At 41.5% G+C, this 72,089-nt stretch overlaps 1 long non-coding RNA gene across 1 annotated transcript; it reads right to left on the bottom strand.

The window, feature by feature from the left end:
* Positions 1 to 11,849: 11,849 nt before the first annotated feature.
* On the bottom strand, positions 11,850 to 62,377 carry LOC136786662 (uncharacterized). The gene is made up of 4 exons (XR_010825935.1): positions 60,230 to 62,377; positions 58,626 to 58,699; positions 13,589 to 13,718; positions 11,850 to 13,047 (listed from the first exon to the last, which is right to left on the bottom strand). It is a non-coding gene; the product is annotated as an uncharacterized lncRNA (long non-coding RNA).
* Between the last annotated feature and the right edge of the window lie 9,712 nt (positions 62,378 to 72,089).

The raw sequence follows: 72,089 nt of genomic DNA, 5'->3' as shown, positions 1-72,089 counted from the left end.
GATGGCAAGTGAGCCACCTTGGCTTGGATTTAGCTGACGGAGCAGGTCTGGGAGAGCGAGGAGGGGAACCTGGCAAGCCCGGCCCTGGGCCTGCTGCGCCGAGGGTCACCACGCATTGTGCACACCGAGTCCTCGTGCAGCGAGACATGAAAAGCCCATGCTGGCACGACTTCTTATTAAGCTTGCTCAGTGACACAGAAACGCTTTTCTCTTAAACTCGCTGAAAAGCTGCGGTGAATTTAGCTGAAAGTGCAAATTACTCTTGTAACAATGAGGGATGTTCTTATTTTTCCCTGCTTAGATTTTCCTCCCATCTCTTTCCTCCTGACTCCTCTCTGCTTCCATCGTGAGGTTTTTTCATAATAAAGCCAACCTTAGAGAGGGAAATAGAGAGTCCCTGGATGTCTATAATGTACAAGCTCTCAATCCTGCTGCCCACAAGTTTGCAAAGTAGCAGAAAATCAGTCAGTTTGGGGGTACAGCAGGAACCGAAGCTCCCAAAATAAAGCTGCAGAAGGATAAGCTTGCTACCCTGTTGGATGAAATCACAAAGACAGCAAAAGAACTGGGGACGTGTAAATTGTGAAAACACATTAGTCCTACACCTTCCACCTCAATTTTCTGCCTTTTTCTTGTTAAAGTAATTTAAAGTCCATGTGGTTGTATAACTGTGTTCTTAAAAAAAGTGATGAATGACGGTGTTTGAAGAAGCTGTTGGCTGTTTCGCCCACATGCCACTGTTGGAAGCAAGAAAATATTAGCACAAAGCGAAAACGCAATGGGCTGTACAAAGTGCAGAGGAGTACCAGGCTTTTACCTGGCAAAACCTTGCAAAAACTCTCCTGCCCATAAATATTGGTTTCAGCTCACTGTACAGACTTGCTCCATGCTCATGAAGACAAAACCTCCAGTGAAGCTAGCTGACCAACACTGAAATCGGTTGCATTGAGCCTGAATAAGGACGATTAACATGTAACTGAGGCCTTCGCTGAAAGAAATTATAGGACATAGCTACACAAGAATAAGGACCCTATTAATGTCAATGGCTTTTAAATTTTGCTGTCCTTAGTGAATAAACCCAACCCTCTGCCAAAAAGCGTCCTAGTCAGCACCAGTTGAGTTTTTTATAGGGGATATTTCCTAGGAATGGAAAAGCAACCCTTATATCATGCAACTATGAGGAATAATTGAGCAAGAGCTCTTTCCCCTGAAGCTGAGGAGCCGTGCTGGAGGGATTGCTGCTTGGGACTCTCTTTTGCATCTCATTCCCCACCAGACTGCAGCGCTCCGAGCAGGACAGCGCTAGTATAGGGCTAACACACAGCTCCTTGTTCCTGACATATAGGAAAAAGAAACACAGTGAGTAATCATCAGATAGAGAAGATAAAGTGTTATTTTCTAAACCAGAAATAGGCATTCAGCACTGAATGGAGGCATGATCCATTCTGTTGTTTCTTTTGGAAATGGACCCTTGTAATAAAGTGAATGTGTCCCTTCTTGCTGTCAGGGGCTCCCAGCAGACAGGTTGTAATAAAATATAAAATTGAGTTTTTACCCCATAAGTACAATTATTTGTCTCCCCCTGCTGCTTTCCCAGCTCACTGGTGATATTATTTAAGATCACTTTTGAGATCTTCCTGCTGTTTGGCTGGATTAAGTCAAGAAATGTTCTTTAGAGGAGCAAAGCAGAAATCAGGGAGCGTTTCTAACTGTGGAAGACCCTGAAAGACTTGCTGCCTACGTCCCACTTGCAGGCACCAAGACCACACTGGATGAACCCCTGCACAGTTTACTCACCGGGTGTGAGAGAAGGAATTTTTTGACCTAATAGTTTATTAGGAACTTTCCTCAGAATGTTCCTCAATTTCCACTACACTTCTCTGGGAAGTGTTCCTTAGGTCCAGGGTGGTATTTCTGCTTGAGATGTGCCTAAGAGCGCCCAGGTCATCCCACAGCAGCCCAGTAAGGAAGGGATCTTCAGATGGGGGACGTGATGGGATACCTGGCTTGAACCAGGGAGCTGAGTCTGACGTATCCCAATGAATGCTCTTTCCTCCTACTGTCTGTGCAGGCAGGCCTGGAGGCAGGGAAGGGAGGAAAGAAACAGGCATTTGAATTTTTCTGGGGTGTCTCACAGAATGGCAGAAGATGCTAAACATTGTGCAAAAATTATAAGCAAGGGAAAGTACTGGCCATCCAACTTAACCCCAGACCTATATAGTTTGGTTTGAAAGTTGCCTGAAGTATCCCAAAGCCATCTGCAGTAAAGAAATCCCTTGAGCTGATACAAAAAGAAGGGGTATCCCCGTGTCTTTTCAGTGATGCCTGCTTTGAAATAGTGATAAGTCACCCATGTACTACAGCATTTTTCCAGGAAAACTGCAAAGGTTGTGATTACAAAGTCTTCATAGACTTGGAAATGGTTTAAGGGTTTAATGGTGTAAGGTCTGGTCATTTCTGGCCACATACGACAGAAAGCAGGAAAAGAAAAAAATGACTTTTTTACATATAATGCTTTGGAAAGTAGTAGTGGACGATATGTAGGTGAAAACTGAATTAAAAGCCTCAGTCCTGAATCCCTTAGCCTTTTGAGGTTTAGCATGAGATTACCATCATTGCTTTAATGAATATTTTTCCTTTTTTTTTTTTTTTTTTTTCCTAAAGAAGAGGGGACAACTGGGGAGGGAGATGGGGGGTTGGAGGTTGGAGTACTGCAGAAAATGGGTGGCAACTAGAAGACAAGAGTAGGCAGCATGGATTGCGTCTCGTTGCTGCTCATTTCGGAGGTGCCAAAGCTACATGGGACGTTGTCATTATTATGGCTTAAAGTTGGCTAAGGTCACCCCGGTTCATCTGTTTTATACATTGGTAGCCTTCTACTTATTACTTGCCAAACAAACCTTTTTATTTTTGCACACGTTTATGTTGATTTTGTGGTTTCTGAAATTGGATTCTGGCTCCTACAGGCCTGTGTTTCCACGGCAACTACGGACCTTATCTGCTGCTGCTGTTTGGCAGACAGACAACAAGGCCTTTCAGTTTACTTCTCAATTTTATTTTTTTTTATATTATTTTCTTTAAAAACCTTTTTCTTCTTCATAATTTTCTCTTTTTTCCTCCTTTTTATTATTTTTACTTTTCCCAACCCCTGTCATTTAAAAATCACATAATTAATTGAGCACATCCTGTGCCACACGGGGCTGCCACGACTTTGAAGTCCCAATAGATCATTTTATAGAGCCATGGGTACCATTTTTTCCAGCACAGCACCAGGCGCCAGTGCGAGGGCTTGTGGAATTTAGCATATCCTACTCCAGGTATGATAAAGAAACCTTGGCACCTTCTGTTTGTTTTTACTAATTTCCTTTCCAAACTGCCTTTTCAATACAGAGGAAAGACCTCAGGACTTAAAGTTTGTTATTTTCTCTCCAAAGTTAGTCCCTGTTCCCCCTGCCTCCCTCCCTCCCCTTCCTTTAAACCAGACTGAACTGCTTCTTCGCTTGGTGGTAAGTTTTCTTTTTTTCTTTTCTTTTCTTCAGGAAAGTGTGGTCTGATTTAGCATCGTGTAGCTCGGAGCTGTTACTGATCCTGTAGCAGCAGCGAAACCAGCTGAGGGGAAAAGACCCTGACAGGCTCTATTAACCCTTAAAAACAATAAATGATCTCATCACCTTCTCAAATACAGAAGAAGAAGTAATAATGCAATAATTTACTTCAGTGAAGGAACAAGTCTTTTGGGGATTGATACTGAAATCTATCCCAAAAGACACCGTTGCTGGCACTAATGAAGAAGGGCTGCTTTTCCACTAAGCTGAAAATAAACTGCAACGTCCCTCAGCATTGCAGGAGAACATGCGTATATAGGCATGGATAGACATGTACATATGTGAAGAATAGAGAGAGGAAGCCAGAAGATGAGTGAAAACCTGCTAAATCAAATGACTACACAGGTGAAAAATAGCTGAGTTTCCTAACAGGAGGAAGCTTTGCAGTGGCACCATTGTGCAGCCTGCATTTGAAACAAAGAGCTGTAAAATCCCAGAAAAAAGTTTTTAAAAGAGAGTCAGGAACTTCTGGGGATGGGTTTAAAACTGCTCGTTGTCATGTATTTTTCCACGCTTTGAAAAGGCAAACTTGATCACGTAGGGTAGTTTTGTAGTGAGAAGCTAATTCAGGATTAATCCCTGCAGAATTACTGTCTTCTGTTTAGAAAGACGGACATTCTGTCTCACAAAGAATAATAGCAAATGAGATCCTATATACAGACATATTAAGCCAGCTTCTGACATCTAATGGGAAATTACATTTCTGTCACTGAGATCCAGAAAAGAGTGTAAAAATCCTGTAGAAAAGATCTTATTCTCCCTGAAAGTCTGAACAGATTTAAAATGATTTCTGGGCGTATTTATGTTTAATTTTTATAGAGCTACATTTATTTCATCGCTACTTATTCAAAATCCCATGTTGTAAATGAAAAGATTTCCACTGATTCCAATGAGCTTTGGATTAAAGAGTTAAGAAATTTCGGTGAGGCTAAAAATAGGAAATAATTCATTACAAAATCCCAGAGGTTCGTTTTTAAAACCTATATATTTTCCTCTGGTAGTCTGTGGGACAAAACCATGTATATTAGTTATCTTGTGTCTGTGGATTCCTACATAAATCTATTTTGATCTAGATAAAAAAGCAGGCAAAAGCTGATTACTGTCTCTGTCTATATTCAAATGCTTCTCAAAATCAATTAATATCAGATATCTCCAGCTATTCAGAGTCCTTTTAAAGACAACTGTATTTACAATGAATGTTTTACAATGCCACTGAATTATTTGTATTGATTACTGGGTCATACTGTGTGTTTTAGAAGTATTTTTGCTGTTGCTTGTACCAGTTTTCCTCTCTCTTTTCTCTCTTTTATTTGTTCTGCCTTTCTTGAAACCTCACACATTCACTGTAACTGAAGAATATCGTGAGCTTTATAATCCCCCAAATCGAAATCCTATCTCACTTTTTATACACCTGAACTTATTTCCCTAATTCTCTGCACCACCGGTACTTTTCTAACTAACAAAGCCTTCGTGGTTACAGGAATTGAAGCTTTTTTTCACTCAACAGTGGGACACTGAGGTGCCACCACTGCTGGGGCAGAGGCAGCAGACAAATAATGTTCTTTATGCTGCTCAGGAGCCAGGTTCAGCAAGTATCTGAGGGATGCGGATGGCCAATATATTCACCTTAAAGAGACCAGAGAAACTGCTTTTAAGCTGTTTTCTGTGTGTGTGCATGTTTCAGGTGCTAGAGCAGAACAAACTAAAACTCAGCACAGAGCAAACCAATGCTCAGTATTAGAGGTTTCCTCCAAAGAAGCCACATAAGGTGTTGTGTGAAGCTGGCATTGCAGCCCATGCTTCTGGGACACGTCTTTCAGGAAGAGCAGGGGTTGACCCCAGATCAGGGTCAGCATTCCCACCTCCCTGCACCTGACAGCTGACGCGCAGAATCTGAGCTCCTGACCTGGCCACGAAACAGCTCTATTCCACTAGATATTATAGATGTAAAAAAACTTTGAAAAGCTTTCCTTTGGGACTGAAGACACAATGCAATTTTAAAACAGTAATATCATTGTTATTCAGTTATCCAAAAGCTGCTGCTGCACACAGCCTGTGTAAGAAGTAGCATGCCTGAATGAATGCCTTCAAGCTATTGCAAGGTTGATTCTTCCCTAAACTCTTCACTTTTAGTTGCTCTTGTCTTAAAGCTGCTCAGATTTTGTTTAAAATTTCTGCTTGGAGCTGTTTTCATAGTTTCTGAGTTATTAAAGTGGTATTTTTATGTACATTAATGAAAGCAGGCAAAAAAAATTATTGAACTGTGCAAGCAGCAGGCTTTCTAGTTGGCTGGCTGACCCGAGGAACACATTGAGCAAAAGGTTTCCTTCCAGTTAACTTTAAAAAGACAAAAAGTCTTCCAATTTCATTTTGAAAATGTAATTAAATCTTTTTTTGCAATCAAATAAAGGACTATTCGGAAAGAAAGAATCATGGATATCAAAGCATTTCTGTGTCAGAAACATTGCAGTGACCCGCATTGTTAGTGTTGAATTTTTTTTCTCATTTGTGTAGGTCAGAACTACAGTGGAAAGCATGATTTGTAAACAGCTCACATTAACTGGAAACTACAACAGCTGGCAAATAAAGCATGCAAGAAATTTCATCTTTCTTTTCTGCACAAGACTCTGCAGGCCAAATCCTAAACTCTTGGGGGTCTCTAAAAGTTTTGCCACTTAATTAGCAAACGCTGCTCCAAGAATTAGCATACTGAAGGAGGGTTCAGACTTGAAGGGCAACTGTATTCAACTTATACATTTATAGACACTAGACTGGTTGGTCAGTCAATTATTCTCTGGAATTTTGTGGACTCCAGGCATGTCAGCTCAAGATATACGAACCTATCAATTTCAGTAATAAAACTCCATAAATCTGTCCTAGATTTGGACTTGCAACAAAACCTGAAAGTTGGCAAATTTCAAATCGTTTTGGGGTGATATTACAAACAATTACCCACCAACTACCTAACATGGTCTTAACAAGATAGAATATGAAAATTAAACCTATATATGTATGCGTAAGTAGTGAGCTAGTTAAAATAGCCATTGGGTTTTTATGATAATTTCTCCAACTTTAGGACTTGTACAGTGCAAACCTGCACATTTTCCCCTGTAAGACAGAAAGTAGACAATGAAGTTGCAGAAAATGTATGAGACTGGTTTTGTTTAACTTTGGTCTTCTCAATTTACTCCCACTGCCATTGCCCTCTGGATATTTTTATGGAAGTAAAAGAAAATGCTTCTTTTATATGTTAGAGTTATGTATGTGGGTGACTCATTTGGCAATATTAATAAGAAGTGGACTCAGTTTTCTTTTGAAATCTCCTAAAAAAATTATGTAAGTGAAAGACAGAAAATAGTCAAATTGCAGAAAGAGCTCCTTTACTACATTGGGAGGGTTTTACCTTTCATATGGTGTTCCTAATTTTGCAGAATAGCAAGTTCAAAACAAAACAAAACAAAAAAGAAAAAAAAATAAACGGTATGAGTTGCAAATAGAATTTGTCCAAAGGAAAGCCAGGCTGGGGATATTTTTGTTGCAGAGTTGTAGGTACAGCTCATGCCTGGGAAGGACTATGAACTTTTCAGTCTAAGACATGGTTTGTTTCAGGGTGACAATAGCACAGAATGCTGTAAAGCATGACTCTTCCTCTTTAGCTGTCCAGCTCTGTTCCCCATTGACTGTAGATGGATCTTGCAGATATGGAGGAGTAGCCTAGCTTTTACAGGGCAAAAATGAACTCAGAAGAAGCCCATTTCTCATGTGTTTCTGCTTTTGGTCTTTGTCAGCGTTGTGGTACACGTGATAGTTCCATCTTGAACAGCTAAATAGCAGGGATTCTGTCTTGCTATGGGATTTTTTCAGAGCTTTTACACTATAAGGTCTTTCACCTTTTGGAGCCAGGTTAGCTTTCTTCCATGTAAAAACACTATTCTAAAACATAATACTAAAAAGAATGGTAACAGAGGGAAGGGAAAAAGGACACCTATAACATTCACAAATGTAAGCAATGTAAAATCAGTTTCTAGAAAAATACCCTTCCAAATTCTATCAGTGTGGCCCCCCACTTTTTCAGTTCATCCTTGAATTAAATAATCCATAATTGAATTACAAAATCCACTGGGCCTATCAGGTACTTTTGACAGGCACGTGAAAATAAAGGACACTGTGCCGATGAAAGCTATATGCAAGATAGCCCCGAAGCAAAATGTGCCCTGGTCTGAATGACAGCACATAGTCTGAATGGTGTCCGTTGGGTTGGAGCTCTATTGGACCTTTTGCTAACATCGCCTATGTACAGCAACACAGCACATCAGTTTACTCCAACGTAGCATTTTTCAAGGGTGGAAGCATCCACCTTTAATTTTCCCCATTGTCTGTGGCTGCATTAAACACAACCATCAGTTAGGGCCAATAATGATTGCTATTGAATCACTATGCATATATGCACAAATAAGTCCCTAATAATTAAATTCTTAGGGTTTTGATCTTCCTCACAGGAGCAGAGTAATTTTCATTTCCTTATGGATTAGATTATCCTGAAAGGTTATGATTCAAGCCTTCCCCTTTTCTCCGATATGATTCTTCCAGACCTAGGGACTGATAGGGCCCTGCACAGCACCAGGTCTATGTTTTCTCTGTAAATACAGCCTACAAAATTTCAACAAGTCAGCTCTTGTGTGCCACACCGAGAGATTGATGACAAACCACATTATTTTTCCCCTCCATATAACTGCCCACAATTACAACGGTACTCTCTCAAAACACTGGTTTGTTTTTGTCCAAGGAGGAAAGAGCGCAAGCACGGTCTGATATCTCAGTGTAGAGCTGGCAGCAACACTGAGCAGCATTATTTGTGGAAAATGCCCTTTTTTCCTCTCTTTTTTTTTTTTCCGATCCGTGATAAAATACTGGATCTGATTCTGCCACATGCATTTACGCAGAGCCACTAACTCATCAGCACAGGGGGTCTCCATACCAAGCAAAGGAAAAGAAGGGATCATGGCTTTGCAAGGCTTGCTCAGAGCTCTGGCCTGCTCCTGTGATACCGAGGTTGCACCCAGAGCAAGGCAGCTGGTGAAATTCGGACTCTCAGTGTTTCCTGTAGATTAGGTTTGCAACATGATTTTGATTTTTAACCAAGGATCCATATTTTCTGCTTCTTTTTGTTTGGAAGACAAGTGACCTGACATGATAATCCAATTCTGATCACTCGTAGAATGGTTCTGATGTCCAAACACAGTAAGGTGTAAATGGGCAGGACCAAACAAATTACAAAAACAAATTAAGAAAATAAGTAAAAGACCCTGTTTCCAGAAAGAAAGACATTTTCCTGGAGAAGTGGGACCATACCAGTGTCACCCTTCATCCCTTCTGAACTTACCATCCAAATCCCTTATCTTTGTATTGACATTCCTCCTACATTTTGACTGTATCGCTTTAGACAAAGTAAGGCAGTAGTTCTGGGAGCACACTGATAGTTGGGTGCTCTGATGATATTTCCAGAAATGCTGCTGTCCTCCAGATAACTGAATTCCCAGGCTCAATTGCAAGCTTATGAGCAAAAGCAGCACCTGAAAAGCAAGTCTTCTTACTTTCAAGTGAAAAATGCTTAGAGCATCAAACATATGTCAAAATCACTAATTTGTCATGAAGCCGCTACAGGCTTATATCATCAATCATCTTGACACACTGTACTTGAAACAGTGCTGAAAAGATACAAGTCATTTACTCAAAAATGTTTTCTTTATCTGTGTGCGCCCTTAAAAACTTCCATAATAGCACTGAAATCTTTGCATTCACTATTCATTGTTTACAGTATGGGTTTAACTTTTGTAGTTTGTATATGAAACTAGAATGACTGAGTCTTCATTCGGTAGCACTTTTATTCAAAACATGGACGTGCAGCACATTTACAAGTGATAAAAGACCTACTTGTATTAACTTTACCCCTTTAAACTTTGAAACTTTTCTGCTAATTCCAGTGCTTTGTTTTGGTTTTAAGATTTCCAGCTGAATTGTGGTATTCTGAGAGTCACAGATCATTCAGAGCGCTTTGGATGCAAAATAAATGACTGAATTCCTCAACTATGGCACATATATTACCAATATTTAGACACCTCTGGAAAAAATGGAATTTTCAATGAGACAAATTTAATCAATCCAATTTTTAGGGGCCACATATACAATTTCTAAAGTTTCTAGTCGCTATCAAAAATCTTTGTGTGTGTTAATCTCAGGCATACTGTACCCCAAAGTCTCTCAATATCATCTGTGAGACTATTGTGGCTTCTAAAGCTTTACGTAGCTCTAGCAAAGATATACAAGTTCCTAAAAGAACAGTCTAAAATTCCTCTGAAATTATAAACTGTAGCTACATTGGTTGTTTGAAGCAAAAAAGTTCTGAAATCTTAATCCTTCCTAGAAAACTCAGGCCCAAAATAACAAAAATATGGAAAATGAAATAATGTCTCGAGATCTCAGTCACAGATGAACCAGAACTAAAATACCGACTTCCAAATTTTGTGAATCACAAACCAAATTAGGGAGTAAGATCTTTGAACTGAAATGTTAATGTTCATTCCCCAAATAAAATAAAATAAAATAAAATAATTCTAATGAAATACTGGAAATCCAACCTTTGGTTCCAGAAGCACAATGAGTGTTGTCAGCAAATTAAGTTTCACACAGTTTCTTGTGTGGGGGAATGGGAAGCATTTTAAAGAAGTTTTGGCACCAAAGCGGGATAAAGAGAATTGGGCCAATGCCTCAAGGAGCTCTGAAAATCCCACCAGTTTTCCATGCAATTTCTGACACCTCTCTGGAAAGTCTGCGCAGCTTAATCCTGGGAGCTGCAGCCCTGCTCTTGAGCTGTGTTTGGAATGACTTGAGAACGAAGTTAACAGGAGTGGGAACTGTCTGCAGTGAACTTTAGAAATCCTTTTGCATTTGTAGCAAATTCATATACATTTTTTTTTTTTTTCCTTCCCAGTTTGTTTCAACAAGTAGTGGGTTCAGAATGTCGTGATCTGTAAGGCCATCTGTAGACACTTTGGGAGTTTTTTTTGTAAAGATGACAAGTCTCAAGAAGTGGCTTTGCAGGAGCACTGAGTTGGGATACTGAGGTGAAAATGAGGGGAAGAGCCTACAGTGTATTTCTTTTCCTTAAAAAAAAAAAAAAATGAAAAAAGAAAAAAGCAGAAAGAGAGCAATAAAGCAAAAGGCATTTCCTAAAGGTAGCCATTAAATCATTCAACACACTGGCCCCCTGAGAGCACAGAGATTCCTCTTTCCTTTCCAGAATGGGTTTTTACTAACCATTTCTCATCTAATGCTCAGTGTCTTCACCTGGCTCTCTCTGGGCATTTCCCCAGACTTCATGCAGCAGGACAGCACCGCAGCTCTCTCGGAGATGGGCCTTGGCCCATATATCACTTTCAAAGAATTTTTCAATGGGTCCCCAGTGATGTCAACCAAGGGCTCTGTTTTGCTCGTGATAATGTGCTAATGCTCCAAGACTTGGCATAAATTTTCTCTGCGCATCATCATTTGTCAAAGTCACAACATGGGGCTGGAAACTGAAAAAAAACAAAAACAAAAACAAACAAAAAAAAACCAACACACACACAACCCCAGACCAAAAAAACAACAACAAAAAACAGTAGGAAGAGATAGAAAATGTGGCTTTTTTTTTTTTCTTTTGTCCCACATGATTTTCCTCTGCTCCTTTCCCCCCTTCTCCTTTTCTCTTAATCTGTAAAACATCTGATTGTAGAGAAACAGTAAACAAAGGCTTTAGTTTCTCCCTCCTATGTATGCACTTGTGTGTGTGTGTGTGTGCACGTGCGTGCTGGACATTTTTATAAATGGAAAATCAGAATTCATTAAGGGAGCCTTTACCACCTTTGGTTAGGAAAATGCTTTGGGAGAGTTGGTCAACTGGCGTTCGCTCCCAGTTAAGTCATCATTTGGGCTGATAAAATTAGATGGAAAAACATGATCATATTGAAAGGGCCTAATGGCTGATGGGATTTGCTTTTAATCATCTCTGAGGGAACAATCCCACAGACCACATCAAAATGTTCTCTAGAGCTTGCTTAAAGGGAAAATAAAAGAAGTCGAGACAGAAAAAATCAAACATTTCAACCTTTTATTTCTGTTTCTTTTCTGCTTTTTTTTTCTTTTTCTTTTTTTTTTTCCCCACTATCTCTTTGCCTAGCTATCATCTTAGTCAGCTGCTGATAAAACAATTCAACTTGAAGCACATGATGAAAACAGACTGACTTGGATGTGTAGCTGACATTTGTGCTCCAAAATGCTGAGACAGAAAAAACGCACGCTCCTAACACCACGGCAGTGCCTGTGTAGCAGCGTGCTCGAGGTCCAGAAGGGGAGCTGTGACAGCATTTGGGTTCTCTTCCCTCCCTCGTGTTTCTCTCTTAGTAGTTCAAAAAGGTAATAGGTACATTGGTAAAAAGCAAGAAACTAAGGTCGCTTCTCCAGCAGCATTTGAAGTCAATCTAATCTACCAGGAAAAAACCACACCTCTGGACCATACATTTTATTTGCTATCAACACATCCAGGCCTTAGCTAGAATCAGATGAAAGTTGTTATAAATGAAGGGAAAACATACGTAAATTTACGGGCTTAAAGCAGCGGAGTTTCACCAGGGATGCTCAGTGTCCTGCCGCTACTTCTAGCTCGGTTATTGTTAAATACATTGACAGAAAATGACAACCCCGGCTTCCAAGCTCTTCTCACCGGTGTATTCACTGAGCAGCATTCACCTGCAGTAGCCATCCCACTGAAGTCTATGCGAGCAGTGGTGCAAAGGTGAGATTAGTACCGTAATCCCCGAGACAGATTTTATGCAAGTTTGGGTGGCAGAATCCAGTGTGCAATATTTTGCAGAATAAGACCTTCGCTGTATTCAAGGTAATTTTATTTAAACCACTAACAGGTAGGCTTTGCACTATCTGTTAGCCGCTGCTGGCTTCCCAGAACCAGCAAGAGAGCCTGGAAACTCTAACGGGATTAAAGTTCGCAGCCATTAAGCCTCTCCTTTGTTGCATTCTGTCATTTGATATATAGCTGTTTTGCCCTTAAATATTATATTAAACGCTGCTCAGTCTCTGTGCATTGAAGTGGCACCGTTCCTGCTTCCAGCTCTCGAGCAGGCACCGAGGCTTTATCATCGGTGTCCTCTTACAGGCAGTATCTTAAATCACGGCATGAAATCGAGCCCTTCACTGTGCTTGCTGTCTGTGCGTGAGCCACATCAGCGGCTGGCAGCGCTCCCGAGCCCTGGCATCCTTCCTCAGCAGCCTCGAGTCCAATTAGGCTTCACCTCAGGTAACTCTTCAAAAGAAAACTCTAATAATCATAATGTGATGGGCGACATGTCAGGAAAAAGAAAATAACAGCCTGAAATCCGGTATTAACCTGCAATGGAAAACAAGCCATGGGGTATTTCCATGAGAAATCTTGGAAGCCGTACAATGGGTGGGAGGGAAGGCACGGGGGAGAGGGGGAGCGCACGCTGGGACGGGTGTGAAAGGGAAAGGGCCTTCGCCAAGGTCTGCTCCTAACCCAGAGCTTGTGGACCCGGTCTCGGGTTTCATACCTCTGCTGACAATTCGCTACACTTGCTATCAGGGAGATTAGAAGGGAAATGTTTACGGAGGGCTTTCTCTGAAGAGGAGAAGGAGCTACGTGACGCTGTAATAACTATTTTTCTTTCCCTTTTAGTTTTGAGTACAGCTTCCCCCTGTCACTGGGCCTGCTCCTGCCACGCTTTCAGGGTTCTCCATACCCCGTTATACCCCAGGAATCGGATTTGGGACTTGTGGAGCAAGCTGAGGCTCAGCTCCGGCATTGCTGTGTGGGTACCGCTGCTCTCTTTGCAGAAAGGATCCAAAGAGAGAGGGAAAACGGAGCGAGATGCAAACAGAGAGGGGGACGGCTGTGACACCCCATCCTTCACCTGCATGGGATCCCTGCCAGCTCTGCAAGCACTGGGCTGGTGCCAGCTATCTCGTCCCATCCCCGTCCTCCGGCATCCTCCAGCAGCGTCTGTCCGGAGCCACGCGGCTGTCCTGGGTGGGACCCATCCCCTGGGAAAGCCAGTGGAAACCGGAGTTAGTCCTCGTCTGTTTAACTAGCTCTTCATTAGGTATGCTTTCTATAAACACAGATTAAAAGAAAACAAACAACAAAAAATAAAGATACTGGAATTACTCCGAGGAAACTGTATCTTTGTGGGCCAAATTAAACTTCACATAATAGCTCTTCTTTATATGAGAAGAGAATGTCTTCAGTTATATCAAGGCATGTAATTACACACTTATGCAGTAAATTAAATCCTTTTTTTTTTTTTTTTTTAGCACAAATCAGGTTGAATATCAATTACGGCTTCCAAAAACATATGTAGTTAAAAAAAATCCACTTCATATATATTTAACTTTTCAAGATAATTTTATTAATATGTCCAGCGATTATAATTTGATGTACAAATTGCTTGGCATAGAGTTTTTGATGTAGTGCAAAACCAGCAGTTTAAAAGTATTGAAGAATGCCAAACTCCAGGGAGAACTGCACTAAGCAAACCTATCTGTGCAAAGAAAACTCTGTATTTTCAAAGATTGTTATCAAATGGATGCTGACTAATGGCTTGTTTAGCCAAGAACAATATGTTTGCTTCTTACAGGGTTCCTTATTTTACTGTGTATGTTTGGCCTCCCTGTGTCATTTCCGTCACGAATTCATCACAGAGAGGCAGCAATACAGTGTTTGATATAGCGATGCCTCTAGTTTCCACAAGCTGAAAGCACAGACAAATTGTTCAAAAATACTGAGCAAAATTTTCAGACTGGAGCTGGAAGGGAAAAATGAAGTCTATTTATTTGGTTTAGCCAGTTCTGTTTAACTGGGAAAATACTGCAAACTGAAAAACTGTGTTGAAAATATCATGATTCTCAAAAATAATCCTGGCAATTATAGAAAAGTCACTAAAATATTGCTTTTTAAGTATGGATACGTATTCCTGAATACACATTATGAATAAAACGTTTTTTCAGACAATATTTACTGATGGTTTCTAATGTTTCAAATCAGACTTTCACTGTACATATTTTTCATTACAGCATTCAATCCAGCATGTAAGCATATATTTCATCATAGTTCTGTAGCTATGGACCCTAACTGATTATTTGCTTAAAGTTAAGCATGAGCTTAAGTACTCGGCTGCGTTGGCGCTTAAATGGACATTCCCACCAGTATAATATTCCTAACCCCTCCTGTGATTACCGTATTCCCCATAACGGGAACCCCAATATTACTAAGGACTTGGCCAGTCTTGTCCAATATCAACAGAATGGGAGGTGCCATTTCATTAATTTCCCCTGACTAGGGACAAAAATAACTTCATATATTTCTTGGTTTTGTGTTTCAACCTCCAGGAGAACAATTTTCTTAAAAAGTAAAAAAATTGGTTATATTATACCCTAGTTGGTTACATTAGACTGTAATTTCACAAGGCATCAGTGATTCCAGAGACTGATTTTTGACAAGAAAAAAAATGACCACACATTTGCTAACATCAATAGTCACCTTTCCTCATGCATAAAGCATATGAACACATTTTTGGCTGTCAGTATTTGAACAACAGAAAATGGGAAGGAAGAAGTATAGACATGTTTTAACTTTCTGACAAACTGTTTTGATGAACGGGGATCCCCGCACTGGCTAAAGAGTGAGGACAGAAAAATGGGTCCCTGTGGTGCAGGGCAAGATCTCCTCTAATAACAGAATGAGTGAGCAAATCAGGGGAACCACAACTTTCCTACTGTGTGAGAGACCACAAATAATGGAAGATAAACAGATACGAGAAGGAGCAATTCATTTTCCATGCCCATTAAGTTTTCCAGGTAGAAATGGGTGTCAATGTATTTATGATTTGGTCTCTTACGTCTCTTCAGGTCTTCCTTAAAGCAGACTGAAGATGGATTTGGGGTTTTGCTCCATTTTGTAGCATATTCAGCCTGTGTTTGATAACGGGCTAAAACGAACTCTTGTAAATCTTTCTGCAGCTATGTAAAGCAGGACTCCATTACGAATCTGCAGCTACCCAAATGGTTAAAATCCTGGTATAATAAAGGCCATGTGCACAACTTCTGAAACTACTGCAACAAACGGCTTTCCTTTTTTATGTGTATGTTATCACTGTGATTGTTTTTATACTGCACTGTCAGTAATAACACAATATTTGAAACCGGGATTAATACTTTTGCAGCCACTAAACACCTGAAAGCCCTCTTCTCCTCCCTTTATTGGCACGCTTCATTTTTGTGAGGGTATTGCACAAAATAAGGGAGTGCAGGGAGTTGCTATGTCATGAAAGGCCAGGTGCCCATCTGTTTCAAAATAACTCTTATAGCTATAGTTAAGCTTTAAATGCTTTAAGATCGCGGGGTGTCAAATATAAGGAAATGCATTATTCAGTGTGACAACATTAGAGCAACTGCACTGACAGGGCACTAACACGGCCCTCCTGGACAACCCGCACAGCTCCTGCAGGGAGGGTTCCTCCTCCGCTGTCCAACCCAGGGATGATGCCCACAGGAACACGAATGTCTCCATAACGAGGCTTTTTGTAGGTATACACACTCTGTGCTCTCTGCCCCAAATCTGCTGTGATGGCAAAGCAGCTGGGCACAAAAGGTGAGCTGACTGTTGGGTCTAGAGAGGAGCCAGGAGTAAGCAGAGGGAGAGGAGCAAAATTAATTAGCTTTTCTTATGGGTCCTCTGGCAGGGTTGAACACTGCGTGGGTTCACCTTTTTTCTTTGCATTGTCTAACCCTGTGATGCCCCTGTGGTATGTGGGCGAAGGGTAGGAGACAAATGAAATATAGCTTATGTGTGACTGCGCTGTAAGGGTTTTGGCTTATCCTGAGGGATGTGTCCCCAGTCTGTCCCTGTCTGGTCAAAGCCCACCGAAACTCTTTGCTGAATGCAAAATCCCATCCAAAAACTGCATTATATTTAGGCTCCAGTGTGGCTTCAGGTCTCCATTTGAAGGACAGCATAGACAATGCCCTGTGTGCCTTTTCCATGGTGTATATATATAAAAATATATATGTATATATATATTTTAAAAAGGAAGCCTGTGGCAGGGGAAAGAATTAAAAACAGGTCTCTCAAATCCCAAGTTAACCTTAACCACTGGATTATTTTTTCTCTCTTGTGTGAATACTGCCTATGCATACTGTATACAAATATGAAAGAGATTTACTGGAGAAATAACCTGAGGCACAATAATACGTGTGTGCATGTGTGTACATATATATAAATATATATATTCTCAATATCAGCCTGAGAAAGCATTGCCTCATAAAAAGTCTCAGAACAGCCAGTAAATTCTGGGCCAGATTTCAACTCATGTTCCTGAGATAAGGACCAGAGGGAGGACGAAGAAAAAGACAGCAGCAATCCTTTTATCCTCCTGGCCACATATGGTAGGTCTATTTCTTTCAGCAGATGTGAATAAAAATAGATATATTTACAATTGCAGTTGGATACAGAGTTGAGCATAAGCGAACACAGAGCAGCCGTTTTCATCAATGCTAATACCATAATAGTCTGGATTATGCAGTGCGCTGTTGCTATAATAACATTCGTTTGCTGTCAGCGCTCCTGTGTAAAAACAAATTAGCTGGATGATTAATGAATATCAAAAACAGCATGTGGATTCTCCTCTGTGATGCTTCAGCCCAGTGTGAAATCTGCTGCCGCAGAGCTGTCTCTGCTGTTTGCATTGCAGAGTGTCTCCTCGGCAGATGTGGGCATCACTGAGGAAGGTGGTTTCTAACCACAGTGTCCTTTCAGCCTTTTTTTTTTAATAAACAATATATCAGAGAAATCACCGAGAGTCCAGAAATAGGTGTTGAGGTGAGAAATATCTCCCTTAAATGTAGTCTGACCTCTACCAGATCCGCATCCCTGAGGACAGCTTTATGGAGAGGGGCCCTACGGCAAACCTCCCAACAAGCAGCCAGGCAAGCGCTTGAATTACGAGAGCTGCTGATAAGCACTGAGGATCACCACGGTACTTTCAAGCGTGTAGTAACACTTTATGTCCTGGGTGGACCTCGGGTGGGGGAGCAAGGGGGGTAATTTGGGTTCACTGCAAACGAAACAATTTAAAATAGCAGGAATGGTTTGGGTATGCCTATGGCACCACAGGTATGATGACACCTAACCTCGTGCTGACCCGATCTGGCACTTCCCCAGGTGAAAAGCAGTGTTATGCAGCAATAGTTGCCTGGGTGGCAAAACCTGCTCCGATAAGGACACAGCACCATGGTGATAAAGCTGCATTTCATCTGGGCCCAGAGCTGGCGCAGACACCAGCAGACATTGTAATTCTTGTAGGACCTAGTCAATCAACACTTCCGCAGTAAAGAAGGGTAAAACATCTGGTGTACTGTCGTGCCGGTGCTATTTCCAGTGATTTAGTGTGTGCAGAATGATTTAATAAAATAAAAGATTACAATTAGTAATTGAATTTATGGATGCATGCAGTGGTTGGAGAGATTAATTCAAGTTATTCCAAATGTATAATGCAGTTTCATAATAAATCCTTAGCATTACATCTTACGAAATAACCAGCTGTGCAATACACTAGATATAAGCAGCGACAACATTTGGGTTCTTCTAAGAGGCTCAGCTTGACAGTTATGCTATCTCCTGTGTATATGTGTTTATACAACTCTCAGAGCCCTGTTCTGTGTTTCACCGTATCTCCGCTGCGATTTATTAATGCAGAGACACTTCAGTTCAAGATGTTGACTGAAGTGCTCAGTGATTCAAGGAGACTCTGATACCTTGAGCTGCACAAATGAGGATTTGTGTCCTTTGTCTTAGTGACAGTAGTTCTGGAGCTCATGGGGTAATAGAGATATTGATGGTAAGATTCAGCTGTGACATCTGGCAAGTACACACATGCACAGACTGATGTGTACTTTCCTTGTTAGTGAAATACTCCGAAAAAGCCCACAGTCAAGGAGCAGCCACAGAAAGCAGGCATCTGCTCCTTTGACAATCCCCTCCTCCCACCTTGATTGTATTTTCTTTTTTAAACTTCTACCTTTTTTACAGCTTCCTAGATCACATACCTGAACGGAATCAGAGCGAAATTTGACCACAGAGAACTGGCATCTGTCATCAAAATATACCTCCAGAGACCGCCTGTTTGTTTTTCTTGCTGTACACATGTGCGCTGCAGCATTGTGGGTATTTTTAACCTTTTTTACTGTGAAATACCCATCTCTTGCAGGGGTGTTTTAGATGATACTGTATAGGATTTCCATGAAGAATAGATTATTTATTTATTTATTTTCACCCTAATTACTCAAGATTTTAAATGTCCAAGGGTTCTTGAAGGAGGAGGCCCTGCTGTGCCTTGGCACCCTACAGAGCGCAGGCTGAGCACCCCACACCTGATCGAGCTTTGCAGGCGGTGCTGCATCTCCCCAGCTTCCTTGCACGCCAGTGAGTTCCTCTGGGAAGCTCGGACAGGACCTGGGAGGTTCAGAAAGCTCCTTGGTGGCCTGTTGGGATTGAACTGGGATGTTTCTATCCTGGTCAAACCCTCTTTTCTGACATGCGCAGGGACTGGGAGAAATATTTTACAGGCTGCTCTGAAATACCCAAAGAACTGCTCCCCATCTCCATAAGTCAGCCTGAAAAGTCAAGCAAGAAGATAGAGCTTCTTTGGGGAGCTCATGGCAAAGAAAAAACTGCATGTCATGTAACTAAAGCTGCAGCAGCCCTGGATGAGTTAGGAATAACAGGGAAAAGTGCAACCTGTTTGCCTGCGATCTGCGGCACCGAGCGTGCTCCTCGCTAAGGGACGCCAGGCAGAGGTGCTTGAGGTTTTTAGCATTTATGGGGTTAATTGTGTTTTTTGTATTATATACACACACACATGCGCGTCAAGTAGTTATATAATATAAAAAGGCTCTTTTCTCATATCCCCACAGCGTGCAATAGGACTCCACATATAGCACACCAAAAAAATAAAAAAATAAAAAAGTCCCAACACTGCCAAAATCTACATTTTCATTTGGCAAACTAGTTAAATCTATTCATAATCTGGTGCCTGAATCAGGTTTCAGACCAGACTAGACTGCCTTGGCTCCTGGTTTTTGTTGCTCGACCTGTCTCTGACTGAATTTAGCTATGATGTTACATCTTTAGCTGTAGAAAATTTCTAATAATGGTAGCCTGTTTTATTTTGCCACTGGAGGGTACAAGTTCCAGCATTTCCGTACTGAGGTCCAATTGGAGCCAGTTTCGGACTTTTTTTTGGACAGAAACCTTCCTTGTTGCTTTTCACTGTTTTCTTTTTGCCTTTTTTTTTTTTTTTAATAATGTTCACTCAGAGCTTTCAGAAAGCAGAATAAAAACACAGCAAATCCACAGTGAAATGTGCGGTGTCGAAAACCCACGTTAGAACCAGTCACCTGCCTGGCTCGGAGGGAGCTCCCCTCGTTCCTCCCCTGCAGCCCCAGCGGCTGAGAAGGAGGAGGAGGAGGAGGAGGAGGAGAAGGAGGAGGAGGAGGAGGATGAAGACGCAGTTTGTGGCCAGCCGCTTGGGGCTCGTCTCCCACTCAGGAAGCCGTAGCACACGATTTAGATGGCGTGGAAACAAACACTAATTGGACCTGGATTAATCACTGCCGCCAGGCACAGGCAATAAGGCCAGCATTAATAACAGCATGCTGCGAAGCCAAAAGGAGATACACGATCAGTGGTGAGAAAGAAATGCAAAATTGCAGCCCCTGTTCCCTGTTCTTATCAACGCCGATCAACCCAGCTCCACTGAAGCCATGAGGCTGCTGTTATATATCCCTCAGGATCTCAGCTGACTTGTGCTGTACTGTACCCGAAATAACTCTTCATCCAGGAGGTGCTTTTTTTGTGTGGGCAGCAGAAACCTTTGGTGGCATGTCGGTGTTTCAGAGATGTCTCTCATTGGGATTTTTCACTGACTTTCCCTGAACCAATCCGGGTCAGATTTTCTGTGAGACCCGCTGTTTGCTGGAACGGGAAATTTTTATAGTTTTATATAATGCTAATAGGCCACCAGAAATTTGGCTATAGTAATGATCCTACACAGAGAATTAAAGAACGTGGACAAGATTCTTGTTTTAGGCACATAGATATCATCCAGAGTGATTTCATGGGCTTTGCTAAATCAGTCAGAGATCTCTTTTTGGGATAGGCAATCCACACGATCCTCAGCAGGACTAGAAGGGAGTAAAATCTCCGGATTTCTTTGGAAACCAAAATTTGCTTAATTTTCGTTTAAGCATTCTAAGGATAAGCGAGGCAAAGAGAGGGATTTGGAAACACCTGGGCCCCTTTAGCTGTAGGACAATGTGATGAGGTCAAAGCAGATATTGCTTTGTTTTTAAGCCTTTGCTTTGAATTAAGAGGTAGTGACTATAAGGAGCTGAGTGCAATCTGAGTACAAAGGAGGTTTCTTCTCTGGGTTTTCTGTCAATAATCAGAAGGAAGACTTATTCCTCTACCACACACTTAAACATAAATACGCCTTAGAGAATTGACAGCAACATGGGACACTGATGCTTGACAGGAGCATTATGTGATTCAAGTGTGTTTATGTGATTAGTTTACGGAAGAGGTTTAAAGTTAGCAAGCAAAAAGCCTGAACCCTTCTGGGGAAAAGCGATGGCCATGGTCCCAGGGATGCAGAGAAGGGGCAGAGAACAAACAATGCCACAAACACAAATGCTCAGACAGACAAACAGGTGAAAGGCATGGAGAGAGGGAATCCTCCTGAGCAGCAGCACGAGGGGTGGGAGCAGGGCCACGTCTCTGCCAGGACACATCTTCTCCCCCTCCTGGGATGCAGGACCACGCAGGGGCTCCTCGGTGGGGGGCTTGGAGGACGGTCCCACGTGGAAGCTCGCGGCAGCCCGCAGAGCCCGTCTGCTCTCAGGCTGTTGCCACAACGCGATGCTGATGAAGGGGACAAGGAGGGTACGCAGTCCAAGGCTCGTCTGGACTATTTAGAGCAAATGTAATCTAACTAGGGAGCCAGGAGGCTGGGCTGAGCTGGGGATGCTCCCCTTTGCCAAGTTTGGGTGGGTTTGTGTTAAATTGGATGTCTGAACGTTTTTTTTTCTGCCCAACCCTCATCATTACATGCTTGCATAGAAAATTAAGTTACCACACCTTTAATGAACTTAATTTCCTAATTCTGACAGAGCTCCCATTGCCAGTGATTCACTCCCTACATTTTTACACACATCTGTGTAAGCTTGTGCTTTTTTTTTTTTTTCTTTTGCCAGACAGATCTCTGTGGCCGAACACTGTGCTTATTCTTTTATTTTCTATTTAGCTAGTCAAAACACAGTATGTAATAAATTATAATCAAAATTATCTTAGAGAAGGGGTTCTTCCAAAGTCACCAGTTTGTGGGGACCACAGTAAAAGTGAAACATTTGCTCTCTCATCCCTTCTGCCTCTTCAGTCTTCATCTGCTTGACTCGTCGCAGACTTCACCAGAAAGGTGCCATCAAACAGGCAAACACGTCGCAGAGCATCGCTCCTTGGACACCAGAGGGAAAGCAGCATCCTGAAGTGCTGCAATGCCCAAACTGCAATGCAGCTCTTCCATGGAAGTCACTGGGAGCCGAGTCCTTCATGGTTTGATATTGATAAATTCAACAGTGCTCTAGGGAAACTTTTCAGATATTAAGAAAGTTATTCTTAAAAAAAAAAAAAGTATATTTTATTTAATTCAGAGTTTTTTCAGTATTTAAACTTTTCTCAAAAGACTAATTCTGCTATAAAGCATTGCTGAGAAGGTATATTAAATGATCGGCTCTCCTAAATTCTGTAAACTCAGTGACTTCATAGTGTCCTCATAACTGTAAAGCCTTACCAGGAGGTAATTGAAGGTGTCTTCTAATCAGAGTGTTTAAACAGTACCATGCTAACAGAGGCAGAAATGGCTGCCAGATTCTGATGGGCTCAGAGGCTATACATGCTCCATCTCCACGTGGGGAAAGCTTTAAAACCTTGTAATCTTATTGTACAATGCTAGACATATCTTTCAGATATGAATAGATTCTGAAAGACACACCGCTATCAGTTTTATAAAATACTGAGTTTAAGAAAGCATGCATAAGGTTAATACCTTTATTAATCCCTGGTGCCTACATGCTATTGTTGGGAAAAGCATTTATTAAGGCAATTACAAATTTGTCCCTTTTATCCCGTTCCAAAGTACTTTTCTTTACCTTGTGCACAGTGTGAGGGTATCGATAGTTTCTACTCTAAACAGCTTGCTGACTGTTGGCGGTGTTTTCCCTGCCTTCAAACAGCAGTTGTTTCCCCTCACCTATGGGAGCAATCCCAGGAGCCTGAAGCCCTTGGAAGTTGGAGGCCTATTTCCAAACACATTCTTTTTTGCTGCTGACACTTTTCGCCAGCTACAGACTTGTAGAAGCGATTACTGAAAATCAGCCCAGACTGCCTAAAACAATTCTCCCAATATTGTATTGAAACAATTATTTTCAGAGATTTAAGCCATTATTTATTCCCCAAATAAAAACCCTTCTCATTCCCGTGTATTCTGTCTGAGTGCAGCACAACAGAGTGTGGGCTGTGATGGTCCTTGCCGGCACCAGCCAGCATTTACATCTGTGTCTGGCACCACTTGAAACCAAGTTAGCTTATAAACAACCCGATATGATCGGTGAACATATGAATGATGGATCATGGACCATTTTTGTTCCTCCTTGAGAACCTGTGAATGCCCAAGGAAGGCTCCCTCCGAGATTTTTGTAGCTGGTTATTTGCTTTCCTTGGACTGCGTACTCATGGTAGAAGTGATGCTGGATGTCTTTCCTATGTTGATGATGCAGGCTTATTTCTTAAGTAAACTAAGCGTAATTTATAACTCTTGCCTTGCCATCTCACTGTCCTGTCATGAAAAAAGCAGCGATTTGTAAGACAGCTCTGTGCGCTTATACTGAAACCAACACTAGACTATCTTCACTATTACTTATAAATTCAGTACAGAGAAAATCAACTAGAGAAATTTACTTTATTTCCACCAGTATGGGACTACCTGAATACCTTATGGAGGATTTAGTAGAATGACCAGAAAGTTTTTAATATTAAAGTAAAATAAATAATTCATTATCGCTTGTGGTTTATTTTTTGTTTGTCACTGTGGGATTCATGAGAACTTACTCTCTCAAAGTCTTCAGGAGACTACCTTCGTCAGGGCTGAGAAATGAGTTGGAAGATGCACTTCCAGAGGAGGATTTTGGCTGTAGGAAAATGTTGTGGTTTTTTTTTTTTTTTTTTTTTTTTTTTTCCCCAAGAGAAACGATGGATTTGTCTAGTTAGGTATGGAACAAAGTTATTATACACAGGGTTTTTAAAAAAAAAAAAACTACCAAGAAAAAACTATTTTCAATTTTCTAGTATAAATCCAGATTTCTTTCATTCGAATATATCCATCAAATATTTAAATTTTTAATCAAAGATAGGAGCCCTATCCGGCTGGAGTCAAAGGATAGAGACTGATAGAGAATTCCAGATGATAATGTATCGCATCCCAAGCTCAGATAGTTGGGTTCAATTCCTATCTGAAGATGCCCAGGCTTTCTCCAATAACTGTACATAAAGCCTAGATGCTATAAGTAAAATATATCTGAATATTTAATACCAGCTCTATCAAGGCAACATTGAAGATGAAAAAAATAATGAAAGTGTTAATCTGTCTTAAATTAAAAATTAGTTTTATTGCTCTTTATCTTATTTGTCTGCACCACACTCACACTGTTCTGATCTCAGGCATTGGGATTGATCACAGGCACAGGGAAGATCAATGTTCCCCATTCCCCCTCAGTGCATAATTTGGCTCCTTGTTTTGTTGTATTTTTGTCCCTCTGAAGCACTGGAGATGGTAGAATCAGAAGCAATTGCATGTGACATAAACTTGTACAAAGTTCCTTAGTGCTCCTGGGGACTGCTATCACCATCCCAGTGAACCATTATTCATTATTATACATAAAGCAGTATTTGCTTGTCGGCATAGAGATTATCCATGATAAAACTCCAGCTTGTTCTTCCACCCACACACCAAGCAGAAAAGCATATAATGCAACTGTTGGAAGAGAGAGATAGATGACACGTTACTCGTCCTGATGCACTTAGAATCCAAAAAAAAAAAAGTTCCCAACAGGCAAGTACAATAAACTAAAAGCAGGAAGGGAAAAGAACAAAGGCGATGAGTGACAAGATTATACTCTTGTTTCTGCCAACTACAGATGTAACAGATTGCCCTGGACAGTTTGAGAAAAAATGGTTCACTTAGAATAGAACCAATAAATCTGCAACTTTCCCTGCAAGATAAGTGTTAGTCAGGAGAATCACACCTGCTTACCCTAGCACTGAATCCTCCTGAAAATTTGGGGTAATTCATCAAAATTAAACTTCAGCCTTTCTGGGGGGTCTTTCACAGGGCAATTTAAAAGGTTCCAATTGCCCTGGAAAATTTCAAACAGAACATGTGAGTGGTTTTATGTTTTGTCCATATGAAAAGTTTTCTTCCACTGTTTTTTTTTTTTTTTTTTTCATAGCCAATCTGCACATTGGAACAAGGAGGACTTGTCATCCACGACATTAAAAAATAAGATGGGTCCAAACCAAAACCACACGCCCCCAAAGTTGGTCTGACAATCCGAATCTTGTGGCTCAGATCATATCTACTTGAAAAGCCTCTTAAAACTGTTTGACCCAGCACAGCATCTGCCAGATGTCTGGGGAAGACTGAAACCATCAGCCAAATCTGGTAGCTCGATTTCCTTGTACATCACCACAGCTAAGAAGCAAACAAGGATACTAGAGAAATTCTGCCAGAAATCCCTGTACCAAGGAAACCTCTTGGATGATGTTTGATGAAAATACACTGCATTTAAATGCAAATTCAGTCGTTGCTTACTTTAGATCCAGCTTGACTTTAAATGAGTAAGGTAGACTACTACAAGCATGAAGAGGCATTCCTAGTCTTTCTCATTTCCATCCTCCACCATGTGCAGATTAAGCCAAATTAAAGAGCAACATTTGCTTCCAAATCTTTAGAAAATGTTGGAGCCAAAGGTTTTTCAAATGTATAAATCCCAAGGCAACAAACGTCACAAAGTTGCTTACACTGGACCGCAAGTGAAAGGGAATTATTTTTATTTATTTAATCTACTAAATAACTGAAAAAGAGAGAAAAAAAATCAACAAAACCCTCTTTCTGCACATTCGGTTAGGCAGTGTTCATCCATCCATCAAGAGCCCATGATATTTGGTGAGCAGTACTTGTTTAGAGAGCCTGAAGAATGATACCAGCAGTGAAAATTAACAGTTTCTGTTTATCCACAATTTAGGTATCATGAGAGCAGTTTCAGCACATGACTTTCATGGCAAGGAACACAGCAGTGACACAAAGAAGCCAGTCTCTGTAGGATAAGATAACAACCCTTGGATTTTATGGCTTAAATGCTGGGCCTCTACCATGGGCACCTAGGGCACACGTGGAGACTGGGAAGAGAGCATGGGCTGAAGAAATGTCAGTCTTGTGCAGACTGTTGGGAACACAAATTTGAAAACCTGATTTTGCTGTTGTTGGCAGGTGCCAACAATTCCGACCCAGCAGCAAGGTTTTGCAGTGACTTGATTAGCATTGGCCATTGCACAGAGGAGAGAGCAGCAAACACGAATGAGCTGATCAGCAGGAGAAGGAGCAGCATCGTCTCTGAGATGGCAACACAGAAGTTAAGCAGTGATTCTGTATGACAGAAACTTCATTTATGAAATGAAGTAGACACTTGGAGACTGCTTACTGTCTCAGCTCCCACTCCTCAGTTCTTCAAACCAGCAGGCATGAGCCTGCACAGGACGAAATTGCAGCAAGGTGAGCACCCAGATTTCCCAAAGCTCATCCCATCTGAGCTGGGATACTGAGCCCCAGCTCCAGTAAAGCTCCCACAGTCCCATTCCCAGTCCTGAACAGTTTCCAGTTTTCAGAATTGTTCATTTAAGTTTGACTCAAAACTTATGCTCAGATTCAAGTCATTTATGATTCAGTGAAATTTTTTGTTGATTCCTAATTCAGTGCTTTTCTGCTATCACGTTTTAAGTATAAGGGTATTCTGTATTCCTTCTTGAACTGCAAACATGAGATAGGTAGGAAAAACTAAATTAAAATCAGACCTAAACCCTAATCCTACCAACGAACTAGGTAGTATTGACTTGATAATATAATGTTATGGTAACTTTTGATGTTTTATTATAAAGTTTTATAAACATCATGCTTCTTACTGCAAGTTCACGCATGTGAAAAAGCTGCTACACAAGGGGCAAATCACAGGTGATTTTTAAAATGCCATATTTTGGGACACTTTGGGTAACCATCGATGGTTTCTAAAGAGAGACCAACAATGCTCCTTGAAGCATCTTAAAACACCAGCCACTGTAGGGATTTATACTGATTGTCTGTCTTTCAACTACATCTAGGGCAGTAAACAGTTATTTTTTTGCTTGTTTTGTTTTGTGTGTTGTTTGTTTTTTTAATAGGTGCTTTAAGGATTGTGGTATGTGGTTGTTTCTGGACTGGATATTTCCTTGAATCTTACATGACTAACTGTAGATTATGTGACCATTTCCAACTGCAAGGGTCTACAGGCTTTCTGACTCAGCTAATCTCTGATCTAATGTACCTAGATTCCTAAACACCAGAGGATACTTCTAATTCTTTAAACATACAGAACCTTCTATGTGAAATATAAGGTATATATTCCCTCTCCCAAAATGTTCTTCAGGAGAGTGTAGATGCATGCACGCTAATCATAATAATCCATATTCACATCCATTTGGACAAGGGAGTAGAATATATACGCCCACGTGGTATTTTAGTTGAAAACAATCCCATAGATTGGGAAGCAAAAAGGAAGGTGGGCGACTTGGTTGGACTTTTAAATATTTTTTTATATTAAGTGAATTTAGCTGAGCACACATTTTGAAGGGCTGTTCTGAAGCTGATGCTAATGGCTTTGCCAAACCCCCAAAATAACTTACAAACGTAATGGTCTGAGGGATGGTTGAGCAGCATTTGCTGAATGCTAAATTCAGTTCATTGGAAAGAGGTATTTTGGCCTTATGAAAACAACCCATTTAATATGGACACATGAGTAGAACAGAATAGTCTAAAAAACATGAAGATTATTTCAATAGCAGCTGGGCTGATATTTATAGAAACACAGTGATGTGCACAAAACAATGAGGACATTCTTGTGGCTGTGATGCCTTCAGTTTTTGTTGTTCGTACTTGTTCTGGGTAAAAAGAGGTAGGAATAACAGGATTGATTTTTTTTTATTATTATTATTTTTTAGGAACAGATGTTTGTTAGAAAAAACATCTTTTTCTTCCAACCATATGTAAAGCTGGTTGGTGAATGGGTAGTTCCTGAGAGTAGCCATGCAGATGTACGGGCTGTTTTCCATCTTGTCTTATCAGTTAAAAGAGAAAAGTACATGATTGTATCTGCTATCCTGCTCTCAAGGTATTTGGAACAGCTCTTTTTTGATCTTTCCCTTTAAACACGCTATGTAACTGTGTTAAGATACCTCTAAGCCTTATTCAGCAGGAAGTGGAGTTCTTTCATACAGCACTGCAGCACATTAATCTAGGAGTCTATGACAACATATACTCATACAAGTCATACGGGCAGGCTTGACACGGAGTGAGCACAGAGCACGGTTACCCTGCGTGGACTTGTCTTGGCTCTCATGATCAAAGCAATCACCCAAGCCCAAGCAGCCGCCCAAGCTGGGAGATGCCGTACTGTACCCAGAGTGGCCTAATGGAGTCATGTCTTTAAACCAGCAACAACCTGGCAAATGAAGAAACAAAATGTGCTTGTATATTACACGGAGCCGAGGGGAGCCTCTGCCCGCCGAATGGAGGTGAGGTTAGATGGAGAGCGAGGTCATTGCCAGGTTTTCTTTGAGCACCACAATGTCGAGGCGACTCAACGCACCAGTGCCAGCGTTTGTATTTTTTGAAGAAAAAAGCACAGTACTGCTGTTGCGGAGATTATTGGGACATTGGTGAGTATCCATGGGAGAGGAAACAGAAACTGGAAATGGAAACTCCTACCACGAAGGGTACAAGGTTCAGATCTAGGTGATAACACTTAGGCAGCGTCTGTTTCCAAAGGAAGACTTTGATTGTCTTGAACCACAGCTTCGTTATTCATCCTAAAAAACTGTGGAACAAGAGTCACCAAACTTCTGGCGACTCCCCCATGCCTTCCAATGATGTCTGAATAACATTGTGCATATTTGTAAATTTCTGGAGCAATTACTCAAAATAAAAATAAACCACTGGTTTGTGTAACAAATCTAAGGAGATTAGGAGCACATGAAAACAAAAGCAAGAAAATAAGGTTTCTTCTTGTAACTCTTCAAAATAAGTGCTCACTTTTGAAAGGAAAAAAATGGGCAAAGTCTTCACTGAATGTGCTTTTCCATGTTGCTTTAGTACCTGAAAACAAGTTTTGTACTAAACGAAATAACCAATTTGGAAACCTGCTTCTCTAATTGTGAGTTTTGATCAGAAAACTTTAAGACTAGAACTCCATTAAGTAAATTGTACTAATCCTCTAACAATATATCATAGCAACTACAACCCCTGTCCTCCTGAACTTCCACAAGCTGTCAAGGACAACATAGTACGTGAAATATGAGGATCTCAGCTGTATCGTTATTTCCCTGCAAGAAGCTATTTCCCCCCCTTACTCCCCATGAAAACAATAAACCACCACACATGCACACCTTGGAGCTCAAGAGATCTGCCACCTGCAGCTCCCAAGCTTTTTGCTCATTTCTCTTATTGCACTGAATAGAGGACCCAACTCAAATCCCCTTTTGTAGTGAACAAATGTAGTGACACTAGCATTAGATCCAGGCAGGCTCACTAGATCCACAAGGAGCTTACTATCAAAACTCAAGCACACAAACAGCCTGCATTTTACAGGTGGACAGTTGAGGCAGAGAGAGATTGAGGGTGGATTTGTTTTCTTTCACTTTGGCCATCTAAAAATTAGGGCTCTAGTCCAAACTAGTTACCTAAACTCTCTGTAATTAATGGAGGAGACAGACATATCCAGAAAACAATTCAGCCCACTCATCTTGGACAGCTGTCTAACAGAAGGATGATTCATCCTCCCCTTGATTATCAAGGGAGTCTACATAACTTTGGATGGATGGCGAGGTTAGCTGAGCCCCGTTCTCACCCACCGGCCCACTGTTGTGTAACATCCTGCAGTGCAGGTAGGAAATTACCCCAGACTATGTTTCAGTGCCTTCATTTTTCTTCTGCAAGGGTTTGATCCAAACCCCACTCAGATGCGAAGTCCCCTTTTGAACGCAGTGCCAATTTGGCAGTGTTCGTGCTCCCTGTCCTCTCTTTGCCCTGGAGCAATCAATGCTTTGAAACCAGCTCAGGAAGTACGCAAAGTCTGAGAACAATTCACACGGGCTTTTATTTCTTTGGAATGATGTCAACACATCACTTTAAAGTATCACAAAAAGGATGCCATTTGGGAAAGAGAAGTTGACAGGGATAGCTGTTAAACACAATAAGAAAAATCACCTAATGTGAGGGTCTATAGAAATTAATAATTAATCTCTTAATACCAGGCAGCTGCACATACAGATCTCCATTGCCTGCCAAGGAGTAGCATAATCCGGGCAGATCTGTCCCACTATCGAAAGAGAAGGGTGGGGCAGTTTCCTTATCACTATCTAAAGTTACTGAACAATCTAATTTGTATTATTCATGGTGTTACAGCTGTCTGCAGCATGACAATGGCAGTTGCATTGTGCTAGGCATTTCCTGGGGGAAAGGAGCACCCAAGGTTTCTGCTTCATGAAGGAGAGACATTGACAGACAAAAAGCTCCACCAGCCAGTCTATTAGAGAAATAGGCAATCAGCATTTCTCTCCTTGCTGCTTTGCCAAGTTACATGCTCGCAGAGCTTACTGCAAGGGCTGCAGAGCTCAACGCTTTCAGCTGGGGCTCCAAAAAACCTGCCTGCAGTGCTCCAGGTACCCCAGCAGCGAGTGGCACCAGCTGCTTCGGCAGAGCTGCGGACACCTTACAGCAGCCAGATATGGGATAACCTAACCCTAAGGGAGACTTCTTTCCAGAGTCTGACAGTCAGAGTTTGGGCTGAGTCCTGGCGAGTGAGAACGTATAGCTAAATTGTTTTGTAGCATTTGCAGGTCTGGTGCTGGGTATTCTGGACCTTTGGTGACTGAAGTCCTTGGAAGCTGTCATCTCTCCGGACAGCACACAGATACTCTGAAAAGGTTACCTCACATCCCTCCCACCTTTAGGAAACACACGCTGAGATAGCTCTCAGTCTCTGCCACCCACACCCCTGTGCTGATACTGTGATAATTCACAGCTATTCCTGTGGAACACGTCCAACTGCACACCCCCCCTCCCGTTAAAACAAACAAACAATAACAACTAAAACCACAACGAGCTTTAGGGGAGGACTGGATTAGAGCAATGCATGACTCTATTTTCCCCAACACTTCTCCCACTCACAGATACTGAATGAGATCCCAGTCTCTTATTTAACTCTGCTTACTGTCAAGACTTTGGAAAAAGGGCTACTGCAGCTTACATTTTGCAGACTTCATTGCCATGCCAGCTCACACCTTCTAAATCCCAACTCTATTTACATGAGGGTGGGGCATGTAAATCCATGGAGAAATTATTCTAACAAAGCAACCTACTGCCACCACTTGATCAGAGCAAGCTTTGCAGGAAAAAGTACTGAGCTTGCTTGCAAGGGCCATTTGCCTTAATTGGAGAAGTGGAAAATATTTAATTGCATGTGCTTGTGGCACTCTGTGAAGAAAGAAGCACTATGCTGCTTGTTAAATGCATTGTGAACATAATGTTGGACGCGTGTCCATCCTGGCGTCTCAAGGAAGGAAGAATGAGCATAAAATATCCCATGTACGTGATATCGAACTTCCACATGCTGTTCACTACCCAGCTATTCCCATTATTTTAATGAGATTTTTTTCTGTTCTGATGATTGCTAAGAATTATGCACAAGGACAAAGACAGCACAAATCACTACAAGAAAAATTGAAAATAGAATGCCTCAAAGGCTGTGCTACAAGGTGGAAAGCATTGAAAGGAGAGGGCAACTGATGACTTGTTTTCTTGTCTTCTTAGTGTTTTCAGTAGTCATCTAATGAGCAAGTTATGGAAACACCATCATCTCAGGAAATAAACAAGTCCAACTGAAAAAAGTCATTGTATTTCCAGTAATGCACGCCTACAGGGATGCATGCGTGTGTTTAGTCACCTATATATACGTAGGGGTTTGAAAAAGCCCTTTTGGCACTCAGATCCTGTACGAAGTGTTACAAGGGTACCAAGAATGTGAAGCTTGCTGGAGCTTTGTCACTGAATTCAGATCTCAATGGCACACAGCGAGCAAAACATTCTTTACCTTTTCCTTTCCCTGCAGTGCTATAGGTCAAAGACAGCAAACATCATTAGGCTTAGGAGTCACCTCCAGTCGCTGCCAAGCACTTGGGTATGGTGCCCAGCAGTCACTTTTGTGCTGTGCCCACCTAACGGACCTGACGTGGCTTTGCCTCTACCCAGACACACTCAGATGAATGCCCCCAGGCTGCACTCCAGCCGTCCTGGAAGGAGATAACGCGGCCATGTGCACCATGTCCATTTGCTGAGCTCTCTATCAGACACCTCTGGTACTGACTGCGTGCCCTTTAGCCGTGTTTTGGGCGGTTTTTCGTATCAGCACATGGGTAGCAACAGGAGTACTGGTGATCGTTGAACATACGGTCCTGCACTGCCTCAGCGCTGACTTTGCAGGAGCTACCTCTGCTCTGAAGCACATTTCTGTTTCTATAGCTCTCCACGTGGTTTTGAATCTTAGACAGCCCTGGTGAGACGATGATCTAAACTGACCTAAATTCCAGGTCAAGCAAAATTTAGGTTAATTTCACTGATGTCATTTTTTAAATTTTAATTGGCATAAACTCTCTGGGGCAGGGACTTTTTCCAGGGAGTGCGTGTACAAGCTAAATCCACTGATGGAGTCTCATGCAGTCTCTGAAACCCCTGACTTCCAACCTTTTTTATGTTTACCCTTTATACATTTGTATCAGGGAGTTTCCTTCCTACCACTTCAGGAAAAAAAGACATGCATACACACAAAAGAGGGGATGAAGGTGGTGATGCTAACAGTCCTGCCAGAGACAGCCATTTCTGTAGATTGAAAGATCGGGAAAACATAAATGCAAACAGAGAGCCCATTAAACACCGGTGGAAAAATGGAAGCTCTGGAATGTCTCCAATATAACTAAAAAGCAATCCAGGGCTGGAATGATTCTGTGTTTGTTTTCTGTCCATTTTTCATGATTTGCTCATTGTCACTTCATACCCTCCCAATATCGTTAATAGAGCCGACCAATGTTATTTCTAAGAAAAATATTTTCATTAAAAAAAGACATTTTCCTGAAAATAATTTTTCTGAACGTGATGGTAAATTGTTGAAATACTCATTTTCTATAAACAGTTGACCTTTTTTTAATCAACGTTTGTTGAAAATTTTACTGGAAATATTACCAAATTTTTGTCAATTAATCACATACATAGCATTTTTACTTACAAGATATGTTGGAAAGAAGTGCAAAGTACGGGCCATCTGTAAGACGATGAAATGCAAGCAGTGTTGCTTGTGGGAGCACAATAGTTCGTGTTTTATAGTTTTGTGTTATAATTTGAGTGTTTCTAACAATCACCTCAAAAAATCACATTGGTATTTACAGTATTGAAACTGAAGTATGTGCTGACAAGGAGAAGGCTGCTCACCAAAGCCTTATTTCACATGGGTATTTTTGCTCCCCCTGTTCTGCCATCCTTACTAAACTCTTCTTGAGACATTGGGTGGATGAACCTTTCTTTCCGGTGCTGTATCCTCTCAAAATAATGAATCCCATCTGTTTTCCTCTCTTTCCCATCTCCAGCACAGGTCAGCACTACATATGCAAGAATTTCCCTGTATTCATCCATTTTCTATCATGCTCTTATGCTATGGATGCTTAACTCCACCTATGGACTAATTCCTAAAACTATCTGTAAATTAATCTCAAGGTGAGTTTATGAAGGTACCATGAGCCATACTGAGACACATGGGGACACACATTGCTTCTGAGCCCCCAGAAACCTGGTCAAAGCCAGAGGGAATGAACTGGTGTCCCCAAGGCTGACGCAGAAGGTGGCTCTCCAGCAGGGCCACAGCCACCCTGGGGCAGGAGCACCTCGCCCATGGGCAGAGCGAGGTGGGACTGCCCCAGGTAATGCAGGGATTAGGTGTGGCAAGGGAAAAAAAATAGGAGTAGCCAGAAAATGACATACAGGCGATGAATTGTGACTAGTTTAGGGGGAAAGGAGGTTCCTCAGCTACATATTAAAGAAATATCTTAATCACAGTAATCGCTTAATTTTGTGGGTAATTACAACTCTGCTCTTCCCTCACTTCCCCGCCCTGTCAGTGGCTAATTCTGTACACACCGTGTCCACATTAAATATTACCTTGCCGTATACACGGGGTACTTATTTACACAGATGCAGTGCACTTTAAAAAGGAGGAGAGGGGGAAGGGAATGGGGAAGCACTGGAGCCAGGACACAAGGCCCAGCCCCACTGCAATGGTAATTTGTGGTTTTTCCTCCAACGTTTAGTAGCCACAAAGAAGTCTTAGAATTTTCTGGTCAGAACCAGGACTCCCCTGTTCCTCTGCAGACGAAACACTGAGCCCTTACACTCCAACCCAATAAATATTTCATCTGGTTTGGAGGGAGAAGGGGTGGAGTCGAGCAGAAATTGTGCTTCGCAAAAGCAAACGGCAGCTCAGACCCTCTAAAAGCCAAAGCCTACCTTGGCTCCCACCTCTTGGTGTGTGTGCGTGGGCATCTCTTTGTGCCCGAGCACACCGCGATGTGGGGAGGCCAAGCACAGCAGCAATTGGTGCCCAGCACCAACTGCAGGGGTCCTGGCCAAAACGTCAAGCTGGAGAACACAAACCAGTGTCTTCATGGTAAGAAACATTACATACAGAGAGGAAACTCTCTCAGAATCAAAGCAAGTCTTCAAGGATTCAAAATGTACTAAGAGAAAGGAATACAAATTTAAACCACTCAGCCTTTACCCTGCCCTCCTAATCAATAACTAATATTATGATGCCAGAGGTTAGAGAAGAGAGATTCCTGATGGGGTATTTGTTTCAGCCTCTGCTGTTTTACTCTTTAAGTGTTATTTTGGTCAAATTTCGCTGCCAATTAGGAGCATTTTCCATAAGTTTGATTATCCCTCCTTGCCTTCCTGCTCTGATTCAAGTGGATGCTGTGATCAATGGCTCATTGACCGAAGAGATGCAGCACAAACCTTTGAAGTGTCTGCACACCATTTAGTACTACGTGTCTTCGGATAATCCTCGGGATGCAAGGATTATGCACAGCCCCTGTATACAATCCAGTAGAAGACAACTGAATTTAAAGTTACATTTGAAGTGTCAGAATAAAAGTTAGCAAATAAAGAGCAAAATGGCTGACAAGATTATACTGGCAGAAAGGTAGGTAAAACAAAACACATTGCAAAGCAGGATTTCAGACCTGTATGTATATGTTGCACATGTGAGCAGGAAGGTTTTCTGCAAACCAGTGCGTAGGTGGCAAACCAGTGTCAGGTGTAAGCAATCAATCACATTTATGTCCTGAAGAATACCTTTTCCTTATTTTTGGTGTTAAGATCTTACATCCCTATATACACTTTTCTGTGCTTGTAACTGTAGGTGCGTGACTCTTCTCATGTTCCTGCACAGATCAGATACATCCTTAGACTGAGGCACTGCCTCATGCCCCAGTGTGATATCCTGCTACATTTTCAAGAGGCAAATGGCTCTCTAGGAAGCTTTAACTGCTAACTGTAAAATCTTGAAAGAGTCTCATAAAAAAATAGCTAAGCAGCCAACATCATAAAGACTCATCGTATGAACTGCTGCAGCTCTCCAAAGAAAATAAAATATAAAAGGCATGATGCCCTCCAGTGTGACAATGAGGAAGAGGAACCTATGCCTGTACTTTCAGCAACAGGAGAATAATTTCATTTTGTGTATTAACATAGCAGCTTTCAAGAATTCACGTTGGCCAAGCACCAAAGTAAATCATCTACCCAGCCACTTTGGACAAGTAAGCTGTGATAAAGCAAAGGTTGAAATCAATACACAGATTTAAGTAAAAAACTCCACAAGTTGTTGAACGGGAAGAGAGATGACAATCCAGATCTGCATTTCCAAAGTAAGCTGAAGAGAGACGGACATGGGAATTTGCAGGAGGACTGTTTTCCCATAGCCCATAACCACTATGAGGAATAAATCAGGGGTAGAAATTATTTAGGGCATGACTCTAATCTAACTAAGTGCTTTTAGCGCTGAAGGGAAATGCCCACGGTGCTCTCCTGTCGCTGCCCTGTGAGGGATTTACATTCGGTTTTCCATAGATACTGAGAGGAAGATTTAATTCATTCCCTGGTTCATCCTGGCCCTTTCCAGCTGATAAAACTGAGGATCTGCTGAGGGCTTGGTGCAGGCAGGAGACAGTCCCATGAGAGCAGCAGCCCAGCTGTGTTTGTCCCCATGAGCCCACCCAGCCTGGTGGGGCGACGTTCGCGGTGCTGTTGTGCCAGCTCTTCTAGGGATCGGGTCCATCACAAAATCAGAGAATCATGTCACACTAATAATATACAGGAATAGGAACAGAGACGAGCCGCAGTCAGAGGAGTCTCTCAGTAAATGACATAGTTAATTGCCCCTGAAGATTTAATGTTTTATCCTTTATTTAAACTCCGACTGGCCCCTCGTATCACTTCGAGACTAAAAGCCGCAGGTTACTGCATTATCTCTGCTCCATTAATTCTCCGGGCTGTCAGGCTTCTTCTCGAAATGCTGAGACTTGGGTATGTTAGCTGTCCTGACTGTGCTTCAGAGCAGATGAGCAGTGTCAGGATCAGGTCGTATACAAGCTACGTGTCTGAAATATTCATATGAACAACAACAAAATCAGCACCACAGATGCTCAGGTCCGCCTGCTAGAGCATGAGTAGCTGAGCCCTTTCTGCAAGCACAGTAGAGTCAACCTCAAGAGAGATGGGGAAGGGGGTTAGCATCAGTTATTCTGGTGTATTTCTCTGGACCACAAGGTCAGAGGTTTGGGACTACTCTGATTTATCAGCCCTTTGCTTATTTGCAGGCTGAACTGATTAGTGTAAAATAGCAAACAGTCCTTCAGTAGCCCGTTAACAAGCCTTGTCTGGGTGACAGCCTGAATTTGGGGATTTTCTGGGCCAACCCATTGAGTTCAGATTTCAATTTATGACTAACCTGATTTAAAAAAAAAAAAAAAAAAAAAAAAGCAACACATTTTCTAAATGAACTTGTAGGCATTTCTAGCCTTTGGCTGTATGTGTCTTTGGGTGAATATCTATGTATATTTTTCTACCCTCAGAACAAAAAATGGGGAGTCATATAAAGCATTTAGAACTGGCATTTGTTATGTGCATAGAAAATTCTCACGTAAGATAAAGAAAGAAGTCTGAGATGACCACTTAATTTTGGTATGATCGATACTGTTAAGAATGAGAAATGTTTTCATTTGGCTTAGTTAGATGTTGACATCTGTTCTTATTTGATAACTCATCAATTAATATTAAGAGGAACAAAATGTATTTGATTTGTACAAGCCACAATTTGAAAAGTAAAAATTATTATGAAAAAGCCACCTGGTTTCATTGGCTTGTACTTACAAAAAAAGCACAAAAATAAAAAGGTTCTGAATAAAACTCGGTGGTTCAGTTCTCATTGATTTTTAACTGCCTTTGAAAATCTTCAGAGTGACAAGAAAAAACAAACCTTTCTGATATTCCTTCAGTTTGAGTAATCTAAGATATAGCTAGAGATACAGGGAAAATAATTATTATATTTTAAATACCTGATTTTAGTACTGATGCTGTCTCTTAACTCAAATGAAAGGCTGAAATTGGAAATAGACATATTATTTCCTAAATATTTGAAAAGCTGCAAATATCATACTGTTTAAAGTGATAATAAATCAGCCTATATTCTGAAGCATATTTATTATGCTTGGAATTAGCAATAATAAAACCAAAGCTTCTGCAATATTCACAGTGGAATTTAATGGAAATAAAATGAACCTCCACAGTTTGATTTTGCGCTTAAAGCATTGTCATATTTTTGGACCCAAGGCACTTCTAAAATTACATTACTTGAAAAGTTGTAATAAGTGCATTCAAGTGTAAATTGACATATTTTTATCTGGGGTTTACACGAGCCCGGTGGTCTCCCTTTACTCCTCTATCGCTGCTCACACACCGAGGCGCAGTCTTGCTGCAGCGCAGGACCCGCGCCGTCCCTGGCACTCACAGCAACAGAGCAAGATGTGTCCAACGTGCCCTGAGAGAGAGGTCACTCTAATGCCTCCTCGGCTTTGCATTTTTCAAAGCCAGAGTGGTTTCAGGAACAGGATCTGTGAATAACTCTCAAATGAAATGAAGCTGTATGTAGGTTCCAAAAATAAAACAGAATTTCCATATGCTGATTTTTGCTAAGTTTATCAACTTTTTTCTTTTTTTTTTTCTTTCCTTTATTTATTTATTTTTGTAATTTACACATTTCACTACACTTTTAAAAGAAATGAACTTCCTTATTCACTTTTACCTCCAGAAGTCCAATAGTCTGGTTCTGCAAACCTTCTCACATATTTACTTCTTATTAAAAATAAAATAGAGGTTTAAACATAACTCCATGAGAGTTACTGTCATTGGGATAGCCTCAAACAGGGCTACCCTAACACTGCCAAGACTAAAAAAAAAAAAAAAAAATTATTTTTGAAGAGTCTTGCATCCAATTCATTTGAATTAATATTAGTTGAGAAAAATTTGGACATGATTTAAACCTACATTTTAATGTTTACCACTTGGAAGTAACAATCTCCATTACGCCATAAACAGATGATTCTGACATCATCTGAGAAGAAAATATATTAATAGGAATTATGCTGGAGAAAGAAATATCCTGTTTGTTCAAGTACCTCAAAGAGTTTAAACATACGTGGTTAGTGGCATATAAACAAATAAATAAAATTATTTCCTATATGAATACTTTCCATGCAAAAGGGAGCAGGACTTTAGAAAACATTCTGTAAACAGGAACTTGCAAAAACAAACCCCAAGCCCAACTGGATTGTTTGGTGAAATGCAGATACGGAAATGCATGTCACAACCTCCACGCACGTTCACTTTATTTTCTATTTGTATTGCAACTATATGAGATTTTTTCTAGCACACAACATCCCTAGCTGGACTTAGAAAGACTTGCCGAGGTTCACGTTCAAGCCAGGCTAAGCAAGGCTTCATGTGAATTTTGTCTAACTTAAGGTGGAAAACATGCACACAAAATATGGTTTTGATGAAAGTAAGCCACTTCAGCTCAAGGTTTGCATTAAGGTTTTCATTAGTTCAAACCTGAAATTCGAAGTTGAACACTGGCTCACAACCTCATGTGAGCATGAATAATAGAGACCCCGTTCGTGCACCTCCAAGTGCCACAGTTCGTTTAGCTCCACTGTCCCACACTTTCATGTGGCTTTAATTTTAACTTATTAAACACATCAAGACGTGTTCCTCAAACAATTTTTAATTTTTAATATTTTGGGGGGGCTATAACACACAATGTTAGCCTCACTCATATTAGTTATTACCACTAATGGCAAAATAAAAGGAGCTTTTTGGAAACACAGAGCAACCTACTGATCTCTGGAATTAAGCTGCTACCAGGCTGCTGGTTAACTATGTGATAGCTCATGATAAAGATGAAACACTGCAATACAAAGCTCAGTTCTTCCAGAACGTGAAGAGAGAGGAATGAAAGAAAAAACAGTCTGGGAACAGGGATGTTGGTAGGGACGGCAGAGCTGAATGCGATGAGCTGCTGTCTGTGCCTGCCAGCCACCTCCCCCAGCCCATGCGTCCTCTCCCCAGACCTGTGCACTCCTCTGGGAACTTGTTCAGCCCTTCTCCAAGACTTTGTGCGTATTATTTGCCAGATTGATTAAGCAGAATATGCACTAATTTTCTTCCTCTGTCCATCCCTATTTCATCATCAGATGAAACCTGTTTCAACGTGAACTGTGCACGTATTCAGTGCTCCTAGCTCTACCTGCAGCTGATGTGCTTCGACATTGCTCCACTGCCCTCCTCAGAGCTACACCTTAAACAACAGATGGATTAAAATCACTACAGGTCTCACATGGAGAGCAGTATTCACACATCTGATGGATAAAACCACTGAGGTTTTCCAGTAAATCCTGCCCTTAGTTAGGCTAATGTATAAATGTTGCAATTTTGCTCTTAGTCCTCAGACAAAAGCTCTACCCGTGGCAAAACATTTACTGAAAGAAAAAGAATGTGATTGTAGAGGCAGCAATGGGATGTCTGCGTTTCCAGCTCTGTTGACTTCATCCCAAGTTTAATGATATTTTGTAAGTGGGTCTCAACTTTCCCTTAAGAGGAAAAGCAATTTTTTAGTCTTTATAGAGAAGCAAGGCATGAAAACACAATCTTTTAAAAATGCAAGCATTTCACAATTTTGAACGTGTTTCTCAAATTACAGCAGACTTGCAAAGCCAGTGCTGTCCTCAGAGGGAGCCTGCTCTGAGCCTTGATCCTCGCCGTATTACAGAGAAGGTGCCTTCCACAAACAGGCATGGGAAATCTCCAGATCCAACGTCCACCTCATGTATTCTACGTGCTTTAAAACGACTATGTAAAAGAAAACAAAGCTAACCAAAAATCCGCTCAGAGTGGCAGTCAGCCTCCAAATGACAAACAGGATCACAGACATGCAGAACGTGTGGATTCCCTCTGCTCTAGCTGAGAAGGGGACATTCAAACAAGAGCTAACTGGATGGAAATATGAGATACCGGCTCACAGCTGCTGAATGGTCTCAAACCATGTTTTAGTGCATTAACGTTCTCAGCCCAGTAATGTCATGGAGACGTATCTGCATGGCTATGTAAAGCAGAATATGCTTCATCCTTTAGTCAACTTATAGGAGAGGAGCTCTCTAGTGTTGCTCTCAATTTGACTCCACTTCACCTATTTAAGGCACAAAATAGTCCCCTTCATCGTGGCTTCTAGCCTCATTAAAAAAGACAAGAAAAAGAAGCAGAGCTAGACGAGGGATTTTTATTTTATTTTTAATTTCAGGGCCTCCTAACATATTGCAAAACCATCTTGGCAAACTTGAAGACACTGAATTCTCTGAAAAACGACTCTCAGCAGCCCAGCCCAGTCCATTAGTCGTGGGCGTACATACAAGGACATTACAACACAAAGCATGCAGGACTAAGTCACCTCATCGATCCTCCCAGTGCAGGACAGGTTGGTTTTCTGCCTTCCCTTTCACCATTCTATACCTTTTAATCTCATAATAAATATTCCCCTTCCGCAATGGAAATTTGTCCACTGCGGGGACATTTATAACTTGTCATCGGATGTTGGACCAATGTAAACACATCGTGAGCAAGCACGCGCACCTCAACCTTTTCACTCACAATTGTTTCTGACATAAAGAACGACTCCTGGATGTTTCTGGTCCTGCGTGCCACATCCTGACAGCATAAGAAACAGGGTGTAGTGCCACTAGCCTGTGATTTACATAGTGTGCATTATATCACTACTTAACTCAGCTCTGTACATCCAGCGTAAGCCCCATTTTTCTGTCTGAAAAGACAAGTAAGGAATGGTAGGAGATGCTTCATTATTGCATGTCTTTAAGTAGAAGAAGAGCCTATTTTTAAACTGATATTTTGCAGGTCATTAATCCACAACCTGGATGTGAGCCTTTAGCTGTTGACCTCCCCAGTGACCAAGTTATTTACTGAATATGAGAACGGGCTATTTTTCATAGTTATTTCCAAAAGACCTTGCACATTTTAGAGACATTATGGAGCATTGTAACAGCCTTCATGATACCCAGTGGCTTGTATCCTTTATCCACCCTGAAAGATATACAGGGCATTTTAACAGTGACTCATGCCAGTGTAATAGAATGATTATGTAATGTCCTTAACATGTGATGCATATTATTATTACTTCTTGGATACTTCAGTCTAATAATTCCACATGGTATTGATATTGAGCAATTATCCGAGTACTCGAGCTGCCTGTCACCCACAGAAAATCTGCAAAAGCCTTATTGATACAGCTCCCATATCAACTCCACATCCACGATTAGCACAACTAGACAGAACTGGGCTTTTAGTACTGCCTGAAAAATATAAGATATAGATATATATCTTATATATGTAGATACATATCTATTTACATATATAAGATACATAAAAATAAGATATAAGAGAATGTATAATGCCTGTGTAATTATATCCCGCAACAAATGAACACAGGTTTCATTAAATCAAGGCTTTTCAAAGTGATTTTGGACAGTACTGATAATTGATACAAACAGATAAGAGAGGGTGAATGCTGACCTGTACAGACATTGAAATTTCTGTGTAGGATCAGAGCCCTGATCCACCAGCCCAGTACATGGTCCCTCAGAGCAGGCATTTCAGAGGGAAGGGGGAGACTCAAAGCAGGGAGATATGGAAGAATCAGCTCAAGATTAATTTTCCAATTAAAGGAACCAGAAGGAAATCTATAGGCACAAACGTTACCCTCCAGCTCCCTATGATCAGTTCTCTCTCTCTTCTGCATCTCCATGTCTAGAGGTATTACACTGACCCAGGACAGCTTTACTAGTGTTGTAATAAACCACCATACCATACAAACAGTGACAACAGCACTTTACCACCTATCTCAGGACAGCAATGAATTAAAGAGGGTGTGATGATGAACAGGAGGTCCCCCCAAATGATACTTTCAGCCTATGTTTCCATGGTTTAATCTGTGTTTTGGTTCAACAGGGAAGAACTCCATGGTGGCGTGTTGTTTTAGTGGTTGGAGTATGACATAAAGTAAAACCCATAAGTTCAAAGTGTCTAGCTGTTTACGGGAATCCCACCACCCGAGAACTGGCAGGAGTGCCCCAGATTACTCATCTGCATTAACTCTTTGGATAAACATTTTCCTGTTGAGAGTAAGGTCGAGCTGCACATTCACTAACAAAAAACCATGTTCAAAAATAAACACAACGTATGTCTGAATTATGGGCTTATTTCATACAAAACAAAACAAAAAAGATATATTTACCCAAGGCAGCTCATCATGACATGTTCATTTTCCAGACTAGCAAGTTTTCCTTCTATGAAGGGATCTGGGAGGAATAATTACTAGGGAACAGAGATCTAAATATTAATGACTGACAGCCCCTCAAGAGGCAGGAACAGCATTAAACCATGCCAGCTACGTGAGACGTGAGCTTGAGGATGCTTTGTAACTCGTGCTCCACCACGAGCTTGGAAGGCGCAGGAGCTGGCAGACATGCTGGGTCTGCTGCAGTGCTTCTTCTGAGAACTGAACTGGGAAAGCGATCTAATGCTCTAATGGCAGAAACACCTACGTCTCCTACATATACCATAATAATTTATTGGCATCCATTGAATTTCCATGATGTCAAATAAGTGTGAAGGAAAATAGACCGCAGCTAAACGGAGGAAGGGAGTGTGTAGCAAAAACACAGGAAGGCGCAGTATTTTTCCGCTTTCTCCAAAGAAGGAGGCGGCACTTTTAAAAGTAAGGATTGAAACAGAAACCCAGCTTACAATGGTCACTGTTCAGAGATCCTGCTTTGGAGCAGACCCATAAGCCCACCCCATTTTGTAACTTGCTACAATTGCGTGCATCTAGCACTGAAGGTGAGGGTGCGTTTATGGCAGATAATATTCAGGCAGGGCAAAATGTCAGGGTAGTTGTCTGTCACATCTGGAGATACCTCTATCCCACAACATGCATTTAAAGACAATTCAGTAATGGCTGCTACAAAATATCAGAAGTCTGAAAGATCAGAGAATTGTGTTTGCAATTCAGCACACATCTGAATTGCTTTATAATATATATATATATATTCTTTTTTTAAACAAGCAAACAAACAAACAAACAGTAAAAGGGACAGACTTCTGGTAAAGCTCAGAGCTTATATGTTGCTTTTTAACAGGGATGCTTATAGTCCAGTGTTGCAGACGTCAGAGTCAAAAGAGAAGAATAACATGATGCTATTTACTGGAAAACAAACTGGTCCTATGCTCTGCAAATGTGAACAAGCCAGCAAATAATTCCCAAATAATCTAATCCCAGGAGCTTTCTGGGGCCTGCTGGCAAATCTCAGACTAAATTGTCTGGTCACCGAAGGAAACACAAGCAGTGAAGGGCTTTGCCATGAGGACCGTGCAGCAGACACCCTGACCTGATTGCAGGATGGAGCTGAGCCCTGACTTCCTGCTGAACAGACCCATCAAAGGGGTAGGACTGTCCTTTTCCCATAATTTTCCAGCTTTATCAGGTCCCTGCCAGGTGCCCCAATTTGAAATGGCTTTACAGCTCTAGCAAGCCCTGTCTCAACTCCTACAGAGGCAGCAGAACAGCCCTGCCATGTGCAGCGTGGTACAGCCAAACGCCCTCTAGCTCCTGCTTCCTCTGAGCCCATGCCCTTCATTTACCAAGAAATTCACACTCACAGACATCAGTAAAATTTTAGTGCTCTGTACATTTTCTCCCTTGCTTTAGCTCAGAATTCTGAGCTCTCCTAGCGCAGAGTTAGCAGAAGTTAGCCCTGATAACACAGTCAGATGGAAACAAAATCCACAGCCCTGCTAAGCAGAGATCACCCTGGCCTCACCCACACAGCGCTAAGCCTTTCCACCTTGATCCAGCTGCCTTGTTGCTATTTATGCACTGGGCTTAGGAGTCAGTTGCTGTTAACCAAACACCTGCAGTGACTTGAACCTTGGCTCACTGCAGCCCTTAACTCCTTCTGTCCCTGGGGCAACCCACCCATGGGCTTCCTGCCACATCTCCTTCTGCATCCTCCAGCCTGAAGTGCCAGGGTTGGTATTGAATATCTCTTCCTTAGAGTTAAACATGACAGATTTGCTCTGCACTTCATTTTAAATACACGGGTTAGGATCTTTTGGGACTGAGATGGCAAGCCCTGCTTCTCTGCCAGAAATCCCGGAGGCTTTCATTTCTGATCCTCCTGCCTGCAGTGTGAGCTGTGGCTGATGAACAAGGGCAAGGTTTCCCTTGCAGTCCTGCAGTTGGCCCGGGCTGACAATGGCTGCAGACCGACATCCCCATCCGGATCCCCACATATATAGGGAACTGATCACTTCCCCCAGCTGTCTCCTCCTTCCCCTGCCAAGAGTTAGCACCTTCTGTCACCAAAGCTGCTCGTGGAAATGTACCCTTCTTTCCCTGGTATTTTTGGGGGTATTTTTTCTGGAAGACTCTGGGAGATGCTCACAAAAACAGTAGTGGTGGGAAGGACAACACCAGCCTAGAAGCAATGCCCAGCAGCTCCTTCACCAGCACACTGGTGCCTGGAAGACAGCCGTCTGTCCCAGCTGGGAAGTGTGACTCCCTCTCTGCTATCCAGCAGCAATGTGGTCTGCAGAAGGGGACTTCCCTTCTCCATGGCTCAGCCTCCACATCTGCAAAAAATGGACCTAACAGCACACAACCCTTCCCCATACGCCTGCCTGGTTCACATGAACTGCCTGAACTCCTGCAGACAGCCAAGAGTCGCTAAAGTAGTAATTAATTTGTGCTGCTGGACCCGAGATGCCTTGAAGGCAACTGATATTTCAGGGGTGGATGCTCTGAAAAAATTGGCAAAATGTCATTAAACCTCTTGGCTTTGGCAAGATGCTGAAAACTGATTAGCATCTGTATGTTGGTCACACCATCTCCTCCTGGGCACAACAATTAAAGTTAAAAAAAAAAAAAGAAATTAAAATGTAACTGGAAAAAATAGTATATAATGCTGCTGCAGCTAATAAGTATTGTGTGTAACCTTCAGCTAGAAAAGGGATGACAGATAGGCCAGCAAAGCCAACTCAGAATTTTTGTATTGATTTAAAGCAGAGAAGCCACAGTTGGTAGTTTATCAATTCCAGTGGAAACCAAGGATCATGGAACTTAAAGATATTAATCATTGTGGATTAGAGAACCCAAGGCTTCTATTAATTTCCCTGTCTGATTTCGTTATCTTCTCAGATTTTCCTGTCATTTCTTTAAGACTTCTCTTGTAAATTTTGCGTTTAAAGCTGTAAGAAGGCCATTAGAAGATGGCAGGAGTCCTGTACTTTTCTCGTAATGAATTCTCAAGTTACACTGGGTTTTCCTATGCCAAACAAACTGAAGCCACACACAATTATACATCGGTTGCACTGAGCAGACATTCTTCGGTAGGATCTTCTATTTTTAATTCAGCTACTGCAATAAACTGGCTAAGGATTCTGGGCTTTACAGCCTTGTTATTTTGTATAAAAATAAAGCATTAGGAACAACTGCAGTGTAAACACACATGGTACATTATTCATGCAAATAATAATTTTGGTTTTGTTCTAATTGGGAAGACTTAGGGCGCTCTGGAAACGCTTACTTTCCATCGATCCAGCCTGTGCAGCTTTTGCTCCCTTTGCTCACACCACAGCTTTCCCCCATACGCCTGGGGTTCTTAAGTTCACCATGAGCAAAGGTGGTGGAGTTTGGCAAATGAAGAAGACTGCCTTTTTTTTTCCCTCTCATGCAGAATGAAAAATAATTTGTCAGCCTATGAAATCTAATCTGGGAAGCCAAACATTTTCCCCTCTTGTTTCCAGGGCAAATGGGAGCAGTTATCCCCTTCTGCCCAGGCAGCTGCTGCTTCTCCAGCACAAGTTGGGGAGCTGTAGAGGCTGCTGGGCCCGAAGCAGAAGTTACCATCCATTACCCCCATCCCAAGGTGGCTTCAATGTATTAGAAGAATTAGTCTTACAAGTTTCTAAAGACTACTGCTTTTCTGACAGGGTCCCTATATAATGAAATGAGCCACGTCTTTTAGGCTCAATACATATCCTGAGTAGTAGGAGATGGAAATCTGTTACCACCTAAGCACCTAAACCCCTTAAACAGACTATTTGTTTCACTTAAACCCCCTGCGATTTTATATCATAACAATTTGAATCCCCTCCCCTTGGTAACTGGGTAATCTCAGGTCATGTTTTCAAGCTTCTTCCTACAACCATCAGAACTTCACACTGACCTCCCCATCTCAATAAACGACTGAAAATGGCCCATTGACGTCAAGAGCTGGAGCCTTGGGCTGGCCAGCAGCATTCCCCTGGGCCTAAAGGTTCTGATTCACACTGACTTCAGGTCCATACCATTCAATTCAATACAAATACTGGTTTCACAACATCACATGTACTGGCTGGACAGTCCACTAAATAAAGAAAACACTTCCATAAAAGCTAGGAATTATTGTTAGCGTTGTATTACATTTATACATTTGTACCATTCCATTTGCAGGTTGTACTAAGGCAAAATCAACACATTCTGTTATTTTTTTTTGTTGTTATTTTTACTGTAGTTTTGCAATTCAGTGGCCTATAATAAATAGTGGCCTGAGGGAACCTCTGTTTGTAAAACAGAGTTCCTTATTCATCAGTCAGTCAATAGAGAACTTCTTAGTTTTGTTTTGTTCTCCTATAGCTGGAAACGTAACCCACTAGTGATGCTCAGACCGGTGATGACACTTATTTTTCTCAAGACGGAGAGAGAAAAAAGGGATTCCAAAAGTCACTAACTTAGGCATGAGGGAGGAAGAGGAGAGGAAAGTAGGAGAGATGCAGGAAGTATTTCTTTGATTTTACTTTATATGACAAGTCTGCACTTTTTAGTAAGGAACTGCTGTGCACCGCAGTATGCCAAAATTACTCAGGAAAAGCTTATTTTTGGATTCCCAAAGCCCTATTTTAAGATTTTTAAGCATGTCCATGCTGTCATTTGTTTCATTCAGTGCTGAATAATCTCCCCATTTATATACCGCCTCCTCCCCCATCCACAAAGTGAGCATATAATATATTACAGGTTGATTTCCTTTGATATCCCCACCACTTACCCCGATCTCTTTGTAAACGCTTTTACCCTGCTCCCAAGCAGTCTATTAAACAGCTCCCAGGCAGACCGTGGAGCTGGGCAGCAGGATAGCTTTGCAATAAGTCTTAAATTGAAAGCTCTGCTGTGTCTCCCCACTGTGAGGGCCTGCTGAGATAGGCTTCTTTTAATATTGCCTTAATAGGCTCTTCAAACTCAGTTAATTAAGTTCAGTATATCTAGACAGACTTTCATTGCCTGCAGAGACCATGTGTCTTGGCAAATGGGAGCCTAGTCCTGCAACAGTTATTATCAATAGTGGTTTAGAGAAAGTGATTACAGCACTCGTGAGAAAATGTAATCACCTCCTATGATTTTGCTTGCTCTGCACATTGCTGATGAAGATTGCGTTCAGCCTGATCTAGGAACAAGCCCAGCCACGGAGAACAGAGCAGAAGAAACCAGGGCTTCAGAGGGACCCAGGACCTGCTGGGGACCACTGCCTGCTCTCCTTGTATACGCTTAAAGAGACGAGCTGCTGGGGCTGTTAATCACTCAATTAGGCCCTAATTATCAACGCCCCCTGCATCAAAAGGCCTCCCATGGCCAGGGAAAGGCTGCAGCCGTTCACTTTGACAGGTGATGCCTTCTCCACATGCAATGCCCACAAAGGGCTCCTTGGAGCTGCCTGGGGGCTGCCCAGATTTTGGCAGCGCTCAGCCGCCGATCAAAGCCAGGGACCGTCTGGTTGTATGGCGTCTCCTCTGTCTGAGCACAGCTTTATTGATTATTCACCCAGCCTTGGGGCTAAAATGAAAGTCCTGGCCTTGGGGCATGGGGCAGGAGGAATGTAGAGTTCTGTTCTTTCCACTGACAAGATGAAGAAGGTGAAGAAGGGCTGGGATTTTAGCAAGCTGGATCCAAAATCCCAAATGTAAAAGGTACCAGCAGAATTCACACAAGTGCAGCCTCCAAAGTGAGCTCTGCAGGTCAGATTCCTCTCTAATGGTAATAACATCTCTCAGACAGAAAACTTGAAGTGAGACTCCCCAGCAGCTTGTCTTGACTGTAAGCCCGTTATCAACAAGAAGGTTACTGGAAGCTGCTCTGCATCTCTGCTCTTGTAGGCAGCTATACAGACAAGTAGAAATTAAGATGAAAGACAATTCTTGATCAGAAATCTCTATTTTGAGCAAAATACAGAAATAGATTTCATCCCTTCAAACAGGGTAAGTTAACACCAAAGGTTGTAAACATGGGCCTTTCCTTTTCTTCAGATGTGAATCTGAGGAAGATACTTGCTCCATCCTCAGTGTTAAACACATTTTTAGACATATTTTGGAAATTATTCTCATTCCCTGAAGTTCTTCAGTGTGAAGATCACAAATACATTTGCTAGCTCCTACCCTTACTGGCAGGGCTTAAATTTCTTAATACTTATGCCTTTGTATTAAAAATAGTTTGATATGACTCCGTCTATAATGATGGCTTAATTTTTAATTGATTTCTGACATTTAGCACGTGTGACTTGAATTGATTATTTCATGGAAGTTGTGCCTTTGAAGAGGAATAGAGGTCTTGGAGAGAACCATCAATTCATCACAAGAACATGGTTATCAGGTTGGAGCAAGAATGTTCTAACATTTACAAGGGCGTAAATAGGCAGTGGAAAACCAAGTTCAATAATCTGGCATTATAGGATGCTACAATAATACAATAATTCTCTCAGCCTTTCCAGTCCCCGTCTCATTTCCTGGGTTTTAACATTACTTTGGGTTATATAGGCATGCAGTGAGTCAGCCTGTATCAATTTTCCTAATCCTCACAAAATGTTGATAATTTGTTCAGCTGTTCTTTTTTAACAGAGTGACAGAACAAATGCGTAAGTAGATTTTTAGGTTAGTTATTTTTCTAATAGTTTCAAATTGGCATTCAGTTGAAAGCCAGAAAAGTTTGTGAGGACGGATTTGAATTCCAGTATCCACAGTAAAGGCATTTGGTGGCATACTTTTTATCCTTGATTACATGGTAAATGTTGAGACACAAAAAAGAAAGAATACTCTAGTCACCTTAGGGTTCCCTGAATTTGAATTCATAAACTTTTTGGCCTCAATCCTCTGTCTGTGTAATAGGAATCAGTCAGCATGGGCTAGTATGTGCATTTCGCACTTCTGATACTCATTTCTAAGGAGGTGAAATGTTGGAGATTAGCAGTATAACAGGACCTCAGCATTCTCAGGGTGGTGTTCAGGATTCCCCACTCCAAGAAATGCCACTAAAAATTCAAGGGAATAAAATTCCTAAATGGTTATGAAAGAACAACACAAAGAGAGAAGAAATGCACTCTTCATCTCTAGATCTTCAATCATCTTTCACCTGCATAAACTTGCTGTCATATACTAGTTGAAGATCACATGCAATTTTTTTTACCCTTTTAGGATTTCTTTTCTAGGCCTGCAAGTAAACATTCTGTAAAAGTTTCAGGTTATTTAAGAGAGTGCATAAAAGTTACTGTATATATTTATAAGTTATGTCAAGTTAATACATAATAGAATCCTACAGAGAAGATTCCTGAACTGGAAACCCTGAATTATTCTTGCAAAGCCTGAGAATAGTGCCAGCATATCTTACAGATGTGTCATCTGTTCTTTCACCACCTAGGATTAAAAGTAATTGAAAGTGACGTTCAAGGCAATCCTCATAGCCAGTTATTTGTTTTCTAAATAATAAGCTAGAAGATTTTACCTGCTGATTTCTTATTGCAATTTTGCAGAATATTACAAAAATTCCTATATTCTTCCAAGATTTTTAGCGCTACGTGAAAAGAAAGGAGTGAGGAGGTATTAGAGGAGTTCACATATGAAGACATTTGCTTAGTTGTTACTCTAAAGACGTATATTAGACCTTTCCTGTAATGTGAATAAAATAAATTTTGAAAGGTGGCAAAACTGTTTCAAAGGGGAAAAAGATCCAATCAAAACTGCTGGTTGTCCCTCAGACCTAATCAACCCTTTGGTTGTCAGTCCATTTGGGTGCCAGTACTTCCAACAGCCCTGTTCATCCTCAGTGCTCTAGCATTCTCACCTCCACTCCCTCCCCTAGCTTTAAGGAATTAAGAAGAAAAACAAAATGAAACAAAACAAAACAAATCAAAAAACCAAACCTACGTGTATCTATCTAGAGAAATACAGAGGGTGTCTCTAAAAAAAAACCACACCTGTTTTGCAAAGATTACATTACTGGATCAACCGATGCACTTTCAGAACGGATCTTAGACTAAAAGACTTGATATCCAGTTCAGAGTCTCAGGACTTACCGTTGGGAAGAGTTCTTACAAATAAAATGTACGACTTTCACCATGGCATTTTGTGGAAATCCTGGGCCCCTTTAAGTGAACCACAGAGATCCTGTCAACTTCAGAGAAGCTGTCATCCTTAATTACCATAATTTCATATGCAATCATGGCAATTGTGTGCAGGTGACCAGCTACATTTTCATACCTAATTGTACACGTAGATCTACCAGACTGCAATCATAGTGTTGCTTGCTTTGAGGTGAAAAATCAAACCCTGACAATATTTGATTGTCCAAACCCTACATATTTAATGGAGTCTCCTACATATTTAATGGAGTAAAAATGAATTAACGACTCCAAACCTCCTTTTCATAGCCCAGTATATCATGGAAAACAATCTTCAGAAAGCATTCTGTAGTGACTAAGCTTCTCATTAAGCAGCTACAGGAAATTCGGCTCCCTACTGCACAAGACAGCAGAGCTATAAAAGGGCCTTGTGAGCATACGTTACGTGCACTATTTTGAAAACAGGTCCCTGGGAGCTTTGGGTAGAAAGTTCTCCAGCTCCCTTCCGTGACTGCCTCCAGAGAAAGGGCCAGCCTGCTGTTTGGTTAGCAGGCTTTTTATGTCCCATTTGTAACTGAGCTTTTAAGGAACATGCAGGGAGTTTAATTCTTCTCTAGGTAACAGCAGAATAAAGCACTTGGGTGTCGGTAGGACCATCCTGTTAATAACATAAAGAAATATCTGACCTAGAATGAGGACAGTTTTTGATCTATGCCAAAAGCTGCTTTCAAAAGAAATCATTTTATCAAACTCAGAGAAGATTCACAGCAGATTTCAAGAGAGAATAGACTCTGAATTAAAGACACTGTGCATATTACTGCAGTGATGTCTTACAGATTGTCTGAACCGTAATGCAAATACGTGGTACTAAGACCACGGGGAGAGGAGCAATGAACCTGTTGTTTGCTGCGTGACTGCGGCTAGCAGTCTGCGGTGCTCCTGCCTGCACATCGCCAAACTGTCCTCAACTCGTGTCTTGCATTTGGAATAAAATTGGGGAGTAGTGGGGGAACAAAGACTTGTAGTTTCTTTATTCAATATTTTGAGAGCATTAAGCAGAACAAAGCTCTTTTTTTTCTCACAGTGATTTTAGTTGTTTCTGATATAAATTACATTGCAGCAGGACAAAATGTTAAAACAAATTCGTTCCATGATTGAACTGAGTGATGGAACCTTTGCTCTGCATTAGTCCAAAAATCATGGAGTGCTTGCATCCCCAGCACTGTGCTGAACAACAGGTTTTCCACAAGTGAGCAGGGCCAGACTCCCTTGGTTATAACTTACCCTGTAGAGTTTGCAATAGAGCTTTTGAATGTACTCATCAAGACTAAAGCAATGTATTCCTCTGCCTAAGGTAAGACTGTTCCAAAGATGCAATAAGCTTCAGAAGACATATGTACTATGTAATTAACCAAAAGCACAAGATGTGACAGAGGATGCATGGGGTAGCCAATGTGCCAGAAAAAACACGGGAGCAAGAGAGGGGCTCTCCTACAGACGGGACATAAGGGCCAAGGAACAGCTTGTGGCAGAGATATTGCAAAGAAGACTTGGATACAAGTACAAACTCTTGACTCACAGACTAAGCAAGGGAAAAAGTAGTACGTGATTAGAGAATGACTAACACTGGTCTCTGCTGAGCTCTGTGGCTTGGACACTTTGCTAAAGATTTTGTTGTAAGCTGACATTTTTCGCTCTGATTAATCCTTTCCAGTCCCTGGTCTCAGCTGACTCGGCTGAGCCCATTGGAAGCCATTGTTCAGCTCTCTGAACTTTATCTCTTTTCAGTGCTTAAATAGAAGACCCCTTCTCCCCCCACCTCATCCTTCTTGCTAAAAGCCTGTTTGTAAGAGCCATAATGAAACTCCAGGTGGCCTGGTGATTTTGAAGTAATCCCCTCAAGGATTTGAAACACTTGGTTATGCCTCATGCATTGTAACAACCCATGGATGTGATTTTCCTCTCTTTTTCTCTGCTGTGCTGGGTGATTTAATAAGTGCAGAGCATTAGACACTAAAAGAGTAGTACAGAAAAAAAAAATCAAAACAACTCCCTGAAACAAAACAAACTGCAGTGTGTGAGTATGGACAGTATATTCAGTGGTTCCCCACTGAACATTATATTATCTCCTGAGCCAACCTCCGCTGAAGAGAACAACAGATAGCTCTAGAGCAAAGTCCTAATCCTAGATCCAATACCCAGACCCAGACCCAGTATCAGGGGCTACATCTGGTCCCAATTGTTTTTTTCCCTCTGTCATGAACTGAAACATCGCCCTGGCCAACTCTTAGTACCTCTGAGCTTGGGAAAAAGCGAGAGTCAGGTCTCAAACATTTCACCTGGGCCCCCTCTCTAAAGAAAACAGCAGAAGAGGAACAGAGTGAAATGAGTTTTCAAGGCTGAAAAAAGGCTGTTTCAGTGTATTTGATGAGTTTCCAGAGGTCTGTTTGCCACATGTGTAGAAGGCCAAGGCAAGCACAATAGAGGGGGAAAGCTTAGAAAGGCACCCGCAAGATTACAGGGCTCGGGATGCCATCAGGCTGCCATCGCTACCTGGCTACTTCCAGTAACACATTTCCTAACCCGAGCCTTGGCAACAGAACATTTCTTGCTTTCAAGCAAAGAAGTGAAAGGAGATCAATGTTTTTGCTAAAGATTCCTGAAATCAGGAATTATGACATTGTCTAGAAAACAGTATTTCTCTAGATTATTTCGCTCCGGGAACATCCAGCTATTTCAGGTGATGAGGAGATGGTTGGCAAAGCATTCATGCAGTGCCATTCCCAATCCAGCTCTGCCTCCTTACTGCTTTTCTTTGTGTTGCTCTTGCAAGAAGAGGGGTTATGGAGGACCCAAAGACTAACTGGTAAAATCTGCTGCTGAAAAAGGAGGCCCAAAGGCAGAGGAGATAAAGCATAGAGAAACAAAAAGTGAAGCAGGAATTTCTGTAAAGCCATAGACACTGTCTGACTGTGGACCTCACCGTTCAGTAACATTACTGAGGCTGAGAACTTACCCCAACTTATTAAATTATTTTGGATATTTTTTTCATGGATTATATGGAATTGTTAATATTGTTAACAAAAATATGAGAAGTAAAAACAGGATGTGACTTGGGGGGGGGGGGGTAGGGGATTAAGTATTAACTCTTAATTAGAAATAGTGAAATAAGACCTACATTGCCCTACACCCGCCAACTCGCCGTCATGGGCTGTCTCCTCTTAAACATCTGGTGCCGGTCACTGTCAGACCTGGGCTACCAGTCTGCATGGATTACACATCTAATTCATTACAGTCATCCTCGTCTTCCTCGCGGTGCTTTCCTGGGGTGCAGCACATTGTGCTCAATTGGTTCCACCAGAAAGGAATTTTCATGGGAGAAGCAGAATGAATAAATTACCAGCAAATTGCTATTGGCAGGAAGAGATTGGGAGTGAGAAGGAGAGAAGGACCTGGAGACAGGGAAAGAAAGAGGGAAAGAAAGAAAGCATCATCGGTGCTCATTGAATTGCTTGCCTAATTTTTGTTTGAGACTCCCAATCTGGGGCAGCAGCTGCTCCGATGATGTATTACAAACGACTTATTGCTGTAATGCATCATGGAGCTCCATTGCCCTGATGACATGTTACTGTAATACATCATCAGAGCATTGCCCAGCAGGAACAGGAGTCCTGGAAACTGAACAGCTCCATAAATTTTAGTACAGTCCCCCAAAAAATTGTTGTGAATTTCTTTTCTGCTCTATTAAAGATTTAAGCTTCCAAAAGTGTGGGCCAGAGCAGGCCCTCATTAAACAGGCTCCGATGGTTTCATAAGTCCCCTAAGTCATTAAAAGTTTTAATATAAGAGATTAACTATTGCTATTGTTGCTCGGTAAGAATAAATTATCTTTAAATATTTTTTTATGCCCTCCTGGTAGCGAGTCAGGAACCTGAGCTTGCATGCAAGGAGGACCCTGGCTGTGGAGCTGGAGAGAAGCAGAGTTCCCCTTCGTTAAAATTAAGTGTGCAGCTTGAACAGCAAGGCTGCCCTGTGTGACTCCACTCCTCTGAGCTGCGTCGTGAGCTCCAGACCTCGGTGGAGTTGGTGCTAGAGCCACATTCAGGCAATCTGTGTGGCTTCGATCTATTGTAAGAAGAAACCACAGATGTTCAGTGTGTCTGGTAGTTAATTCCCCAAAGCCCACAGGCTGTGCTGTACAGAAGAATGAAAACATTTTGGGATGGATTCAGTAAAGATACTAGCAGCATAAAGAGGACCTGTGTGGACTAAACGCAGAGTTGCAATCCCAAAACCTCTATGTTTGGGTCAGACTAACCCTAATATCTGACAATCCCAGAGACTCTTCCAACTGCCAGGTGCCTCAGGGGTCCATGCAGGACTGCTGGAGCTGGGGACCCCAAGGCGATATGACCACCTAGAGACATGTTGAGCACATTGTCTTGGAAGGTGGTGGAGAAAGGAGGCTGCTGAGACCCGACTGAGTCACCCCAAGAGTGCTGGGGATGTGTCCGCTGTTGCTGCAGGGAAATCAGAAACTGCAGAGAAATGTAACTCCTTGGAGGACAGCTTAGTAATTAGATATCGCTGCAGATCTCAGATAATACTACATGAGCTCACAGACGGGCAGGTGCAAACAGAAGGGATGAGCTGAAAATCGGGGCTTTAATTTTCCCAGCACAGCAACCAGATCTTATTAAGGCGCAAGTAGGTTTCGCATACAGACATTCTGCAAGACATCGATGTTAAAAATAGGTATCACATATCCTTGTAGTTACTGTATCAGAGACAAGAGGGACTGTTCCATACAGAGAGGGGAGTGTACAGATTAAGAAACAAGAATTAAAAATTAAAAAAAGAAAGACAAAAAGAAAAGGAAAGAAAGACAAAAGGAAAAGGAAAGAAAAAAGGAGGAAAAAGGCAAAGAGCATTGCAATTTTACCTGTCTTTAGGTTACATGGCAAACGTGAGCATGCCTTTCACACAAACTAACTGGAAAATTCACCATGGCACCATCGGGTGACTCTGAGGAGGTACCCTTGGGCTTTCATTAAGAAGAGCCTTTCGCAGACGGCGTTGGAAACTCAAAGAGGGAATTGCCAGCAATTTCCTAGAAGCACACTTCGCGGTACAGTATCAGCAAACTGAATTTGCCTTGGAAATGCCACCGCAGCTCAGGCTGGGTGGTGCTGCCTGCTATTTTGTAGTTATTTTTGATCCAAGATTAAGTGTCTTTTTATTTTGTTGAAATGGATTTTAATTGAATGTGCTGCTCTGCTCGAGGTGCACCAAACTAACGTGGTTTGGTGTTTTTCTTTCCCAAGTCCTAGGGGAGCGTGCCCCTAGACCAACATTAGACTGTTTTGTTTTGTGTTTTTTTTTTTCTTTTTTTTTTTTTCCCCTTGGTCAAAAGATCCAGTGTGTGCTAATTCTGTCGTACTCTCTCTCACTCAATCACTCATATTCAGTGCCCCCTAAAGAAACATTGCAGAAGCCAGAAGGCTAAGAAATTACCCAAATGAACTGCCTGTGCTTTGCCCTCACATATCACATACTGAATTGTTGCCACCTTGCTGGTAAAATTAGCCACGTGTTTCACAGTGTTACCTTTACTTATCAAATAACAGAGAAGGTGCTGTGCTATGCTATGTCAGGTCAAAAAAATATCCAAAATTGGTACCAATCAGGGCTCGAGGACTTAAGAGAGAGGGGGAAAGGTACCTTGAAGAACTATGTTAGCTAATCTTTTAAATCAAATATTCAGAGGTCTGTGCTGACATGGGGTGGGTATGCCTTCTCCATCCAGAAAGGTATCTGTATACATGCTTAATTTAAAGACAAAAAGTGGTTCTAAGTTCAACTGAAACCCACCGATTTTATGCCTTTGCAAACTCGGGTCTTGACTAAATTGTCCTGAATGCCGAAAGGGGTTCAAGAAACAGTTTATCTGATTAAAAATGCAGTTTTGCAGTGATCTTTCTTTGATAGAATGGTTTTTTAAAAGAAAGCATTTTAATTTTTCACTTCTAAAATCTGTCTCAAAACTTGTTTACATTTTAAAACAACAATAAAACAAATGGTTAAATCAGAGAAAAGAAAAGGACTTTTTTTCCTACGTCTCATTTCTGTTTTCTATCTCAGTATGGAATCTAAAGGCATTTGCTTCAAGTCAACTCAAGTAATAATAATAAAAATAAATAAATTTGTTCAGCCATTGAGCTGAAAAATCAAATTTTCATACAACTTCATGTGTAGAACATATTTCTTTTGCCACAGTTAATGAAAGCTGATGATCTTTGCATCTACTACCTAGGGGTAAATTCTTTTCAATCTAAACACAGAAGAAGGCAAATGAGGAGATGGCAGCACTCTGGCTGGTGGGGAGCAGGAGGAGAGGACGTGTGCTGTCCATGGGTTTCCTGAGTTATCAGGGCAGGCACCAAATGGAATTTACCTCCCACTGCAGCTGGCTCATCATCCTTGGCAATGCGAAGGCCACAGAAATTCTGCTTAGGAACAGGCCTCTTAACATCTGATCCAAACTTTTCCTCCACGACCATGATATCTTCATTTTTCTTAGACTACCTAAATTAGAAGGCCACTAAATACAATTTATGGATGTAACTGAAGAGTTTTCTGCACTAACAAAATGATAATAACAAAAGGAAAAACTATTGAAATCCTCAATTTTGAGAGTAATGCAGGTCTTTTGCCTGTGGCTTGACTACCCTGCAACCTGCTGTCTTTCCCACTAAAATTCATCCACCTCTGCTGCACCTTGTTGTACCCTACCTGGGCGACTGGTTTTACATAAATTGTCAGAGGACTTAAGATTACCCGAGGCTGAGTTTGAAGTTTCTGTATATTAAAGGTTCCCTGAAACATGTGAGATTCGGATTATACATGATAAAATATTACACACTGAGGTTGCATTTGTAGCAATGCCTCGTGCAAAGCATCCCCTAATTTCAAACAGAGCAGCAAAAACCACAGCATTCCCCTGGGGCACCGACCCTTCCTGGTCATTCTGTTGTTACAGTGGAGTCTTTGCTACCCAGTTCTGGGAATAAATGGAGTAGCTTTTTGTATTTCACCAAATCCAGTCGCTTTGGTTAGAGTTTGATTTGTGTCACAGAATTTTAAAGACTAAACTACAATGAAAACATAACTTAGTGAGGTGATGAAGACACCACACGAATAATGACAGTGAAAGCTCACAAGGTGTACAAGGGAGAACGTGAAGCAGGGTGAGTGCAGCCAGTTGCCCATCCTCATACAGGTGATGCAGCAACCGGACCAAAAATCACAAGATTGAGGTTTTATGGGTTTTCACTCACTCTGAGCTCTGTCTTTGGGATAGGGCGAATCTCATCAGCATCTTCGCTGGAGTAAGAGTCTGCAGCCAAGTCTCCTGTTACGTCACCAGCAGAGGAAAAAAAAAAAAACACAACCCTTTCAGTTCCCCAGCCTTCTGCAGCCCAATTTATGTCCAATTTGCAGACTTTCAACATAGCAGCCTCACAGTTCATAAAATCAAACTCAGCCAGGGCTAAGTCTCTGGGTAATGGATTTAGGATCACTCGAGGTGTTACCGGCAGTTCATGATGGGTAACTTTCTTGTTAACTAAAGTCCCTTTAGCTAAATGAGTTCCAGGTTTAACTCTCCCCAGCCTTCACTCTCCCTACCCCCCCACGCCCCCACCTTTTTTTTTTTTCCCCCTTTTTTACTTTTTTTTTTTTTCCTTTTTGGCAGCACCGCTCTGGATGGGAAGGGAGGGGGAGAGGAGGTGGCACAGGACTTTTTATTAGCCTGCGCGTGGAGGGCTTTTCATTGCGAGGGCTATGGGGAGCGGAGACAGAGGGAGAGCGAGGGGAAAAAAGAGGTGGGATAAGTTGGTCTTTGTGTAAGGGGAAGGTGCTGAAAGGAAGGCTGTGTGCTGGGGCCGGGGGATCAGCCCTCTGGCTCCACTTGTCTACACAGGGACTATGGAGACAGCCGCGTGCGTAGACCGGTGCTTTTTGGTTTCCGCAGGTAACTGCGAGCGCTGCGGGGAACACGGCCAAGGAGAGCAAACCACAGATTGCACGTGGGGAGGGAAAAGTGGCCCCTCGCGGCCAGCGCCAGGGTCCTCGGGGCCGGCAGCGCTGCCAACGGCCCCGGCCTCGCAGCAGGGAGGGGATGGCTCCCGTCAGCCGCCGGCCCGAGCTGACAGAGCTTCAGCACAGATCAGCTGTGTGTTGCTACTCCTTTGATGTCGGATTTTCCAGCTGAGAAGCCACGCTATTTATCTGGCAGAAAATAACAGCTGAACGTGGTGCAGGGAGGGGACGCATCATTTGCAAGCACTGCTGAGCTTGGGGGACCACCATCCTGAGCAACCCATCAGGTTGCTTTAAATCGCCCTCTCCATCTGATAAGTTTGCAAAATTTGAGTAAACATTGTCAAAGAGCTGCTGGAAGATGCTCTGTTTTCTCCCTTCTCTCCTGGCTCACCCCCCACCCCATCTCTTGAAAGAGTGAAGGGCGAAGCAGAGCTATGGGAGCTCCCATGCACCGTTCACCCCAAAATATCTGATCTGAAATTTGTCAAGGCGAATGGAGGGACTGTTGCTGAGTCTCGTTTAGCATCACATCAGGGATTCAAGTGGGATGAATGCGTGCCGGTGGGCTGGAACTTCTCTGGGGCAGGAGCAGTAAAACAACATTAGGAACAGGACACACTGAATTGCCAGCCCTTCCTGTAGGGTGAGGGAGAGCAGCGTGGCCCTCAGCAGGTAGGATGCAGCTCCAGTTTATGGTCAGAGGAGGCCCTCTACAGACACGGCTACAACGCGGCGTTTGGCTGCAGACGCCAGCTCCCAGAGCCTCCCTCTTGTTGCCAGATCCCCCACCCTGGAGGGCCAGGGGCCCAGCACGAACCCTGCCAAGCTCTCTGCCCACCTCCAACCACCATCACCCTCTTCTTTTTTTTCGGTTCCTCAGACAAAACGACAGATGCGGGCATTTGAGAGGCTGCATGGCACCTTTGGGGCGCCCGCAGGAGCTGAGGCAGGACCAGGCCGCCACAGGCCGCACAGGGCAGGCAGGGCTGCACCGAGGCCCCTTGGGCTGGAGCTGTTGTGCCACAAACCAGCACAAGGCGTTCAGGTCAGGCTCCATGTGGTGGAAATCAGCACTAATCCTGTGAGCTGCAGCTAAGGATGTTTCCATGGGATTTTAGTCAAGCACGCCTGACAAAAAACCTTTTATACACCAAGGCAGGAAGAGAGCACATTAAACCAACTCTTCATGACAGAGTGGCCTTCCTAGTCATTTATTATCATCTATCTGCAGATGATTTCTTATCCTTCTTTTTCTCCTCGTCTTTGGTTTCTATTTTCTTTTGCTTCCACACAATTCACTTCTCTCCCTCGAACAGCGTTTCTGACAGAAATAAAAAATGTGGCAGTTGAGATTTGTTTTGTTTCTAACCAAAGCAACCACTTTGTCATTTCTCTTTGGACGACCACTTCTTTCAAACATTTACCTTCCGAGTGTTTTCTTTTGTTGAAAAAATAATCGCCCCGGGAGCTCTGTGCCTCCTTTCTCTGTCCTGTACAGCGTGGCCTAAGGGACAGGGTTTGGCAGCCCCAGGGCTCACAGCAGCTCCTTCCAAATGTTTCTCCCCATGGCAGGATAGATCAGAACTAACCAGGACAGTCAAAAGTAAGTGGTTCTTAATGGGGAGATACTATTTTAACGAGATCTAACCTATTTGCAGGAGAGGGTTTGTCTGCAGCAAGGTTCCTCATTTGATATATGTCGGAGGTGAAACAGTATTTTAAAGCTGTTGAAATGCCCCGTTTCATCATCTTACTATCAAAAATTGGCCCTGTTTTCTGGTCCAAAGCAGCATTTTGGTTTGAATCTGAACCAAGGTAAAACACTATCATTACTGAAGGGCCCCCAAGAGAAAATGGTTAAAATGAAAATAGTGCATTTGGCATAATACATATAGCTTTGCTGTCGGGTTTTGAATTTTTTTAAGTATTTTAGCATTTTTATCCATTGTTTCAGCTCAAGGCAGAAGAAAATACCAAACTCCCAGACACTCTCAGAATCAGTAGGACCTCTCCTCACCCAGTTTTGAACACTTTTCTCACACCCACATGTGTGCATGCACACATACAGCTCTGGCTGAGGTTCAAGAAGCAAACAGCTATGGGGTTTCTGTATTTCCCTGCAGCAGAGGCAGCGGTGAAGCTCCGGTGGTTGCTGCAGAGCTGCAGCACTGCAGCCCTTCAAAAACATCCCCTGCAGGTTGCAAGATGGGCTGACCCTCCTGCTCCTTCCAAACAGTGCTCCTGAAGCTCAAAGGTGAAAATGCCTCAAGAGGGAAAAAAGGCACGGAGATGAAACTTCTGCTGTGATCACCTTGCTCATCACCCACCACCTCACCAGCCCCGAGCCCACTCCAGTGCTCTGCTCACGCAGCGTTTGGGCACTGTACGATGATTTGTTTTCTCCCTTGCCCATGCTCTTGTTACTGGTAATGCTGCTATTTTGCCAGTAGCTCTCATCACAAGCATGGATCCAGTGGTGTAAGGTGCTGCACAGAGAAGTGAGCTTGCAATCTAAGTTTAGCACACCCTACAGCCCTGCGGATGGGTGTGCGTTACATTCTGGCTGCAATAAAATTAGCCCAGTAGTGATTTATTATTGATATCAAATAAAAATCCAATTGATAATCTAGATTCTCTACCTCCAGGAGAATATTTTCTTTCCTTTTTTAAGATGCCAGCCAATGTTTTATAATCACAGCCTCTGAGAAGCCTGAAACTATAAATGGAACATTATAGTAATTCAAGTGGAGAACTCTCTTCCACTCCATTTCATCGCTATTTGTTTTGAGTAACTTATATTGTCATCCGAGCCTTTTTTCCTCCTGGAAGGGTGCAGCTCCACTCATTGTGGTTATGCCAGCTGCCTGCATTAGCTCACTGAGCGCACTCCCTGTAGCCCAGCTGGGTATTGTCTTTCAAACTAAACAAATAATTTTATTTTAAAAAGAGAGGGAAAGAAAGAGAAAATGTCAGCCAGCAACCCCGATTCCCCATAGCTCCGTTTTCGCTGGCTTTTGTGACCACTGTGGCCGAGGTGGTGTGCTCTGTACACAGGGAGTGACTGCCTGACAACAACAAGGACTGATCTCTTACTAAAATCTGCATTTAAATACATATATAAAGGGATTTTTTTATTAACTTTAATCTGCCTCTTTTCTGGGGAACCATGATAATGGACAGATAATGATATGACAGGGAGGAATGGTTTTAAAATTAAGAGAGGAGATTTAGATCAGATGTTAGGAGGAAACTCTGTGCAATGAGGGTGGTGAGGCCTTGGCCCAGGCTGCCAGAGGAGCTGTGGGTGCCCCATCCCCGGAGGTACCCAAGGCCAGGCAGGGGGTCCCTGCCCATGGCAGGGGATGGAGCAAGGTGGGCTTCAAGCTCCCTCTCAAACCAAGCCATTCTATCATTCCACACCAGTCTATTTATTATCTATCAGACTGGATCAGGCCCATGTCCACCATCCTGGTGTCACATTTTGGCAGAGACCAGCACTTCACGAGAAAGCACAGGATGCCAGGGTGACAGCAAGTGTGGAGACGATGGCAACAGGCTCGTCCAGATTCTTCAAGTCAGATACGGCAGATTATGGGAATTTAATTCCTTGAATGCTAAGCATATGTGTATGTGCACATGCATGTGAGAATATACATGTGTGTTAAGAAGCCATTGTTAATAAAAACAAAAATGATATTGATAGTTGATTACTGGTTCTGTTTTTACCACTTCATACTTGATCACAGTGAAATTCCAAGAATATAAAGCTAATCTTTCAATTCAAGTGGGATTTCAAGCTTGACTCTCACTTTTAAAAAATGCAAATAACTAATTTGAGTCAGGATAGAGACCTTTTGAATACCAAAGTAATATTAAAATAAAAACATAGTTTCATGTTATGTGAGTATCAATATCCATTGATTAAGGTCTGATCTTTCAAAAAATAACATGTAATAGTTATTCACTTTAAATGTTAACTACTGTTAACTGGTAGGCATGTTGGCTGCTTTTTAAATAACTTAATTGCTTTTCAAAACATTTGTGGTGAGAAGGAAACTCCAAACGTATGGGACAAAGCTCTATTCATATTAATAGCAGGCAGTACTGTCCCAGACCGCTGTACAACACGGCACAGCATGGACTTGCGGATTTATTGAAGAGGTCGGAGTCATGGAGGTTTATTCCTATGTCCTTCTTTGCTTCTTTATCTTCATCTTCTCCTCTTTGTTTCTCAGTTTTGCCAACTATAAACCACAGATAATAAAACTGACAAACCAGCCTAGCTCTTAAAAACAGAAATTTGCTGTTACAGATTGTAAGAAATTTTCAACTGTGTGTTCTTCATACAATGAACGTTCTACCTGATTAGATGATTACTATAATTGATATCAGAAATTGATATAAATTTTCTGAAAATATAAGTGCTATTTCAGAGCAGTTGCAAGTCTTGAAGGAATCTGATCAGCTGTAGTAAATAACCAGGAACTTCATTAATTTTCACTGCATATCTAAATATAATATTTATAGATAGAAATACATAGAGCTTTTAACTCTGTATGCAAACCAACATTCATTTCAGAGAATACAAATCTTTCAATTAAAAGTCTTTGAACTGAAAATGTGCCTGCTGTGAGTAACATAAGATGTAAGTGTATCAAGTGGCATGGGCACCAAACTAAAAATAGATAAATGAATTCTTAAAATTATAATCAAGCAGAATTTCCTTTCTTTCTACTTCTGTAAGTAGAACTGGGAAATCTTTCTCGTCATTAGGAAAGCCGTGAAGGCATAGAGCGGGAGCTAAAGCAACTGCAGCATCCATCAGGCAGGTTTGTGAGGGATGAAACCCCACTACAGGTGCTGACACATGCTCTAGGGCCAGCCCCATACACTTTGCAAGCCCACGCTCACCATTGCTGCACTCTTGTTAGAATTATTTTTCCTCTTTAGCTCAGACAAAACAGCAACATTTGCTTTTCTCTGTTTTCTTTCTTTTTTTTTTCTTTTTTTTTTTTTAATATTCATGTAGACGACCACTTGCTAGGCACACCATCACACTTTCCGTTCTCCTCAAAGGAAGAAGGAAGGAGAATCGATGCTACTTGTAAACCTTGTTTCCATGTTTTCCTTTTTTTTTTTTTCTTTTTGTCACTTTATTTTAGCACACCAGTAAAACTCTACCACATAACCAACTTTTAATTTAGGCCAGCTGACGAATACAGCCTAATAATAGCTTAACAACAAATAACTGTGGAAAGGACAGTCTGTATTGATATTAAGCTATTTAAAATGCCTCATTTCCCTCTAATTATAAAAAGAAAAGCAACTGAAAACAAAGTAAAGGTGTGGCACAACCATTAGCGCCTAACCAAAATTCCTACATGCAACCTCCCAGAAGTGTGGATTCGGCTAGAGTACAAGTAAAATACAAAGTGCCCAAGCTTTTGTTTTATAAGGCAAAAAAAGCTAACCAAAGTGTAGTTTGTAATTCTCTTGCTAAGGCAATATGAAGGAGAGAGAGAATGGGCCTGACCAGCAAATAATTATTCAGCAAAAAATACGTGCAGGTGAAATGAAACTTCATCTTTGGTTTGGAACTTCTTAGCCTTTGAATGTATTTGCAAGAAAATTGCAGCAAATTTCCAGTGAAACTTCTCCCATCGCACCTCTTGTTAAGGTTCCACCTCATAACGTCAACATGAAATATTTTCAGTTGTGAGGGAAGTATATATATTTTTTTCCCTGCACAAAATATTTTGCCAAAAAATATAGTAGAGCTGCAAGATCTTTCAAGCATCTCTTCAGGTGTCTCAATCTCCATCATTTATAAAATATATATTTTATATATATATATATATTATATATATATATATATGTTTTCTTAGTCTCAAATTGTTGTTTTTACCTTAGACAGCACTCAAACTATCTGCATATTAGACAGTATTTAAACTATCTATCTGCACATGAGTCAGTCAGGGAGGCCACAAGTAGTGCAACTTTGGGTCATATCCCAAGGAAAATACCATCTGAATTCCCTGGAAGCACCAGGAAAATGAAGGGACATCTGGGGTAGGCCCCATTCTTTCAGTGAAAGTCCCCGGAGAACATTCATAGGTGGCCGTAGGCCCGCTCTGAGGAGCTCCATGCAAACCTATCCCAAAGGGACCTTCCGAACCCACGTTCTGGTGAACAGCAGGGCCAAAGCAGCTGGGACGGGGACTGACGCCCGGGCGATGGGCCCAGCAAACACGTCCATTTCCAGTGACTCTAACAGTCGGGAAAGAATCTTGACAAAACAAATGGCTCCCCATAAACATGTCTAAGGAAATTAAGATGCTACAACTGATCCGCTTTAATAAAATTACGCAGTCGGCTCTGTTTCCAAAGTTAGTCACTGTATTTTCTGCATCACGCCATGCAGAATCCTTCCTAAAATAAACGGACTGATTAAAATTCCATTATCCTGACAGTTCACAATAAACCATGGGACCAATGATCCCCTTTCTTTTTAACCATTTAAGCCATTATAATTAATTCTGGATTTATGTCATTTGCTGGTAAATGTTACGATCACCTTACTAACTACTTAAACAATTTCAAACAGTTGCACTCGTTCTCAGACATGTAAGCAATGGACAATAATTGAACTATTTAACCTGATTCACATTTCATGAAGTTTCCTTTATACACAAAGCTCAGTATTGAGTTGCTGGGGTCTAGTTTGTTTGTCTTTTTTTTTTTTTTTTTCAGTATCTAATTAAATGTTCATTAAAAAAAAAGTTAACACTTTGGAAAAAGATGGGGAAGTGTCTCAATTTGCCTTCATGATTATTTTTGTCTCACATTCAACTTGTGAGTGGAAAGAGACCTCCTGAAGAACATTCTTTTATATTATTATTTCAAACATGCTAAAATAATGCCAATATTTTTCTTACCAAATTTTCTGCAATTTACTTTTGCCCAAAGTCAACCTTCCTTAGCATGCCCTGTGTTTTAGGATGACAACCACTACACTCATAAAAACACATGAAGTTATAACCATTTTTCCCAACGGAATCACCTTTTGCTCAGAATGCTCTAGTTTTTACAGCAAACACACCAAGAAATGAAACCAATCCTACAATCGAGCTTATTCCAGGTAAAACTATTTGAGACTTCCTTTGGCCTCTTTCTGCCACCCCTCCTGGCCCAGCCGTGCCAGAGCTGCTCCCACCAGACCCCACCATCCTGGCTCGGGAGGGCGCTTGGCCATCACCACTCTCCAGCCCCTGATAATCTCCCAGTTCTCATGACAATTGTGTCACACCAAGCACAAGTCTTGGTTTGCTGTCAACCCCTCCTGACCTGGCCGCCTTATTCAGGCAGGACTGCTTGAATCAATTTTCATAGGACTGGGGGGTTGCGAGATCCCCCCTTGTCCCAGTCTGTGGCCAAAACGATGAGATGCATTTTTTCTACACAGTACAGCGATTGTGCAAAATATGAAGAGAACAGCTAGCTTGGAGAAGGTGGATTTACTAAATCAACTGCTCTCTTGCCTGTATTTTGTGGGTACAATTTCTTCTGTACATTAAAATTTCCAAAAAGAAATCTAAATAAAAAATGAGGTGATACAATGCTAATAAAATTACCACTTAAATAGACTGGTCTTGGTTTTGGAAAAGAATTTCAAAATTTTAGCTGTAATTCAAAAACTGTGATTGCAAACAGAGATATAATCTCCAAATATTTTAGAAGGTGGAAATCCATTTTCTAACCAGCCCTACTTATGACTGGGTAGATGGTTTACTTATCCAAACTAACACTGACCTTCAAAAATGTTAGGGTTGATGTCAGTGTTTGGGCTGAGGTTTGGTTTGGCTAGTTCTTATTTTTCCATAGCAGTTTACCCATCCCTAGAAGAGATGCAGCTCTGAAATGAAATGAAAAGAATAATGCTAAGCACACATAGGCCAAACCGAGCTTCTGCTTAATAAAAATAATAAAAAACCCTCTTAACTCATCTTTATCTGGTTGCGCACAGTGCTTTTTAACACAGCAGCTGATCACATTATGAAAACCATCAGCCATAATAGCAATGCCTGATGAAAAGGAGGAAAGAAAACAGATTTATTAAACAGCTAAACTTTGTTTACATTGATAAATGAGCCTTTCTAGAGATCCCAAAGTTCATTTTAAAACCCTTTTTTAGCAGCTATGTAGCTGGCCAGCTGCGGGAACCTCCTGGGATTCCCCCAGTGTCGTTCGCAGAAACCTTCCTTCTAAGTTTCTCCCGAGGTCTCCTGAGCTGTGCCCAGGTGCTGAGATTTAAGGATGTGCTATTCCTCACATCGGCTGCACAGGATGGACTCTCGCCCATACTGTCAGCACCCTGCGAACAAGAAAAGGCCTTCTTTGTGCGCTCTCTCAAGGCCCTGCACTGTGGCTATCTCATTCTGTTTCGAATTAACATTGGTGGCGATTTCCGCTGGGTTTGCTTTGTAGAAAGACCTCTATGTTCTGCGGCGGCTCTCCGATTGCAGGGCGCCATGGGAGGCTGCAGGCAGATGCAAATAGTGTTGTCTCAGGTCGCTGCCGTGGTTTTGCTCGCCTAGGAGGCTTAGAAGCAAAGAGATGGGGGTTCGGCCATTAGCGGGCCGGGTGGGCACAAAGAACAGAAAATTGGGTTTTAAGATATAGGGCGAGCTTTCCACGATGTGTTTTGTGCCAAACAGCGATGACTGCAACGTTGAGTGCAAAAATTCTGTCTTCCTTCCTTTGGCCTCCAAAAAAGATGGAAAGGTTGTGCGTATTCATTGGGATAGCTGCAGAAATCAGAAAGGATGAGGCTAAAATACATTATTGTTACAAAATATGCAGGACGGGATACAAAAGCCCAATAGTGTCTAGTGAAAGAGCTGCAGAGAGTATTAGATCACAACCTAGACGTGATATAAATTTTAATCCAAGGTGCCGTGTTTAGACAAATCATTCCTGAGTCGTGCTCCAATCTCAGAGGTCCCATGTACTCCAACCACCAGGAAACGTGCGGAGCGAGGGGCAGCGCCTGGCAAGGAGTGCCGACTTCCTGCGGCTGCATTTTCCTGCACTCGTAGCAAGATCACAGACAATATATATAGGCCTGTACAAACATACAAGGATGATTAATACTTCCTTGTGATTAATGGCATGTTTACTCCAAGGAATTACTCAATAATTACATGAATGTTTTTCCAATCCTTTGATATATTTTATTACTTTACAGCAAGCTGCACCGTAGATGCATCATGAAATACGGAAAAAAGCCAGGGTCAAAGCTGTGCTTCTGATGCCGTGTCACCAGCCCTGCTCGTGGCCACAGACATCCTCTCAACAGTTTGGTTTGGGCTCACGGGTTGTGAATTGCCCCATGGTGGCTGAGCTGACAGTACAGAAAGTACAAAAAGCCTTGTCCGTGTATGTATTTGGTAGAAACCAGTTTCAAAAAGGGAAGAGTATTGTACTCAAATTGCGCCCACAGTCCCAGAATAGATGGATGTTTTTGCAAAAGCAGACGGGAGAGTTAACTTGTTGACACTGTACTTTAAACAGTAGGATTCAAAGTCAACAGAAGGTTGGTGAAAATATCTCTTCAGATCTATTTATTTATTTAATTGCATTAAACAAAACTTGCCTTTACTTCCCAATAAACCAAGAAATAAACCGAAAATGGGCCAGTTTTGCTAGCGTATTCCAGTTTGGCAATGCAGATTTAATGCAGTTCAATCAGCATGGTTGTGGGGTTAAATATCCGAAGAATATTTTGCATGTCATGTATTTTTCAGGCATGCATCTAACAGCTCGGTGGAACCGTAAGCATTATGCCCAAGCGGTCTTCCTCATTGCTCCCAGGAGCACTGGGGAACAAGCAAGGCTTGAGACCTTAAACAGAAAACAGCCAAAGCAGCTCTGCAATAGCATTAAACGTGCATCGGTGCACGCACACGCGCTCACATACACATACTATTTTTCCTCCTTCCTTTTCCTTTTTCCTCTCTTCTTTACCACTGCATTTTGCAATGCAGTGGTTTTTTGAACATATCTCTTAACATGCAAATGATATTTGTAAATACAGTTATAGTTAATAATAATTACACTCTGCATTTTCAGGTAGATTGCAAGCTATGTGAAATGTGGAAACTTACAGCAGGAAATACGTTTTTATTTATATTTTGTGTAAACCTGTTTATTAATTAAACATGTTAAAAAGTCAAAAAGAACATTAAAATGATCACTACTTATCTTTATCTAAAAATATTATATAAAAAACAACCCTATAATAACATATTATATAATACTATATATATTAAATTTTATATATATTAAATATAATATTTTAAAACATTTTCCCTCACAGCATTTTATTATAATGGCAGACAATCTAGCACATACAGTGGTCTGAGCACAGTAGGCTTACTGAAAAGGAAATGCAAGTTTCAAAATGTATATGCGGTATCCAATTGCATTACAGATACAGCTTCGGCTATAACGAACTATTTTCTTAATGACTGTCTAGAGGAAAAAATCACTGAAATGATGGATTAGACATCTCTTATAATTGTTCATTTAAAAACCCATTCATCTCCTCTAGACTCCACGGTGAATTGCTATAGACAGACCAGACTTTAGAAGCATTATGAAAATGCAGGACTTGGGCAGGAAGAGCTCAGATGGGAGGAGATACCAAAAGTGAAGGGAAATGTAAAAAAAATAATAATAATAATTTCCTCCACCCAGCCCTGAAGAATGATGCCCACTTTAAGGAATTCCACAATGATAAATGGGTTTCCTATCACCACACTGATCCAGAAATCATTTTATTGTCCTTATAACATATGTAATTCTCTCCATCTCCTTCCAAAGACAGAAACTGTTTCAGGTTTTATGCCTGAGCAACCTTTAGGCACCTTACAGGATATTTGGGAGTATTCTGAATTCAGGCTTTTGTTTTCTAGCTTCTCTGGTGCAAAGAGGAACGGATTTATATTTAGTCTGTGTTTCTGTGACTATTTTATAAACACAGGAGTTCTGAGACAAAATAATAATAATGTGAAAATGGACCAACCGCAGTGATGGCAAATATATGGATCACATTTTAGTTTACAGTTACACAGAAAATGTTTTGCTAAAGTGGTGGTCCATAATGTAAGACTCACTTTTAATTACCCAGTACACTCGTATTTTAGTCAAAAAGTAAATAGATAACAGAGATAGAAAGAAGGACAAGAATTTCAGTGATCATGAAGTCATTGACCAGACAACTGAAATGACATATTTTATTAATTTAACTTTGGCTGCATAGCCATAGCATTCCATTGCCTGCATAGGAATGTTTGATTTTAAGCTTTTATCTTTCCGGAGAATATTTTTTGCCCTTAAATATGTGAAGGTTATTTGTCTAACTCTGTTAAATTTCTAACTGCATTAGCAAATACTGTTTACTATTATTTAAACTAAAGTTAAAATTATTAGATATGAGATGAGGGCAATGAAATAGGAAATAATAACATTTACTTTTCCTTGTCCAGTAAATAATAAATATTTTAGATTTCTTACTTTAACTGTTCATTTGACTTTCCAGTCAGAAACATTATTACTAAATATATAGTTTAGTATATTAGTAAAGAGTCGCTATAGGAAAAGACTAGATGTTAAATTACATTTTCAGCTATCTTGACATGCCGTATTTGGCACAGCTTTCTCAGTGAACAAGCTGGTCTATATATTTCTGAGGAATTAAAACCATATGGCAACACCTTAAAAAAAAATCCTTCCCTGGAAGCATCCTTGGCGTTTTCAAAATGTATATGAATTAAATATAGTCATATTTATTTAGAAAGGATCTGTTCGGATTAGACATAGGCCCTCACTTCTGCTCCAAGAATGAAACTGCCAATATACTGCTCTAAGTCAAAACTTAGTGACTTTGTTTCTAGTAATAGCCTCTTCGTCTCTAAATTGAACAATGTATTTTATTTTGGCTAAGCTCAACTTTAGTGATGACTGTTAAATTAGGGCATTGATTAGAGGATGGGAACTTTCCCCTGCCAAGCCAGATAACTGGTATGATAATATTATCACTTAAAGGAGATTCCGGTCTTCAGTGTCATTGGAAGGACTTCAGAAGACTTTAAATTAAGAGAAAATATTTGGATAGATATTAGCTAGTGCTCTGTGAATCAGTACTGAAACAGGGTTGGAGCATCCCTAGTTTAAGGGCAGCTGGCATGTGCAGGAGGCAGGAGACCTCAGAGCTGTTGAGGCACAAAGCTCCTTCCAAAATTCACATTCAGGAAACAGGACCAGGAAGGTGGCACAAGTGAGCTCTGGACAGATACAGTAGTGCTCCTTACGTTCATCAATGGTTGTCTAATATTAATATTTAGAAAGTCTCCAATCTCTCCAAGGTGATGAGGAGGAGGGGGTTGCAGTGCCTTCTCTTCCTCATGCACTTGAAATGGAAAAATGTGCCTCTCTTGTTGAATGACCTGGTGACATTATAAGCTTTGACAAGAAGAGAAAACTCCTCCAACTCCTACCCAGCCCAAGATGTGGTCAAATATATGACTTAAGCGGAAAGCATTTGATTAGATGAATGTAGGTATATAAAACCATTCAATTTGGTATAGATATTTTGATATAGGAAACATATTTTCAATTTTGTATTTTATGTCAGTGAG

The sequence above is a fragment of the Anser cygnoides genome, chromosome 19 (assembly GCF_040182565.1).
Source record: "Anser cygnoides isolate HZ-2024a breed goose chromosome 19, Taihu_goose_T2T_genome, whole genome shotgun sequence".
NCBI lineage: Eukaryota > Metazoa > Chordata > Aves > Anseriformes > Anatidae > Anser > Anser cygnoides.
This window is presented reverse-complemented; position numbering and strand designations above follow the sequence as displayed.